The 72,089-nt window shown below is 33.3% G+C and overlaps 3 protein-coding genes across 3 annotated transcripts; 2 read left to right on the forward strand and 1 right to left on the reverse strand.

The window, feature by feature from the left end:
• The first annotated feature begins 5,609 nt into the window (after nt 1-5,609).
• Nucleotides 5,610-44,929, forward strand: LOTGIDRAFT_219052 (hypothetical protein). Its single transcript, XM_009062314.1, has 25 exons — nt 5,610-5,750; nt 6,574-6,722; nt 6,948-7,149; nt 7,924-8,012; nt 8,457-8,543; nt 8,799-8,918; nt 9,426-9,526; nt 11,678-11,736; nt 11,998-12,149; nt 12,325-12,423; nt 15,518-15,624; nt 20,535-20,674; nt 20,907-20,985; nt 21,170-21,398; nt 21,814-21,892; nt 23,151-23,296; nt 32,783-32,911; nt 33,227-33,299; nt 35,212-35,414; nt 38,436-38,605; nt 39,580-39,710; nt 40,189-40,313; nt 42,579-42,684; nt 43,756-43,832; nt 44,239-44,929. The coding sequence occupies exons 1-25, from the start codon at nt 5,621-5,623 to the stop codon at nt 44,353-44,355; spliced, it is 3,099 nt and encodes a 1,032-aa protein (XP_009060562.1). The 5' UTR covers nt 5,610-5,620; the 3' UTR covers nt 44,356-44,929.
• Nucleotides 44,930-45,559: 630 nt separating this feature from the next.
• On the reverse strand, nt 45,560-50,405 carry LOTGIDRAFT_204362 (hypothetical protein). Its single transcript, XM_009062315.1, has 2 exons — nt 50,290-50,405; nt 45,560-46,998 (listed from the first exon to the last, which is right to left on the reverse strand). Exon 2 carries the CDS (start codon nt 46,951-46,953, stop codon nt 46,384-46,386), a length of 570 nt encoding a protein of 189 aa, XP_009060563.1. The 5' UTR covers nt 46,954-46,998; nt 50,290-50,405; the 3' UTR covers nt 45,560-46,383.
• Nucleotides 50,406-51,898: 1,493 nt separating this feature from the next.
• LOTGIDRAFT_125487 (hypothetical protein) lies at nt 51,899-55,082 on the forward strand (the record flags this gene model as incomplete). Its single annotated transcript, XM_009062316.1, has 2 exons — nt 51,899-52,064; nt 54,820-55,082. 2 exons carry the CDS (start codon nt 51,899-51,901, stop codon nt 55,080-55,082), a joined length of 429 nt encoding a protein of 142 aa, XP_009060564.1.
• Between the last annotated feature and the right edge of the window lie 17,007 nt (nt 55,083-72,089).

Here is a 72,089-nt window from a genome sequence, read left to right on the forward strand (position 1 = left end):
ATGAACTCACAATATAACTTGTTCTTTAGCTAGTAAACACTGAAGAAGGCACAATTATTGATAAATTTAGATAAATTTAGATAAAATTTCAAAATAATCAAGTAGAAACCTCATTAAAGTGTTGAAAAATATCCAAGACTCGACCGACTCACTCTTTTGAGCTAACCGAATTGTTTCCAGATGTCAGAAAAAAAATACAGATATTGATACTGTTTGATTGTAGTATGTAGTAAAGGTTAGTAATGATACAGATGTTGATTCTGTTTGACTGTAGTATGCAATAGAGGTCAGTAATGATACAGATATTGACGTGTTTGAGTGTGTATTCGAGGTCAGTAATAATACATATATTGATAGTGCCTGTTCTTTAGGTCAGTAATAATACAGATAGTGATAGTGTCTGACTGTAGTGTATTGTCAAGGTCAGTAATGATACAGTAATGATATTGGTAGTGTCGGACTGTAGCATGTAGTCTGACCTCCACTACATACTACAATCAATCACTATCAATATCTGTATCATTTCCGACCTCGAATACATACTACAGTCGGACACTACCAATATCATTACTGACCTCTACTCAAACTACAGTCAAACACTGTCAATATCTGTATCATTACTAACCTAGACAACATACCTAACGTATTTCTGACAGTGACTACATAATACAGTCAAACACCATCAATATCTGTATCATTAGTAAACTCTACTACACACTACAGGCAAACACCATCAATATCTGTATCATTAGTAAACTCTACTACACACTACAGGCAAACACCATCAATATCTGTATCATTACTGACCACTACTACATACTACAGTCAGACACTATCAATATCTGTATCATTATTGACCTCTACTGCTTACTAGTCAAACACTATCAATTGTATCATTACTGACCACTACTACATACTACAGTCAGACACTATCAATATCTGTATCATTACTGACCTCTACTACTTACGACAGTCAAACACTATCAATATTTGTTCCATTACTAAACTATACTATAGTCAAACAGTATCAATATATGTATCATTACTGACCTCGAATACATACTACAGTCAAACACTATCAATATCTGCATCATTACTGACCTCTACTACATACTACAGTCAAACGCTGTCAATATCTGTATCATTACTGGCCTCTACTACAAACTACAATCAAACATTGTCAATATCTATATCATTACTGCAGACATCTTCTGTATACTAATTTCAAACACGGATAATTCACATGTGAGTTTGTGGCTCAAATTTGGACGGTGACCTGTGAACACTATTACTGATTGGCTTAGCTAAAACAATCCCGTTTCTGAGACTAAAGTATGATTGGCGTAACTGTCCCTTTTAAAAAATTATTTGTCCTCATGGTCGCAAAAAAATTGATCCATGCTGCATGAATCGAGTTGAAAAGTAAGCCATGTTTCCACTTTCTTGAGAACTTTAAGTAGTTTTTACAATTTTCACATAATTCATTTGTTTGTTTCGAAGTTCATTTTAATTCTGGACACTAAGAAAAATAGAATCGTATAGAGAGACAACATTGGAAGAGGTTTGAATGAAAGACTAACAAGTCAGTTTTAGTCACATGATAGCGGACGGGTCCTTTTTAAATTTATAATTGACCAAGTTTGACAATTAAACACATATTTAAACATTTTGTCCAAATTTTGTGGATCATGGGTTATTGTGTCATAAAATATTGTGGAGCGAACGGACCCAGGGCGAACGATCTAGGGGCAAACATGATAAAGACCGAAAATGTATAGGGACGAACGCGTTTAACAGTACCTAGATAAATATAAAATTCTAACTTCATGACCTAGGCCTGCGCTTTTATGGGATTTTTATTCTCATATCACCCTAATATCCATAGGACACAACATTACAATTTTTGTGGAAATATACATTAGGTCTACTTACTCAGTGGCGTAGCCAGGATTTCATTGACGGGAGTGAGGGACACATTTACCCTCTTTTTGGCTTTTCGAGGTAACTACCCTCTAAATACGCCACTGTTGTACCATTTAAAAGCGTAGTAATATTAGGAGACACATTGCATAAAATGCAGGAATTTATTTTCAAAACTTATTCTCACACAAAATACCCTTACGATCGTTTGGGGAAATTGATTTTGAATAGATATACTTGTAATAAGCCTGCTTTACAATTCATTCACAAGGTTAAAAGTAAATTTTGACTAATTTGTAATAAAAATCTATTGCCGAATGAACAAATGAATGTACACCAAATTTCATACAACGCGGAATTTTTTAGATAAGTTTGAATTGAGAAGTTTTCATCCTTGAACCATGAACTCTTCACAATCGGCCTTGACATTTATTTGTAAACAAACACGACATTTTTTTTCAAAAAGCGAATTTTTGATGAAAATGGTGATTATTTGATTGCAAAATCGTTATTTTAAATATTTAGGTAGTTTTAAGCAATTTTTTCCCAAAAGAATATCAAATCATGACTAATTTTATTTACCACGCCGTGGTAAATAGCTGTAAGGGTACTTATGGCTATTTACCACGCTTACCACGCCAGTGGTAAATAGCCACTGCCGTCTGCAGTTGATCGATCCAACTTTCGCGTTGTAGAAGTCTATAAGCTTAGGTTTCATGCTAGGTGATGTAGAAACTGTTTCTATGGGTATGATGAGAAAGTCATCAATGGAATGATCGGGAAGGTTGAAGTGAAGTTTCCTTAAAAAATACTTTAATGTCTAATTTTTTTAGAAGAAAGAAAGTTGTTGCCGTTGAACACCGCGGTGTCCAAAAAATCCATGCTGTTTTCGCTGATATTTGCTGTCAATTTCACAGAAGGGTGGTGGTTGTGTAAAATTTCAAAATATTCCCAGAAATGTTTTAGAGTATCGGACCAAATGATAAAAATATCGTCAAGAAACCTTCCATAAAATAAAGGTTTAAACGGTGAGATATTTTCTATCTCCCTCTCCCACTCGGCCATAAAAATATTCGCATAACTAGGGGCAAATCGTTTGCCCATAGCAGTTCCAGATGTTTGTAAATATATTTTTCCATTAAAAAAGAAGTCATTGCGCGTTAAGCATAGTTTAAGTAAATCTAAAATCTGTGAGTGTTCGTAATCACCCAAGGATGAACCCTATTGAAAATCAGAAAATGTTTAGTATAAGTTATTGCCCTTGTTCTTGAAAACGCGTTCAATCTTTAGCTCGTAAACACTCTAGAAGGGACAATTCTCGATGGATTTTGACGAAACTTGGCATGATTGTTTGTTATCATCCAAGGATAAACCCTATTGAAAATCAGAAAAATCAAAAAATATTTGGTACGAGTTATTGCCTAGGCTTGTTCTTGAAAACGCGTTCAATTTCTAGCTTGTAAACACTCTAGAAGGCTCAATTATTGTCAGATTTTGGCGAAACTTGGTGAAATTGTTTATTATCATCCATGGATGAACCCTATCGAAAATCAAAAAAATCGAAATACGTTTCATAGGAGTTATTGACCTTGTTCTTGAAAACGCTTTCAAGCACTGGCCAAGGTCACAAATAAAGAGATAAATGTTCAATACAAGATAAGGTGAAGTTAGCATAGTTAGTATTAAGTTCAAAAAACACCCACGAGTAATCTACAATAAACAAAAGTCTATAATATGAAAGTTTTCTTATTACCAGTTCTTAAAAGAAGAGAGTATGAATAGGTTCTGAAAAGATAAACATCTATATTTAAGGATTAGAATATATTATACTTAATGAGCTAGAAAATAGAGAGGGGGTCCAGTATTATTGGATTCAATGGGATCGAGTCTACCACGGACCAGAAAATTACTAAGGTTTTTATTGCGCTTATAGGCAATTACAAGTCGTTTGGTAAATACATTCGGAAATCTGTTCTGTAATTCACTGTAATACTGTTTGACGATGGATGTGGTTTTGGCAGCTGTATGATTAAAGGTGACAACAAATGGAATCATTTGATTATCATGCTGGATGTTAAGTCCATTTGGAGCCACTGTTTGGAGTTGGTCCATCCAGTAGCTGTAATCTGTAATCGTTTGGTTTTTGGTTTGATAAGATCAGAGTCAGGAATTGATTCAATAGGCATGATAAGAAGGTCTTCAATGGAATGGTCAGGTAAATTAAAATGATGAGAAATTGGTCTATTTTTGCTATGAATTATATCAAAGTGATGGCCGCTAAATCGAGTTCGCAGCGCGTTCTGGGTTTCGCCGACGTATTGTTTGTCACAGTTTTTACACGAAATTAGGTAAATGATATTTTTATCCGTACACGTGATAAATTTTTTTCCGTTTTTTTATTTTGAAAATAATGAGACATATGAATATGTTCACAGGTGCGACACCGAGAACCTCTACATGGTATTGCGCCAAAGTTATTTATTGGAGGAGGGGGTTTATTAATTTTCAAAAGGTCCAAAACAGTGTCATTTTTAATTTTGCGCAAGAATCGTTTGGAATAGCCCCTCTCTCTTAATTTACTGAAAACTAGTCTACAAGCCGCATCAAAATCTACTTTTTGAGTGCAAATTCTAAAAAAACGCAAAATTTGTGATTTGATTATTCCCGTAAGAGTATGTTTTGGGTGAAAAGAGTTTTTATATAAAAGTTGGTAAGTATCCGTTGGTTTAAAATATACTTTGATGTCTAATTTGTTTGTTTGAGAGAAACTTGGTCCTTTGAATACCGTAGTATCCAAAAAATCCATACTTTGTTCAGAAATATTCGCAGATAGTTTTACAGAAGGGTGGTGATTATTTAAAATTTCAAAATATTGCCAAAAATTTTCTAAAGACAAATATTTTTATTCAAAATCAAAGCTGCCAGTGGGCGTATATTACCTTACCTGGCAAGCTATCTTTATCAATGCAAAGACATTCTAAATTTCTCATGATAATAATGGAAAAAATTTTTTTTTTACTCTGCTCAGACAAAAATATCTGGTAGAAAATTATCTTATTAGGCCTATGCCTATGATTTATATAATTTCAATTTATGAAACTAATGTTCCTGAAGGTGAGGTGTTAGACTCTCTGAGAAAGTTTGTTTTTAGACTACAAAATGTTGGGAGGAATAATTTTGACAGATAATTTACCAGCGCAACCTTATAATGCAATTATTGAACCTGTTCACACATCTATCTATCCAGAGTTTTGATATCCTCGAATTTTAGATTCAGGTTAACTTTAAGTGTAAATGGATTTTAATTTGACTTGAAGTCAAAATAAAATTTTCTCCACTTAACTCAAACTTTAAAACTTCAATGAGATTTCTTTAACCTAGCGATAGGTCAAAACATACATGACTTAATTATTGGTAAATTAGCATCTTTTCTTATAAGAAGTTATTTATCAACAAATTTTCAGCTTTGGCTTTAAGTTTAAGCCTACTTTACTTTTCCCCCAAGCCCAAGAGATTGAAACAATATAATTATATTAAAATAATATATTTGATTTTCCCCCTAAAAAGGAAAAATTACAATGGACTCTGATAAATAAGGTCACGATGCATTCCAACAACATATTTTAGAGAGGCCAAATACAAAAGATTATTTCGTTTCTTATTACTTAATAGAAATCCAGATTCAACAGTTTTAACAAATATGGCGGGAGTTGATCGCACGAGATCTTTAAAAGACATTTTATTAGAAAGTCTATCGGCGATTTTGTCGCCTGACCACAACACGCGAACTGAAGGCGAAAATCAGATTAAAGCCTTAGAAGTTACTGAAGGTTAGTAAATGGTAATCTACGTTTTTCTAAACAATGACATCAAAATAAACGATTGACACTACTAGGCCTATTTTGTACCAGTAACTAGTAAGTAAGCATGAGTCTCGTGTTCAATCAATTTTTCAAAGAATAATTTTACATTACGTATGCAACTATTCATAGAGATCTACTAATTTTACGGCTTAATAGTATTTGTGTCTAGTCAAATACTGAAATAGGTAGACAGCAGTACAGAGTATCCTTGTATAAGGTTTTATAAGAGATAGGTTATTCTCTTATAGAAGCACTGGCCGACTCTGGACTTCTGGAGAGATTTACAAGATAAACAAAGAATTCAGAAATGCTAAACGATTGTTTCAGGGATTTAATGTTTTAGGCCTACCTTTTTTTGTTTTGTTTCTAGATCTATTCTATATACTTTTCGCTGGATTTTTTTTTATTTTATAAAACTATAAGATATAATCAAAAACCAAAGATGAATGTTTGTGGGTGAAATTTTTGTAACTAACAGAAAGTTCACCAATGAAACTTGCATAGATATATTCTATTGATCATTTTATATTACAAAATTTAAAAATATAAGCTTAGTAAACGGACGCATGAAAAACTTACTACTTGTACTGTAATTTGTTAATATGATTTTAGAACTCCAAATCCTGTCCTTCAGTTTCAGTAAGCCAACTCAATGAAGCAGAAAGATGCAAACCAACTTGAATTATTTTCTTGAATATCTGAATAACATTTCGGACATAAAAAGAAATACCGTATCAATAAAGCAATTTCTGATTACCACAATTACATTCAGTCCTTGATTTTTTTTAAGAATTTGGAGTTCATTTAGCTGAATTAACAGTTGATTCCGAAGGACCACTAGCAATAAGACAGCTGGCTTCAGTTTTATTAAAGCAATATGTGGAAGCTCACTGGTCACGACATTCTGACAAGTTCAGACCACCAGAAACAGGTTCCATGGTACGTATGCCTTTAATTATTTTCATGCATAATAATCTTTACAGGGCTTCATCAAGTCAGCCTGTTAAATTTCATCAATTATATTAACATTGGCTTGTAATCCTTTATATTATAAGGGGTCATAATTCTTTTTAAGTTAAGGTTAAAAGATTAAAGTTGTGTGGGCTTATAGCCTGTCTGGCACTGGTTGTACTAACTGTTAGTATTATTGTATATATTTTTCAGGCGAAACAAAGAATTCGAGAGCTTCTACCCCCTGGTTTATGCGAGTCTGTGAGTAAAGTAAGGACAAGTATAGCTTATGCAATATCGGCTATTGCTCACTGGGATTGGCCAGAAACATGGCCAGATCTATTTCAAATCATGATGCAAGCATTAGTCAGTGGGGATCCTAATGCTGTTCATGGAGCAATGAGAGTTTTGACAGGTATGCATTAACTACTTTTCACAATTATGTCTTTCAATTGTTGTAAAAAGTGTTTGTTTCTGATGATTTTTTATACGCCCACATGAAATGGGGGGCATATATTGCAGTTATCCATGTCCGTCCGTCAGTCCGTCCACACTTGCTTGTAAACACTCTACAAGACACAATTCTTGACAGATTTTGACAAAACTGGGTATGAGTATTCGTAATCACCCAAGGATGAACCCTATTGAAAATCAGAAGAATCGCAAAATATTTAGTATAAATTATTGCCCTTGTTCTTGAAAACGCGTTTAATTTTTAGCTTGTAAACACTCTAGAAGGGACAATTCTTGATGGATTTTGATGGAACTTGGCATGAGTGTTTGTAATCACCCAAGGATGAACCCCTATTGACAAAATCTTGGTTTTATTATTCATTCCCGCTCTGAAGATTGAATATTTGCCTTGTAGAGTTTTCACGAGCTAAAAATTTAACACTTTTTCAAGAACAAGGGCAATAACTCATACTCAATATTATTCAGTATTGCCCTAAACAGTTCAGAAGAAGTGTATGACTGAATACGGTTGAATATTTCATACTGGTGATTGTTACTGTACTGCTAAATATTTTTATTCAAAATCAAAGCTGCCAGTGGGCGTATATTACCTTGCCTGGCAAGCTATCTTTAGAATGAATATACATTCAATATCATAGTCACGATTTAAGCAGGATATGAGGTGATCTAATACAGCCAAATAGTTTACGTTAGTTACGTAATTTTTTTATTGTAGAATTTTCACAAGATATAACAGATACACAGATGTCTCATGTAGCTCCCATTATTTTACCTGAGTTATATAAAATATTTCTTCAAGCTGAGGTATTAAGTTGGATTTTTTCCATTTAATTGATCAAAGCATGCTTGTTGGGATTTTGTTACAAATATGATTGCCTTACCGGCCAAAAGAGATCAATTTCACTTACATTGGATGGGACAATAAACAGTGAATCCCTTGATAGTTATAAGTGTGGCCATGTATGTGAAATATTATGTGTTATATTGTTCAAACTCATGGTAAAAGGAAAGCAATACATGATCTAGGAGTATTTTTTGATGTCTTGGTAGAAGGTTTGATCAACAATGTTGACTAAAACAATTTTGTTTTGAATATGGCTAGTGAACTAGAGATGATTTGCACTCAATTTGCTTTTGATTACATGAATATAGATTCAATATATAGAAACAAACATTGCTAATAGCAGATTTATGGATATCATTATGTCAAATTGTAAAGTCTGTTATTCTTTACAATTATTCATACAGGTGTATGGTGTCAGAACAAGAGGAAGAGCTGTTCATATTTTTAACATATGTGCTGGTATGATAGCCACTATGAATGAAGTTCAAAAGGTAATCCTTCAATGGAACTTGGTAACATTGTATCTTCTTATCGTCTTTATTAACAAGAATTGCAAGTGACCCATGGAATTAAAATAAAAGTAGAAATGAAATGATGTTATTTTTTAGAATCACTTTATGATATATATGAGCTAATACGATCTGTAAATCAAGTTTAGATAAAATAATCATGTGATGAATTATTGAGTTTTCAAGATTTGTTTTGAGTTATGGCATCAAATAACTATAAACTGATTATGTTATTAGGGTGTTGCAAAGCAGTTATTGTTCCCAGTTTTACCTCAGTTCACAGAAGCATTGGTTCAGGCATTACAGTTACCAGACAGTCATACATCAGACAGTGGTTTAAAGACTGAAATTGTCAAGGTAGTTTGAGATTTCTTTTCTTACCTTTATATTGATCTGGGGGAGCTCGCTAACCTGAAGGTCCTGGGTTCAATCCCGGCATAGGTCGAGATAATACCTTCGGATTTTTCAACCCGGTTTCCCCCTGTCAGTGATGCAGCTACGAGTGTCTGACATGGAAAAGCGTCTAGTCGTTCGGATGGGACAATAAGCCGAGGCCCCGTGTGCTACAGGCTGTGCACGTTAACGATCCCTCGACAGTTGGAAATCGGAAAAGAGCAGGCTAATGTTGCTCTCCTGGCAAAAATTTCCCTCATTGCACCCTGCATGGTGTTGCCCGTCTTCATTAGCCCACATGGTGCAGAAAAGTAGGACGTAAAACTCCATTCATTTCATTTCATTTCATTTTATATTGATCTGGAAAGTACTAGGTTTCTCCTTATCAAGTGCTAAATGCTGTGTATAGTCTTTATGTAACAGATCTTCCAAAGAAAAATACATACTGGCAATTTAATTCATTTATTTTAGGCAATAACAACATTAGTGAAATGCTTTCCAAAAACAATGAATCAATGGTTAAATCAGATGTTACCCAGTGTTTGGTCTATATTTACACAGAGTGCTGAATAGTATCCTTTTTCTAAGCATATTCTAGACTGTTGCTAACAGAAACTATAACTTTTCTTTAAGAAATACCAGTGTAAATATTAAAGTTAGTAATAGAATCATCATCATGAGTAAATATGCTATTTCATTGACATTGTAATTAAGATTAAGCTTCTAGGCCGCAGAACACCAATCTATTCTTCAAGTTTGTCTAATGACAAGATTAACAAATGATTAATTCATATTAGAAGTGGAATTACAGTTTGAATCAAGGAGTATAGATTGATGACACGATGTCATTAACGTGATGCCACGTCACCCTGCTGTCTGCCATCTTGGTCAACCAAAAAAAAAAACAATAATCTAGTTTGTCTACTTCAGTTATTTTTATTGTATATAATGCCCTCTTACTCTGCATACGGCTGCACCAATAGACCAGATAGAGACAGACGACGTTCAATCACTTTTCATACGTAAGTTGCTTTTAATTTTTTTTATGATCGCAAACATTGACCTAGAATGGCTAGATCTTCCAGATCTACTAGAATCTACTAGATCTACTTAAGTAATGACTTACTTTTGTCCTCATTGACACTATCTATTTTGTTAAAGAATAATCCAGTTTATATTAGGAATAACCTATGTACTTTCAATAATTATATGCATTTGTTCTAAAAAAAATCTATATTTTCTCTTTGAAAATGACAAATGACATTTTTACAAGGTCTACTTATAAAATACAGTGACTGCAAACTTCTATATGTGTTTTAGATCTTCAAGTTTTTCGGTGGATAAGCGTGTTTACTATGCATGCAGTATAGCCTTTTTGGGTCTACCAAGATGGCGGCCACTCTGGCTAAGTGGCTTCACTTTGATGTGAATGGCAAATGACGTCATGCTGTCTTCAGTTAATCTATACTCCAAGGTTTGAATCAATGAATTTCCAAGAATTCTTCAAATGCTGGTAAAGCTGTTAATTAATATTTAAGCTAAATGAAAGAATATTTACATTGTTTACAGGAAACTCTTAAGTGAAAGGTAAAAAATTGACACGATATTTAATGATATGTCATTTTTACACGCCCACATGAATATGTGGTCGTATATTGTCGTTGCCCCTGTCCGTCCATCAACAGTTCTTGTGAGCACAATAGAGACTATAGTTTTCATTTGATTATAATGAAACTTGGGATTGATAAGACAGCGGTTAAGTTCGAATTTGACGTTTTTTCTATGAACCTTTTTCGAGTTATTGCCCTTGACTTAGTAAAATCGAGTCAAAATTTTGTTGTGGGCACAATAGAAGCTACAATTTTCAATGGATTTTGATGAAACTTGGTGTGAGCATTGTGAATGATAAGATGATAGTCAAGTTGGAATTTGACGATTTTCCGATGAACTTTTTTTGAAGTATTGCCATTGACTTAGTAAAAATACATCAAATTTGACTTGTAAACACGTTGGGTGCTACAGTTTTTATCGGATCTTGATGAAACTTGGTATGCAGGAATATATTAATGAGATCTCAATAATGTTCAAATTTTTCTATGTAGATGAGACCCTGTTAGTGTGAATTTGATGATATGTTATTATGTAGCGTGATAATTCAATACCTCTGGGTTATGCTATTGATTTAAAACAATTTGTGGAAAAACTCAGCATAACTGACCCTAAACTGATTAGATATTCAGGTTTTTGAACTACAAATGAATAATGAAGATCTTCAAAATGCGAAATTTGTATTATTATTGAAGATCTTTAATATATTTTATTTATTAATATATAAAGATTTAGTTATCATCTCTGACATCTGCCAGTGGGCATATGTTGTCTTACCTGGCAAGCAATCTTTTAAAGCTGTGCCAATCCTTACAATCTATTTTCTGTTACATTTTCTGTGTCAATCATTATATATGTCTATTTTCTGTGCCAATCATTACACATGACTATTTTCTGTGTTAATCATTACACATGTCTATTTTCAGAGCCATTTATTACACATGTCTATTTTCTGTGCCAATCATACACATGACTATTTTCTGTGTTAAACATTACACATGTCTATTTTCTGTGCCAATCATTACACGTGACTATTTTCTGTGCCAATCATTACACATGTCTATTTTCTGTGCCGATCATTACACATGACTATTTTCTGTAACTGGACAATCTAGTTATGTTAGAACTGTTGTTAATAAAGTAGAAGAAGTAGATGATGTAGTTGATTCAGAAGGCAAGTTTTATGTTAATTTTTTCACAATATGAACCAGGAGTCTGAAAGTTTTCATGAATTAGTTTGAAGAATAACATAATCCTTGAAATGATCAAATACTAACAGAGTTTTTGCTGTTGTACCGTTGATCATATTCATTTGTCACAGCTCACTTTATTTCCAAAAAGTATTTTCATCATCAAAAATGCATCAATGAGAAAGTTTCTTTAAATATTTAATTGCCAGCGAACTGTTATTGATGTAAAAGATGTTATATTTCAGGGGAGATATTAGGTTTTGAGAATTTAGTGTACAGTGTATTTGAATTTGTTCATGGGCTTATTGAAACATCTAAATTCAGAAGTACTGTCAAGAAAACAGTGAATGATATTATTTATTATGTTGTTATATATATGCAGATGTCTGAAGATCAGGTAAATTATAATAACTGAAATTGAATGTGTGATATTCTTCTTAAACTATTTAGAATTAGAGTACACTACTCATCCTTACAATTTAATTTGTGTTAGCAACCAGTTAAGGTCTTCGTTTCAATTTTAGAAAAGGCCTAATATGCAAAAGAACATAGTATGATTTTTTTAATTCCAGATAAGAAACTGGAGTAATAATCCTGATCAATTCGTTGAGGATGAGGATGATGATAGTTTTTCTTATTCTGTTAGAATTTCTGCTCAAGATTTATTGCTGGTATGTACTACACATTCTGTATTATCTAAGTATACAAATAAGATAGAAAGAAAGAAACAAACAACTATATTTTACAAGGATAACATCTTAGATTCCCAGTAAAGGATCCTTTCTACCATCTGGTTCTTGTCCAAATTTTCTTGTACACATTTACAGCTAGGTTGAATGGAATAATGACTTATCCAAGATCAGCGGACTACCACACGGAAATTGAAATTGGAACCCACAGCCGTCATTTGCTTGTAAACACTCTATAAGGATCAATTATTGTCAGATTATGACGAAAATTGATGTGAATGTTTGTTATCACCTAAGGATGATCCCTATTGAAAATCAGAAAAATCGAGAAATATTTAGTATGTGTTATTGCCCTAGTTCTTGAAAACGAATTCAATTCTTAGCTTGTAAACACTCAAGAAGGCATAATTGTTGACGGATTTAGATGAAACTTGATGTGAGTGTTACTAATTATCCAAGGATGAACCATTTAAAATAGGAAAAATGGAAAAATGATTAGTTATTGCTCTTGTTCTTGAAAACACGTTCAATTTTTAGCTAGTAACTGCTCTAGAAGGTTGAATTATTGACAGATATTGATGAAACTTGGAGTGAATGTTTGTTATCATCCAAGGATGAACCCTATTGAAAATCATAAAAATCTAAAAATATTTAGTATGAGTTATTGCCCGTGTTCTTGAAAACGCGTTCAATTTTAAGCCCATTAACACTCTAGAATGCGCAATTCTTGATGGATTTTGACGAAACTTGGTGTGAGTGTTTGTTATCAACCAAGGATAAACCCGATCAGGTATCAGAAGAATTGAGAGATGTTTTATTTGAGTTTTTGCCCTTGTTCTTAAAAAACGCGTTCAAGTTTTAGCCTGTAAACACTCTAGAAGCCTACTTTGTTTGAGTTTTGAGTTTACATAAGAATTAGACATCCAGTCGCGTATGATAATCTGCCGATAATGGAAAATAATTCTGAAACGACGTCTATGTTATATAGGCCTAATATAGACCTCACAGATTGACACTGACAGTATGAAATACTATGAAGACCTGAAGGTTTCGTTTTTATACGCCCACATGAAATGGGGGGCGTATATTGTCGTCACCCATGTCCGTCGGTCCATCCGTCCGTCCGTCCACAATTGCTCGTAAACACTCTACAGGGCACAATTCTTGACGGATTTAAACGAAACTTAGTATGTGTGTTCGCAATCACCCAAGGATAAACCCTATTGAAAATCAGCGAAATCGAAAAATATTTAGCATGAATTATTGCCCTTGTTAATTTTAGCTCGTAAACACTCTAGAAGGCACAATTCTTGACATATTTTGACGAAACTTGGTATGAGTGTTTGTAATCACCCAAGGATAAACCTTATTGAAAATCAGCGAAATCGAAAAATATTTAGTATGAATTATTGCCCTTGTTCTTGCAAATGCGTTCAATTTTTAGCTTGTAAACACTCTAGAAGGCATAATTCTTGAAGGATTTTAACTAAACTTGGTATGAGTGTTCGTAATCACCCAAGGATAAACCCTATTGAAAATCAGCGAAATCGAAAAATATTTAGTATGAATTATTGCCCTTGTTCTTGAAAACACGTTCAATTTTTAGCTCGTAATCACTCTACAAGTCACAATTTTTTTGTTCATAATCACAATTTACAATAGATGTCATTATTTTCCTGAGAAACTATTTTGGTTAACAAATAAGAAAATTTAATTTAATCATTTAACATGTCCCTAACCAGCCACCATACATGTACAGCATCATAAGATACTATAAATAGACCAAGTGGAAAATCCAAGACAGATATCCAATCATAGCTTAGTCTTGTGACATCCCAAGATGCAGCAGTGCATCTGATTTCATTTTATAAATGTCATTCAAGAGAAAAGGTTTGCTTAATCATTTCATTTTCACCAATTGTGCTGATACAAAAATGAAATTAAACATGGGTCATAGGGGAAAGGTTTTGTTTCTTGGAAGATTGAATTGAGTTGCTGGATAAGTAGGCTACTATAGGAAAAATATTTAGTATGAATTATTGCCCTTGTTCTTGCAAAACCGTTCATTTTTTAGGTCGTAAACACTCTAGAAGGCACAATTCTTGACAGATTTTGACGAAACTTGGTTTGAGTGTTCGTATTCACCCAAGGATAAACCCTATAGAAAAATCATGGAAATCGAAAAAATTTTATTCTACAAAGCAGAAGTCTAAAACAAATTTGACAACTTGATGAAATTGATCACAATCAAAACTAAACCTTTTGAAATATAAAATACAAGTTATTGCCGTTATTCTTACAAATGTGTTTGATTTTTAACTTGTGATGGCACAGTTTGTGATGGATTTGGGTATAAGTTGAATATTTCCTGGTATCTATGTTTGCTATTTTCTAACAAATATTAAATTTCAAACAAAGCTATCAGTGGGCGTATATTACCTTGCCTGGCAAGCTATCTTTTAGTAATAGTAGTGCTACCGTAAAATTTATTATAAAAGCGAAAATAGAATCTACCGGATGTTGTTATAAAAAGTGTGTCACGTGGGCTTAAAATACACATTATCGGGTGAAAATAGATCAAATTACCATCTTAATTGGGGGATTAATTAATTAGGCAATGATAATATTATTACGTGATGAGATTAACGCGTGTTACCGACAATCAAGATACAAGTAATGATAGATATTTTGTTGATTTATGGTAGTGAATTTGAGCATTGAAAACGGTAGGTCCTGTGAAAATTTGATTAGGAAAAAAACCAAAAATCGGTAGAATGGGGTATCCCGCTGGTAGAGCGGTAGACAACATGCAAAAGCGGTAGAAACCCGACAACATCGGTAGATTACACATGTATGCTAGAAGGTTCAAATCTTGACAGATTTCGACTAAACTAGGTATTATTATACAATATCGCCCCAAAAAGTTCAAAAGAAGTGTAAGACTGAATATTGAATATTTCATACTGGTAATTGTTACTGTCAAATATTTTTATTTAAATGCAAAGCTGCCGGTGGGCGTATATTAACTTGTCTGGCAAGCTTTTTTTTAAATATTGTACATTATTTATTTTTTCAGTCTTTGTCAAGTGAATTTCCAAGTTGCAGTTCTCCAGCTTTATGCACTGCTGTATCAAAACACTTACATGAAGCTGAAATTGGTAAAAATGCTGGAAATCCTAATTGGTATGAATTTTGATAAATCTTTTCACACTACAGACTCAGAGTTCCTAAAGCTTCTTAAAGTCCAAAGCAGTTACACCCCCGCCATGAAATGAGATAAGTTTACAATGAATTACATGGAGTCAAAACACATCAAATCACTAAACTTACCACTTTTCTAAAAAAAAACTCTTTACTATAGCGCAGGAATAGAAAACAGACTCTTTAGTCTTAGACTCCAATTAGTCATTTGACTCGCTCATGACGAAGAAATGTTATGGAACTGCTCCATATTATATTTCCCAAAAAACTGTCGATGAACCCCGTTTTCTCTCATATAACATATTCTTAGCTTTTTATACGCCCACATGAAATGGGGGGCGTATATTGCCGTCACCTCTTTCCGTACTCTAGAAGGCACAATTCTTGATGGATTTTGACGAAACTTGGTGTGAGTGTTTGTAATCACCCAAGGATAAACCCTATCGAAAATCAGAAAAATTGAAAAATATTTAGTATGTGTTATTGCCCTTGTTCTTGAAAACACGTTCAATTTTTAGCTCGTAAACACTCTAGAAGGCATAATTCTTTACGGATTTTGACGAAACTTGGCATGAGTGTTTGTTATCACCCAAGGAAAAACCCTATTGAAAATCAGAAAAATCGAAAAATAATTATTATGAGTTATTGCCCTTGTTCTTGAAAAGGCGTTCAATATTTAGCTCGTAAACAATTCTTGACAGATTTTGACGAAATTTGGTGAAATTGTTTATTATCACCCATGGATGAACCCTATCGAAAATCATAAAAATCAAAACATGTTTCATAGGAGTTATTGACCTCGTTCTTGAAAATGCTTTCAAATTTTAGCTCTTAAACACTAAAAGTCATGATTCTTGCTGGATTTTGACAAAACTTGGTTTTATTAGTCAGTCTCACGCTGAACATTGAATATTTGCCTTCTAAAGTTTTCACGAGCTAAAAATTGAACACGTTTTCCAGAACAAGGGCAATAACTCATACTCAATATTCTTCAGTATTACACTAAAGAGTTCAGAAGAAGTGTATGACTGAAGGTTGAATATTTCATACTGGTGAATGTTACTGTACTGCTAAATATTTTTATTCAAAATCAAAGATACCAGTGGGCGTATATTACCTTGCCTGGCAAGCTATCTTAAACATATCAATTAAAAAACAATTAAGGCAAGTATCCAAATTTTTATCCACATGTCCTTAACAATCCTTAACATCAATCCCTTCCAATCCTCTTCATCTCCATTCATTAATTCTGTCTGTGTACTGAGAGATATAAACATACCCTGTACAGCACTGGCCCTTTATTCAATTCCATTTAGACTTAAGATGTGTCAATAGTCATGTGGAGAACTGTGTCCAAATACATTCAAAGAGATTGACAACTTTCTTGAACCAGTTATGTGACGTAAAGTAAACCGAGCGACAATGACTTCAATGTTTGTTTGCAACCTTTAGATAAATAGCAGTTTAATATGCGTGATGCCATTAACCTAGTTAATCCTGTGATGTAAGGTGCTCTGATGCTCCCATTATCCCGTCTAGAGTATTGTTTAATAAAACAGGCATCACTAATTTTCAAGCTTGAATTCATTGCTACAATATACAATGATTGAAGTGTAATGGCATTAAATTGTTTCACTCTGTCTGTGGTTTCCGTATCAGTTCCAGTAGAATTGTTAGTTTCACTCAAAGATTAGATCTTGTCCACATGTCGAATATCTTCTATAAGTTCAGTCTTTTATCTCTCGGCAGGTAAATGAATAATCAATTGAGCAAATTTTAATTGTAGCAGCTTCTTTAATTTTGCAGATCTAGAATTGAAATCTTATAAAAATTTGTACTATTCAAGGGAGATAACTCAAATACTTAAAATTTCACATACGCCCACATCTCTCTATGTGGACGTATATTGTTGGCACCCCTGTCTGTTCGTCGGTCCGTCCGTCAATATTTGCTTGTAAACGCTTTAGTTTTTTTTGATGGAATCAAATGAAATTCGGTGTGTGTATACCTATTCATAAAACGAAGATCGAGTTCGAATTTGAGCTATTTTCGATCATTAGAAGCAGAGTTATTGCCTTTGCCCCAAAATTTTGAATATTTACCATCGCATGCCGTGGTGGGCGTATATGGCTGTGGTCCAATATCTTTTTATACGCCCACATGAAATGGGGGCCGCGTATATTGCCGTCACCCATGTCCGTCCATCGGTCGATCCATCCGTCCGTCCTCAATTGCTCGTAAAAACACTCTATAAGACACAATTCTTGACTGATTTCGACGAAACTTGGTTTGGTTGTTTGTTTGTTGATGAACCTTATTGAAAATCAGAAAAATCGAAAAATATTTAGTATGAGTTATTGCCCTTGCTCTTCATGACGGATTTTGATGAAACTTGGTGTTAGTGTTTGGTATTACCCAAGGATGAACCCTATTGAAAATAAGAATAAAAGAATAAAAGAATAAAAATTTAGTATGAGTTATTGCCCTTGTTCTTGAAAACGTGTTCAATTTTTAGCATGTAAACATTCTAGAGGGCACGATTCTTTACAGATTTTAACTAAACTTGGCTTGAGTGTTTGTTATCACCCAAGGATAAAGCTTATAGAAAATCAGAAAAATCGAAAAAAAACTATTACGAGTTATTGACCAAGTTCTTGAAAACTCGTTCAATATGTAGCTTGTAAAAACTCTACAAGGCATGATTCTGGTCGGATTTTGATGAAACTTGTTTTTATTATTCAGTACTGCGCTAAAGATTGAATATTTGTCTTCTAGAGTTTTCACGAGCTAAAGATTGAACAAGAACTAGGGCAATAACTCATACTCAATATTATTCAGTATCGCCCTAAAGAGTTCAAATGAAGTGTATGACTGAAGGTTGAATATTTCATACTGGTGATTGTTACTGTACTGCTAAATACTTTTTTTCAAAATCAAAGCTGCCAGTGGGCTTATATTACCTTGCCTGGCAAGCTATCTTTTAATGAGTTTTTGTGGTCTTGATCGTGAAATACATAATTCTTCATGCCAACACTTAAAGGAAGATGCCCCTTACCTTTCGTGAAAGTTTCTTTGTGAAAAATCTAAGTGTTATGTCACAATCGATATAACAATTCTTAAACGGTTATGTAAGTATTTTAAATCTCGATAATAGCGATTAAGAGAACTCAATTTTGATTGGACCAATTGGACCAATCAGCGTTAACTACACATATTTTCGACCAGAAGACGTGGTAAAAATAAAAGTAGCGATCAACTTCGTTATTTTCATTTCTCATTATTGTGATTTTGTGAAAAAATGATAATTATCCATAAATTACATGTAACAACCGGAGAAGTACACAAACAAAGTCAAGTTTTATATTTCTGACCGAAAATTCGTCGCCAATTGTAAACAAGAACTTTTGCGCGTGTGTGTAGTCTCGAGATTCCTATCCCAGATTTTAAGTAACCATTCACGAGAAAATGTTTTAAATGTTTTAAAGGATTCCTCATTACCATCGATGAATCTAAAAATAAAATTGTTCTAATACCAATCTGGTTCTGCCTCTGACCTATTCCAACAAATGTAAGAAATGTACAGTTAAATAAAAAGGCCTTCTTTAGCAAATAAGATGATTCTTAAAAAAAATTTCAATAAGTTTTCAATCTATGTGCATTGATCTAGTTTAGAGAATCAAATTCTGTTCTGTTCTGTTCTGTTCTGTTCTGTTCTGTTCTATTCTATTCTATTCTGTTCTATTCTATTCTATTCCTTCTTCTAAATTTGTCCACTTCTGTACATTCCGAAATCTTCACTTCTTTTACTGGATCCTCCAGCTCGGTGTGAATTAACAAATTCAACTTGCTGTCTCAGCATTAAAGATCTCAGCGCTTATGTGTAAGCTGCCATTGTTTCCTGCAATTTAGATATATCTGTTTTTTGATTGGTCAAAATTAGATAATCCCGACCTTGCAATTCAAATTGTAAGTTGTCGTACAAGAATTTGTGTATACACGCGAGAGAAAATAATCCTTTGGAAACAATGATATTTTTATGATTTGCACAGCTTTAGAAAGGTGGTTAGTTAGCAAAATTGATTTTATATGTGACAATAAAGTCACAGAAAAATTTTCATTATTTCATGCGAGGTAGGGAAATAAATGTCACACCAGGAGCTGACAGTCATGCAGTATTTTTTTTTTTACAACCTCACTCTAACAATTTTAATAGCGACTCTTTAACTAGCTCTTTTGTATTCAATACTTGTAAAGTTATGTGAACAATATGTTAATGAACACCCAGCTGATAGAAACACTAATAGCCTCAGTTATATTATAGTTTTTTATATGACCTCATTATATTGTTGTCACCCATGTCCGTCTGTCGGTCCGTCCACAAATGGCTTGTGAACACGATAGAGACTACGGTTCTTGTCTGATTTTGATGAAATTTGGTGTGACCATTTATTTTGAGAACTTATTTTTTTAATGAACGGTTTTTGAGTTATTGTTCTTGACTTGCCCCTAGATTTTTGGTACGATTTGACACATATTGGTGACCGCCCTCAATACACCAAAAATTTATCAGAGAAGTGGGCGTATTTTGCTAGGTAACCACTTGTTAATATTGTAATGAAATTTACTAGTCAAGATGTTACAAAAAGACAAGACACATTATTGTTGGTGAGGAAAATGTATTGTATTTGAGATTGTGAAGATATTTTGATCAATTGAAAGTATTGGTCAAGCAGCAAGTTGTAACTTTTGTAACTATACTTTGGTGAAAATATTTTTTACAACCTTTGGGTATTTTCACACTTCTTGTTTTATATTATGCAAAACTAATATTTTCTTTGAATGCAATTTGGGACACACTAAGAAAAAATGACTTGCAACTCTTTTGTTTTCAGGTGGAAGTTGCACGAATCTTGTATGCTAGCTATTGGCAGTGTGAAATCATTGGTCATTCAATTTATACAAGAAAACAAAATTCAGTTTGATATAGATTCTTTTCTTCAGTCTGTTGTTCTAGGGGATTTAAATTTACAAGGTAAAAAAATGTTATTATTGTATTTAATTTAGATTATATGAGATGTGATACCTAAAGAAATAAGTAATTGTCAACTGAGCTATGTATGATGTGATTGAGACCATGAGCCCTGCACACAGTAATTTGTTGGATGATAGTAAAGTAACACCAGCTTAAGATGCAAGTCTGGATGTTTGACCAATGCTTACTGAATCTTATAATGTTCTCTAAACATTATTGATTGTTTTTTCAGTTTCACCATTCTTAATTGGTCGCTGTTTATGGACAGCTAGTCGTTTTTCTGAAATAATGAAACCAGATCTATTAGAAAGGTGTGCATTTATTCTTTTGAAATTCCTCCCCTGCGTATGATTTTGTAATCTATTTATCTGAATCACATTCATTGTTGTTGAATATTGATTTGTTGCTTCTTAGGAAAATTGTATTTCATTTACTGGACTAAGTTTCTATTTTATACATTCTTTTATAATTTGTGGTATGTTCTTCTATTTGTAGATGTATACAAGCCACAGTTGGTGGCCTTCATATTTCTCAATCTGCTAGTGTTCGAATCTCTGCTATTAGAGCTCTCTATAACTACTGTGAACAACTAAAGAATAATAATAACACTCAATTATTACAACCTTTCTTAATCAATATTATTGATGGGTTGATTACAATTGGTACACAGTTTTCTGCAGATGTGCTTGGTTTAGCTCTTGAAGCCTTAACTGTTGTAATTTCGGTGAGTGTAAAGAAGTGGAATTACAATAATGATATAAGCTATGATCCTGGCCATACTAACAGTTAAATGCTGTAATTATTACCTCTGAGAAGTGGGAAGTTTCCTTCCTTCCTTGGTTCTATTCGGGACACATTTGAAACATTAGTACAGACGCACATGCTCTTGAGAGCAATTTACTCTATTTACATAATAGTTACATCACATGTGTCCATTATACAATTCTGATTTGTTGCCCAACACTAATTCTTCAACACTACCCGAGTTCTCCAGTAGAAAACACAAGCATAATTTGAAGCAACAAATGCTATTTACCATCTTAAGTCGTGTTTTCCATATTTCCCATAAATTTTTCTGAAAATGTGGTTCTTGATATAAGATTCCAATGAACCAATTATTATTTTGTTAATCATTTTAGATAGATAAACATACAACAGCAACAATAGAAAATAAAATTACCCCGTTTACTATAGCTGTATATCTGAAACATTGTTCAGGTAAAGTTTCATTGTATTTTTATACTCAGAATTTTGCACCATATTGTCACATTTTTTGTCCATCTGACTGTGTTCACTCAAAGCTATAATATTTGATAAATATTCTGTTAACAGTTTTACTGTTAGCACTAATATCTCTTCATCAGTTTTTATACGCCCATATGAATATGTGGTCGTATTTTGTCATCGCCCCTGTCCGTCGGTCCGTCCGTCAGCATTTCTTGTGAGCACTATAGAGACTACAGTTTTCATCTGATTTTGATAAAACTTGATGTGATGCTTTAGATTGATAAGATCTCGATCAAGTTCGAATTTGACATATTTTCAATTAACGGCTTTTGAGATATTGCCCTTGACTTTGTTCAAACGTGTCAAAATTTGTTAAAAACAGTTTGTAAGCAGGATTGACGATACAGTTTTCCACCCATTCTGATGAAACTTAGTGTGATCATTGGGATTGATAAGATCTCGGACAAGTTTTAACTTGTCGCTTTTTTAATGAATGGTTTTTGAGTCATTGCCCTTGACTTTGTTAAAACTTGTTGAAATTTGTTAAAAATAGTTTGTGAGCAGCATTGACGCTACAGTTTTCAACCGATTCTGATGAAACTTGGTGTGATCATTGGAATTGATAAGATCTCGGACAAGTTCTAATTTGACGCATTTTCGATGAACAGTTTTTGAGTTATTGCCCTTGACTTTGTAAAAACACGTCAAAATTTGTTAAAAATAGTTTGTGAGCAGGATTGACGCTACAGTTTTTAACCGATTCTGATGAAACTTGGTGTGATCATTGGAATTGATAAGATCTCGGACAAGTTCTAACGAGATATTTTTGATGAACATTTTTTGAATTATTGCCCTTGACTTTGTAATCACGCATCAAAAGTTGTTTTTTGCCCTTGATTAGAGCTGTGTGATTGAATTGTTTGTTGTATTTGGGTTATTGATATTGATTTTAAAAAATTTTGTGGAATTATTCAGCATAAATAATTTCTTCAATATGAGAAAATTCGTACTTTAGTCACTAAAGACTGTTTTATTATTTCTGACAGATGCTGCAGGCTACCTTTAACTAATATTGATAAAATTTAGAACTTTAAAAATGAAGGTCACGTTTGAATTTGAGTGCATTACAATCATCAGGTAAAAAGTTATTTCCCGCGTCCCAAATTTTTTAGCAAAATACTTAGCTCTATCATATTCACTCTATAGTCTACTGACACTCCATAGTTTATATTGATTTTTTTTTTCCAAGATCCATTTCTGGTAGATTTGGTACAAGGTTTATTTAAAGAGATAGCTGCTAATGCTGGTTGTTGTAGTCAACTTGAAGAGCGTTTATTACCAACAATAGTATCAATATTACGTTCTCCTGGTGACAAACTGCCTGGTTTAACCTCAGTAAGTATGTTTTGAAGTTGTATTATTTGACTACTTTTTATACGCCCACATTATAATGTGGATGTATATTGTTGTCACCCATGTCTGTGGGTCCGTCCGTCCACAATTGGCTTGTGAACGCGATAGAGACTACAGTTTTCATCTGATTCAAATGAAATTTGGTGTGATCATTAATATTAATGAGATCTTGGACAAGTTCGATATTCACGATTTTTTGATGAACAGTTTTTGAGTTATTGCCCTTGACTTAGCCAAAACGTGTCAAAATTGGCTTGTGAACGCGATAGAGACTACAATTTTAATCTGATTTGAATGAAATTTGGTGTGATCATTTATATTGATGAGATCTTGGACAAGTTCGATAATCACGATTTTTCAATGAATTGTTTTTGAGTTATTGCCCTTGACTTAGCATGAAGGGATTGAAATTGGCTTGTGAACGCAATAGAGACAACAGTTTTTATACTCCCACACGTAAGATGGGCGTATATTGTAATCACCCCGTTGGTCCGTCGGTGCTCACTCTACAGGCTACAGTTCTTTATGGATTCTTTTGATTGTGGAACTTTGCTTTCAGCAAATTTTTCGAAATTTACACACCTTCCTGAGCCTAGACTGCAGTAGTTGCAGTAACCATTCAACTTCTCTAGACCTTCTGAAGTGGCAACGTGTTCCTTAAGTGTATTTTGGAACATTTTTGCAAAACCGGAAATGCCACAGTTCAACATGTGCAAAAAGTTGAAAATCGGCTCTAGAAGGTGCATTTTTGCATCGATTTTCTTCGGGTTTTCATTTTTACAATCTACCTGTAATTTCTGACCTGATAGCACTTAAAAAATTACGAAATTCGAAAATTCATCGCTCACTTTTTTCGTTCAAATTTTTCAATTTTTTTGCAACTTTTTTGTTTTTGCATCGATTGATCTGAAATTTTAAATGCAAAGAGACTTCACTAATGTTAGTAATATGGTACAGTCAAATTTTGTACGTCATTTCCGCTTTTAAAGAGGGAAGTGACTGAACTTCAAATCTACTTCCGGTTGAATAACTTCCGGTGTAATTTATGTAGGTCAACAAAACTTAGCCGGTCATTAGCAAATAAAACTTTATGGCCGATTTTAAAATAAAATTTAGACCGGAAGTGATACTTTGGCCGCCATATTGAATAAACACACTTTTGTAAAACTCAAAATGGGGCCTCAGGGTAAATGTTGATATGCTCAATTTTGAAGTGAATGTATTCCGCAATCGATTGCGCAAAAATCATTGGGAGCCGAATTTTGAATTTCGCTTTTGCTTTTTTGCAACTTCCGGTTGGATTTTTTCTAGCTTTAAACGACCACATCAAGTGACCTTGACCTTTGATGACCTTGACCTTTATACAGTCAAAAGTCATTGACCTTGGCTATCATTTGATACTTTGACCTTTGACCTCCGACATGTACTTCCGGTTTTATAGCTATCCGTAAAAAGCCAAATTCGCAACTTTGGACTGCTCTAGTACGTGACCTAATTAACCTAGAGGGTTAATTTTTTCAGTTTCCTAATGTGCTTCTCGTGTACTTTACATAGATATATAACAATCGCTTTTTTAAAGCGAAATTGAAATTTGTGATTTTTTCAAATTTGAGTTTTTTTTTTACAATATTTGCGTCTTTTTGAGCTTGGTGTATGTATATCTTATGATCTATTTGATGTAGAACCTTGATATTTGGAATACAACTACACACTTTGAATATGAATTCACCTATGACAAAAAAACTTATGTGGGCGTGGCACATCCGGGTTGAATTACTAATTGTTTATATTTAGAGGCAGGAGCATAACTCGCATTGGATGCGTTTGTTCAAAAAGGGCCTTTGCACACAATTACCTCATCCTTTTGGCCAGTTTGTGTTAACAGCTCAGTTGTTTCAGCTTTATAGTTCCAAAAAAGGAACGGGTTTTTTACCTTTGTTGACATTTGTTGACCTATATCTTTTGACCTGTATTATGTAGGAGGTTGACATTTGGAACATAACTTAACATTTTGAATATCAATTAACCTATGCAAAAAAAATTGACGTGGGCGTGGCACATCCGGGTTAAATTACATATTATTGACATTTTTGGCCAGGGGCATAACTCGCAAAGTATACATTTGTTCAAAATGGAACTTTGCATATAATTACCTCATGTGTTGAACCACTTTGTCTTAGAATTTCGGTTGTTTCCGCTTCTTAGTTCAAAAAAGGAACAGGTTTTGGAAATTCAAAATTTTCAATTTTTGACCTTGACCTTTGTTGACCTTGTCCTTTGTAGGATCAAACGTCATTGGCATTGGCTATCTATTTGTACTTTCATATTTGCTGTCCTATGTCAACTTCCGGTTTTATAGTCGTGTGCAATTAGAAATTTTGATGATGTATATCTCTTGATCTTGACCTTTTTAGACCTTCTCTTTTACAAGGTCAAAGGTCATTGACCTTGGCTATCTGCTGATACTTTCATTTGTGAGGTCTGATGTCTACTTCCGGTATTAGAATCTTCTAAAAAATGAAAATTTCTCAACTTTAGACTGTTCTTGCGCTTGATCTAATTATCGTGGAAGGAAGATTTTTTCGGGGTCTCTCGCAATTTGCTACATTTGCAAAGTCCCACTCTGTGCCACGAGTGGCTCTAGTTTTTATTTTGTATGTCAATGTTGTTATGAAGATGATCCCTATTGATTTTCGTGATGATCGGATAATTTTTCACCGAAATATCATGTCTGACTTGACGTTTTTCTCTATTAGCTATATTGTGCAACTCGTGCTCACTCCACAGGCTACAATTTTTTACAGATTCTTTTGATTTTTATTTTGTGTGTCAATGTCATTATGAAGATGATCCCTATTGATTTTCGTGATGATCGGATAATTTTTCACCGAAATATCGTGTCTGACTTGATGTTTTTCTCTGTTAGCTATATTGTGCAACTTGTGCTCACTCTACAGGCTACAATTTTTTACAGATTCTTTTGATTTTTATTTTGTATGTTTTGATTTTTATTTTGTATGTCTGTGTCATTATGAAGATGATCCCTATTGATTTTCATGATGATCTATCAATTTTCATGATGATCGGATATTTTTCACCGAAATATCGTGTCTGACCTGACAATTCACTCTATTAGCTATATTGTGCAACTCGTGCTCACTCTACAGGCTACAATTCTTTACAGATTCTTTTGATTTTTATTTTGTATGTCAATGTCATTATGAAGATGATCCCTATCGATTTTCGTGATGATCGGATAATATTTCACCGAAATATCGTGTCTGACTTGACGTTTCACTCTATTAGCTATATTGTGCAACCCTGTAGTCACTAAAGACTGTTTAATCATTTCTGACAGCTGCCAGTGGGCGTATGTTACCTTGCCTGGCAAGCTATCTTTATCTGATTTGAATGAAATTTGGTGTGATCATTTATATTCATGAGATCTTGGACAAGTTTGAATTTGACGATCTTTCGATGAATGGATTTTGAGTTATTGCCCTTGACTTATGAAAAACGTGTCAAAATTTGGTTGTGAACACAAAAGAAACTACAGTTTTTATCCAATTTCAATGAAATTTGGTGTGAATATTTATAATGATGAGATCTTGGACAAGTTCGGCTATCTTTCCATGAATGGTTTTTGAGTTATTGCCCTTGATTTATGAAAAACGCGTCAAAATTTGTATGTGAACACAATAGACTACAAAATTTTATATGATCATTTATAATGATGAGATCTTAGTCAAGATTAAATTTTATAATTTTTCAATCAACGGTATTTGAGTTTTTAGTAAAAACGCATCAAAATTTCTTAGCGATAGAGGTGACAGTTTATGTCAGAATTTTATTAAATAATGTGTGTTTGTTTAAATCAACAATATCTTGCACAAATTATTTTGGTATGATATGACACATATAGGTGACTGCCCTTGATATATTGAAAATGTATCAGGAAAGTGGGCGTATCTTGCTAGGCAACCACTTGTTACCATCTTATTGAACATTACTTTGCAATTGTTACCATTTGACTTTTCATGTTGAATGATTAATGAAATTATTGTACACTTGGTCACTTTGTTACCCCTAGCTAAATGCAAACAATAAATTTTATGGATCAAGAATTTTTGGCCAATACGCTCCACAACTATGGAATAGATTACCACCAAACAATCTGAATCAGACCTGGACTCTTTTTAAACGCAGCATTAAAGCACTTCTTTTCAAACGCCATTTTACTAACTAATATTGTTCTTCAAATGTGATATGAATTTTAATCGTCATGGTGTATCTTTTTAAAACTCATTTACTGTTTTATTTTATATTCATTTATTGTTATATTGTTATATAAACATGTATATTTTATTTATATATTGTTATATCACTGTTGAATACATTATGTATTTTTATAACTATTTATATACTTCCTTGTAAATATTCATATACTGTTAAGCGCATTGATACTGTAATGATATGTTATCATGTACATCTTACAATGCGCTATATAAGAAATAAATATTAATATTAATATTACACATTCTTAAACAGTAAGTAATCAGTTAAGAGATGCATGTAGCAAGTTACAAAACTTCATGTTAAAGGATTTACGACAAGGTTGAAATAAATGAATAAATTCCTGGTGTAAGGCTAGATTAATATATTTTACAGGGGTTAGGCAGAAAAAAAATTATACCAGTGCAAGAAGTGCAGAAAAGACACAATTTCAATTAAGCTGTGCAAATAAGCCGATCTTTGATTAGGTCTGCCTCACGTGACCTAGTGATGTCATAGATCAAAAAACAAGACAAGTAGTCCATTTGATTCGATGGCGAATAGTAATGTTAAACCCATCAGTTTGAGCCGATCAATTGCTCAAATTTCCAAGAGGAAATGCCTGGATTTTTTAGACAAGGATTTTCACTCTTTCGAATCTGATAACAAGAAAAGCAAGACATCAGTTACAAAATAGCTAGCAGTTGACTCAACATCAGTGAATCAGACATATAAATAGATATAAGTATGAGGCTTGCATATCAACAATTTCATTCTAAAGCCCAACGCAGACGAGGAACATTTTAAGCGAACAATCGTAAATATTTCGTATCGATCATTTTTTTCACCGTCTGCGGATTACAGAAACACAAAAAAAAATGTTCGTGAGAATTGTTCGTGAAATCAAACATGTTTGATTTTTTTAAAATTGTTCGCCGTCTGCGTTAACCACAAACATTAGCGCCGAACATTTATCGACGAAAGACCAATCAGCGATCGAAGCCAGACCACATGACACTCAAAATCGCGACGTCCAGTGAATCCACCAACACAAAATTTTGGACTGTGGAGAAGGAGCAGATTTTAGTAGATATGTGGTCGCAATCTGCCTGTTTGTTTATAAATTCTTCGCCTAACTATTCAGATAGAAACAAGAAGTACACTGCGATGCAAGAAATAACACAAGCCCTGGAAACAACCGGTAAATTTACAAGGTTGCCGAACACACCCTGCTCTTTACGACGTTGAATCCGGGTACGGACCCAAAGGCTCCTATTTCGCCGTCTACGTTGGCGTCTTTTTTAAAATTAATAATATAGCAAACGCAATTTTACATTTTCTTCTGGACGTCGCTATTTTGAGGTCATGTGATTTTCCGTGGCACTGGCGTATTGTTCGAGCTAAATGTTCGTCGTCTGCGGAATTATGTTTGTCGTCTGCGGATGACGGAAAACAAATATATTTGTTCGATGTTTTTGTTCGTCGACAGAAATGTTCCTCGTCTGCGTTGGGCTTTATGCGTGAATTTTTACTCACATTCAAGACAACACCAGAACTTAAATCTAAAACTCTAAAAAATGTGCCGATGATGGTGATGCAATGTGAAAAATACTCACAAGGCCGGTTTCCTTTTGACTTTAACCATTGTTCTAGTAGTCAAAATTATCCAGACAATCGAAATGATTATCAGAGCGATGGCCGTTAAAGGTCATGTCACGTCTTTAGTATCATAGATCCATAGGACGAGAGTGTGGCAGCAATTTCCCAATTAAATTCCCGCTGTTTTAAAGTCAATATTTTTCTTTCAAATATTAAGCATTAAAAGAATACATGTAGATTTTAACCTGTCTGAAATAATTTGTTATCATACCATGAAATTGCCAGATTGCCGTAAATTCGACTTCAAACTGAGAGTTTTCGAGACAGAAAATATTGATAAAGTACACTCTACAAGGCACAATTCTTGACTGATTTCGACGAAACTTGGTATGGTTGTTTGTTTGTAATCACCCAAAGATGAACCCTATTGAAAATCAGACGAATCGAAAAATATTTACTATGAGTTATTGCCCTTGTTCTTGTAACGCTCGTAAACACTCTAGAAGGTGCAATTCATGACGGATTTTGATGAAACTTGGTATGAGTGTTCGATATCGCCCAAGGATAAACCCTATCGAAAAATTGAAAAATATTTAGTATGAGTTATTGCCTTGTTCTTGAAAACGCGTTCAGTTTTAGCTTGTAAACACTTCAGAAGGCATAATTCTTGATGGATTTTAACAAAATTTGGCTTGAGTGTTTGTTATCACCCATGGATAAAGTCTATTGAAAATGAGAAAAATCGAAAAAAACATTAAGAATTATCTTCTTAACTGTAGAATGCAGACCTGACCCTGATAAAAGATTGACAAAATCAGATTTAAACCTATGTATTGATTCAAAAGGAGGCAACCAAATTTTCTATCAGATAATTTTCTATAGGAAGTAAAAATTAAATGTTATGTTGATATTGGAATTTCATAGCATCCAATTTACCAGTTATTTTAAAGAGATGTAAGACTTCAAAAAATGGGTTGCAGAATCGTTTCTTTTCCAAGTAAAGCAAATAAAAAATGACTCAGAAAAAAAACCAGAATACAAAATCTATTCTTGTGGGTGTATTATTATTGTAAAAGCATTTTTTGTTGGTTTTCGTCTTATGACCTGTTTGACCTCATCCGTCTTGCTGGTATCCGCACACATGTTTCAAAATGAAGACTTGCCTGTTTTGCCACAAAGGAAGAGCTAGCTTTGCGGGTGCGTGTGGTTAACCTGGCCCATTACTATAGTGACATTGCGTGACTTTTGAAATAGTTCTGAAGTTGCTTTTGAAAAATAATTCGGAACAAATAAGCCAATATTTTTGTAAAATGGACGTGGATAGGACGACAGCAGACCACAAGGAAATAGAGGCTGGTTGTTAAAAATAATTTCTGATACCATTATTGGTAAATTTAGGTCATTTTTCTCAAAATAACTGATACTTTGTATACGCCCACATGAATATGTGGTCGTATATTGTCGTCGCCCCTGTCCGTCAACATTTCTTGTGAGCACTATAGAGACTACAGTTTTTATCTGATTTTGATAAAACTTGGTGTGATGCTTTAGATTGATAAGATCTTGGTTAAGTTCGAATTTGACATATTTTCGATAAACGGTTTTTGAGATATTGCCCTTGACTTAGAACGCCTTGAAATTTGTTAAAAATTGTTCGTGAGCAGGATTGAAGCTACAGTTTTCATCCGATTCTGATGAAACTTGTTGTGATCATTGGAATTGATAAGATCTCGGACAAGTTCTAACTGGACGCATTTTCGATGAACAGTTTTTGAGTTATTGCCCTTGACTTTGTAAAAACGCGTCAAAATTTGTTTGTGAGCACAATAGAAGCTACAGTTTTCAACCGATTCTGATGAAACTTGGTGTAATCATTGAAATTGATAAGATCTCGGACAAGTTCTGACTTGACGCATTTTCGATGAACGGTTTTTGAGTTATTGCCCTTGACTTTGTAAAAACACGTCAAAATTTGTTAAAAATAGTTTGTGAGCAGGATTGAAGCTACAGCTTTCAACCGATTCTGATGAAACTTGGTGTGATCATTGGAATTGATAAGATCTCGGACAAGTTCTGACTTGACGCATTTTCGATGAACAGTTTTTGAGTTATTGCCCTTGACTTTGTTAAAACGTGTTGAAATTTGTTAAAAATAGTTTGTGAGCAGGATTGAAGCTACAGCTTTCAACCGATTCTGATGAAACTTGTTGTGATCATTGGAATTGATAAGATCTCGGACAAGTTCTAACTGGACGCATTTTCGATGAACAGTTTTTGAGTTATTGCCCTTGACTTTGTAAAAACGCGTCAAAATTTGTTTGTGAGCACAATAGAAGCTACAGTTTTCAACCGATTCTGATGAAACTTGGTGTAATCATTGAAATTGATAAGATCTCGGACAAGTTCTAACTTGACGCATTTTTGATGAAATGTTTTTGAGTTAATGCCATTAACTTACGAAAAACGCGTCAAAATTTGTTTGTGAGCACAATAGAAGCTACAGTTTTCAACCGATTCTGATGAAACTTGGTGTGATCATTGGAATTGATAAGATCTCGGACAAGTTCTAACAGGAGATATTTTTGATGAACGTTTTTTGAGTTATTGCCCTTGTCTTTGTAAAAACGCGTCAAAAGCTGTTTTTTGCCCTGGATTAGAGCTGTGTGATTTAATTGTTTGTTGTATTTGGGTTATTGATATTGATTTTAAAAAATTTTGTGGAATTATTCAGCATGAATACTTTCTTCAATATGAGAAAATTCGTACTTTAGTCACTGAAGACTGTTTTATTATTTCTGACAGCTGCCAGTGGGCGTATGTTATCTTGCAACGCAAGCTATCTTTAATCCATTGAATTGTATTTTTTCCCTCTGAATTGTGTCTCCTATAGTGAAACCCTAGCTACGCTTAGGAAATGAAGTCAAGGGTCAATTACATCTTTGATAATAAATGCGGAAAATTATGTCTGTTGAGTATTGAAGGAAAACGTTGAGATTGTTTAAGATTTGGACATCAGTTTGTTTTTGAAACATGTACAATATTGTGATATTTTATTACTTTTTATGATATAAAGTACCTAATTTGCCATAATTTTGATTTTTACTGACATCACCTCCTGCTCTAGCTGAAGATGTAATGTAAACATAGTTCAGATAGACGATTATTTTTTTTTACATCTTTTCAGGAACCCAATATCCATTATAGGAGGAAAAGTTTTGATAATTATAAGCTATCGTCTCAATTTACATCAGTACAAAATTTATACAATTATGTTTAGTTCTGTTTTGTGTTCAGAATATAATGTACTTTTGTAGGCCCTATTGGTCATATTTATAGTTCATTTCTATTTCTTTAATATAATTCTTATTGATAAATGCAAAAAGAGTAAACTAAATTTTTAAGCCTACTGATTTTAAAAAATTTAATTTAATGCAAAAGAATATTATTATGAAAAGCATTAATGTGTTGATGGTGTTGTGCAAAGCTTTCAAAAAAGATTCTGGTGAACTGAAGGCTTGCAACTAGATATAAAAACGTCTATCAGACTTCATAATACCTGTAACTTATGTACATGTTCTATACTTCAATTATGTTTAGACAGCACTAGATATATTGACAACATTAGTACGAGGTGGTCAGAAACCTTTATCTATATCCATGATGAATTTAGCCTTCCCATCAGCTATAGAATGTATTATGAAAAGTGATGATAATGACACCTTACAGGTATTTATAAAATATATTCTTCTAAATGTATGCCTACTCAGCTCGTATTTTCTCATATCAGCTGCCAGAATCATGTTTCAGAAAAAAAACCTGTTCAGCAATAATAAATTTTTGATAATGCTAATAAAAAAAATGCTTTGGAAAAAAAAACAGGAATTTAAGTCTTCAGGAATATGCATAGTACTTTAGTAAATGAAGTCACAGCATTATGATATACAAGAGTGAATTTTCAAATTTCAATACATTACACAAAAGAACAAAAGTTTAGAAATGTTTATATGCCACAAGAATAATACCATTTAATGAATTTTCTAGAGTGGTGGTGAATGTTTGCGTGCCTTTTGCTCTGTGGATTTAGAACAAGTAATGCAGTGGAAAGATGAAAGAGGTGAGGCTTGTTTATTACCGGTGCATCAAATTTTTTTATTGAATGTGAACTATTGGTTCTATTAAGCCCAACGCAGACTAGGCACATTTTAAGCGAACAATGGTAAAAAATTTGTTTCGATCATTTTTTTCACTGTCTGCGGATTACAGAAACACGAACAAAAATGTTCGTGAGATTAAACGTTTGATTTTTTTACGCCCACTTGAAATGGGTGGCGTATATTGCCATCATCCATGTCTGTCCACAATTGCTCGTAAACAATCTACAAGACGCAATTCTTGAGGAATTTTGACAAAACTGGGTATGAGTATTCATAATCAACCAAGGATGAACCCTAATGAAAATCAGAAGAATCAAAAAATATTTAGTATGAGTTATTGCCCTTGTTATTGAAAACGCGTTCAATTTTTAGCTCATAAACATTCTAGAAGGCACAATTCTTGGTGGATTTTGACGAAACTTGACATGAGTGTTTATTATGAAACCATGGATAAACCCTATTGAAAATCAGAAGAATCGAAAAATATTAAGTATGAGTTATTGAGCTTATTCTTGAAAACGCGTTCAATTTTTAGCTTGTAAACACTCTAGAAGGCACTATTTTTGATGGATTTTGATGAAATTTGGCTTGAGTGTTTGTTATCACCCAAGGATAAAGCCTATTGAAAATCAGAAAAATCGAAAAAATATTTAGTAGGAGTTATTACCCTTGATCTTGAAAACACGTTTAATTTGTAACTAATAAAAACTCTAGAAGGCATGATTCTTGCCGAATTTTGACAAAACTTTTATTATTTTTTATTATTATTATTCATTACCGCACTGAATATTGAATATGTGTCTTCTAGAGTTTTCACGAGCTAAAGATTGAACACGTTTTTAAGAACTAGGGCGATAACTCAAACTCAATATTATTCAGTATGACCCTAAAGAGTTCAAAAGAAGTGTATGACTGAAGGTTGAATATTTCATACTGGTGATTGTTACTGTACTGCTAAATATTTATGTTCAAAATCAAAGCTGCCAGTGGGCATATATTACCTTGCCTGGCAAGCTATCTTTATTCATTATTGCGTTAAAGATTGAATATTTGTCTTCTAGAGTTTTCACGAGCTAAAGATTGAACACGTGTTCAAGAACTAGGGCAATAACTCATACTCAATATTATTCAGTATCGCCCTAAAGAGTTCAAAAGAAATGTATGACTGAAGGTTGAATATTTCATACTGGTGATTGTTACTGTACTGCTAAATATTTATGTTCAAAATCAAAGCTGCCAGTGAGCGTATATTACCTTGCCTGTCAAGCTATCTTCTTCTGGACGTCGCCATTTTGAAGTAATGTGATTTTCCGTGGCACTGGCGTATTGTTCAAGCTAAACGTTGGTCGTCTGCGGATAACGGAAAACAAATGTATTTCTTCGATGTTTTTGTTCGTCGACAGAAATGTTCCTCGTCTGCGTTAGGCTTTATTAACCTATAGCTTGTGGAGGTGAATAGTGTGCATCTTAAGTCACACAAAGATATCTATGTACATTTCGACAGTCCACTGTATTTTTATGTATTTCAAGTGGTAATCCAACAAAGTAAGTTTAGTCTGTTTAGCTTTTGTTACTTACAAGACATCAGATTTTCATCCTTTTAGTACTATGAAATAAAAGTTGAAATTCACTTTAGCTCTATAAAGAATTATGAAGAGGTTTTCTAAACTTTTTACATGTATCAGGGACACTTATAGTGCAGATTTGCTCCATTCCAATTTTCACTAAATTGTCTTTGGGTCTTGTAATTTCACAGACAAAGTTTATTACAATCTTTTTTAAACACCCAAATCCCAATGATATGAATTTACCAATATTTAAGGTGTTTTTATTTGAATATTTACTAAGATGAAAACGAATTGAACTTTGTAGGAAAGAGTGGTTTATTTTACATTATTCAAGTTGTATCCAAGTTGCTTGACCCAAAAACATCTGAGGGTACAGCCTGTTTTGTTGGACGTTTAGTATCAGTTGTGATTAGTCGTGTTGGTAAACAATTAGGTGATGATTTGGATTTGATGTTGCGAGCTGTTTTGAGTAAATTGTTACAAGCAGAAACTTTAAGTGTTGTACAGGTACGTTTTCTTATTTTTTGTAACCCTTATCTCAAGCTTAAATTGCATATTTACTTTCATGATATAGTTCGTGTATGGAATAAGTTCTTACTTAAAATCTATCTTTGAATTAAATATGCGAAAGTATGTTCGTGTGTTTTTGTAAGTGTTTAAAGAGCCACAAGTAGAAAATTTTCAAAAAAATGTATTTCTCATTTCCTTCATGATCCTTCATTTTGAAAACTATTGCAAAAAGTCTGAGAAGAAAATTTACAATAATAACAAAGTTATCAACACAAGTGTGTTTTCGTCGATTTTAATCAACTGGATAAATTTGTCGATCGGTAAGTTCCGTAAGTTCTCGGCAAAATGACGTCACATTGAGAACAGATAGCTACTTTCGGTTATTGAAATCACTTTGTTTACACTGAATCTACGTACAAATAGTAAGTTTTTATTAAAAGTTTTTGTATCATTATAATGCAGAGGGGACATCGCGGTGGTAAAAGCAGTGGAAGTGGCACAAGATGCGTTGCTGCGAACTGTGGAAATACACACAAAGATGGATATTCTTTGCATACTTTTCCAAAGGATCGATCACTTTGCCGACAATGGGTTGACTTCGTGAAGGTAAAGAGGGCAGTATGGTCTGGTCCAACTGCATATTGTGCCATTTGTTCAGATCATTTTACTCTGGATTGTTTCCCATTTCGTTTTCGGTTTGAGTTGAAACACTTAGGACGAAAACCGAAGAAAGTGCAGCTGAACTGTAATGCCATACCTTCAGTGCATTCTGAACCAGAACCGTTGCCATTGGCAGTTACACCTACTCCTTGCATAAATGATGCATGGTATTTATTTTGTTTTGGTATTTTATTATTTTATAAATGCTGTAAAATTGTTTAGACATGTATTTTGTAATGTGCAATTTACAATTTGATTCAAAAGAAGTATTGAAGATATAGAATTAGTTTATTACTCATTAGCCTGTTCTGGTCTGTCTCCATATTCCTGTCTGTACTGGAAGCATGCAACACTCAAAACATGAACATCAAGGCAGACTGTTGAAAATCCTGGATGTGTGTTATGCAGGAAATGTCTTCTTCATTTTTGACATCTAACACCCTCTGCACTTCATTGCAACAAATGCATTCTCTAGCTGTCGGCATCACCTCACAATTTCCACAAGAACACCTGAGGAAATGCAAAAGTATATTTATTTTTTTCTGTGACACCTTCATAGTCCAACTATTTAAGACGTCTTAAAAGTTTTTTTTTGTTTTCTGTCACACGTTCGTACAAAAAGTAATAATTATTTGGACCCCCCCCCTTTATTTGCCATAATTTTTTTGAGAATCGGGATAGAATCTTCAAAGTAAAAGTGTTAGTCTTAGAATGTCTTATATATATAAACACATTTATGTCTTCAAAATTTGTTTTTACAGAGGACAATTTTCAGCCATAATTAGTGACCTTATTTGGGTTGAATTTCCATGGAGAGAAAAGTATTTCCATTTAATGTAAACTTACAAAAAATGATTTTTTTGATCAAAGCAAAGACATTCTAAAACTAACAGTACAAAAAACTTTTCAACTTGCAAAACAAAACTTAGTCGATGGCCATCGGTAGTGAAAAGACGCACCCCGAAAATAGTGTCTGTCATATTGATGAAAGAGAAAAGCCAGATTCTTTAAAAGGATAAAATGGAAGCTCGCAAATTAAATTAAATTTACCAAGAATTGTCTTGAAGTCTATTTTCTTCTGGATTTTCTCCCTGGTCTCGGAGTCTGAAGCGTATGGTTCGAACTGGTATGGATTTATTCCAGCCACAGCAGCAACGACCTCCTCGTTTTCATCTGAATCTGAATTTTCTGTAAGGTTTATTCTTTCATGTTCATCCCAAAAGATGATGACCCATACAACAAATCATTTACTGGTTCGTCTTCGTCTTCACTGGATTCGATATGCCGTGCTTCAGATGCTTTTTCCTCGTGTGCCATTGACGCCATTGTTTGACAGTTGATAAATGTTCCCAATGCTCAGTTCACACCAACGGCGCTTTGATGGCGCTTTAAAGCTGCGTACAAAGCGTAACAAAGCTCGACTAAAGCGCCAAGGTCGTAATAGATCGTTCGAAAGCTTTGAGCAAAGCTGGATATTCGGCAAGAGCGCCAAAAAATCTTAAACTGTTTAAAAATTTTGGGCGCTCTGTCACGAATTGATTAAAGCTTAACAAAGCGTAACAAAGTTCAGCAAAGCTTGACTCAAAGCGTAGGAAAGCTTAACAGATCTTTATTCAAAGTGGGGACCCCAGTCTTCACGGTCTGTCACCACTTGATCAAAAGCGGCATGAAATTGACGATCTCGAAATTTTCCAATGCGTAACAGAGCTTAACAATGCACAACAGAGCTTGATAATCGTATCAGAGCATGATTTAAAGCGTCATAACCGCATCAAAGCTTAATAAAGCTAATCAAAGCCTGATTTAAAGCGTAACAAGGCCTGATCAAATCAGGAAATAATTCGTCCCCAAAGTGTAACCAATTCGTATCAGAGCTTATCAGAGCGTAACATTACTTAGGATGGTGCTTTGCTCGCCGATTTAAAGCGCGGCATTCGCCGTTGGTGTGAACTAGGCATAACATGACGTCATGCATTGTTTTCAGTATTATTCGGAAGCGTTCGGTAATTAGAATCTTAAATCTTCGGCAACAGGTGCGATAATGAACTTTGGACCTTTACTGTGGCTTTATTTCTTAATTGTTTTTCATCGGTTTTTTGCATACGACTTCTAATGATATTTTGATTACATATTTGTAATAAAAAAAGTATTATATATTTTCCTATTGTGGCTCTTTAATTTTAAGGAAATTTTCTGGAGTGTTATAAAACTTTATTTGTAACGTATTTTAACCTCACATTAAAAGAAGTACTGCGAATATGGAAAAAAAAAAGTCGCCCAAATTGCTGTACAAATTTCAAAGGTCGAGGAGTCAGCAAGTTTCAGACTACTCAAACAAGTTTTGTATTTACATTTCAGTCATTAGTATTGGTTTTTGCCCATCTTATTGTAAATAATCAGTTGGAAGCTGTTTTAGATTTTTTAAGTAGTGTACCAAGTCCTACTGGTAAGCCAGCATTAGGATTTGTTTTAACAGAATGGTGTTCAAGGCAGCATTTATTTTATGGTTCTTATGAAAGGAAAATAAGGTAAGTATTCTTAGTAAAATATGATAAAAGTATTTTATTAATTATGGCATTGTAGCCTTATGTAGAATATTTTATACTACGGTAATAATGGTAATAAGGGAGAGTTATGTAAATTACATTCTTCATGTGGTGCTGTATAGAAGATTATGCTAAAATTGTAGCATTATGTATAATTTTAATGCTACAAAGAATATTAATTGAAGACTATGTTATAATTAAGAGACAACAATTGTTATGGATATAGACTTCTATTTATCTTTTTGAACACACCGTTTCATTATTTGAGAACGTTACCTGTATGTGTAATGAAACGTTGTGTTCAAAAGGAATAAATAGAAGTCTATATCTATAACAATTGTTGTCTCTTAATGTGTAGTGATACTTCTAAATGTCTTACAAGGATTATGTTATAATTATAGCATTACGTAAATTACATGATACAATATACAAAATACTAATGTAAGATTGTGATGAAATTGTAATATTGTAGCCCTTTGTAAATTTTTACTAAATGCTATATAGCTATTCCAGGGCTGTTGATTTATTTTGTTGTCAATTGGACAATTTTCAACAACCTGTGAAATTTGATCTGAATTTTCCGTTGAGAGAAGGTCTTGTATAATAGCCTACCGGTATTGTCATGATGTTTGGCAAAAGAAATGTCAAGCGTGTCATTTAACCAACAGTTTAACTTAATCACCATCAAAGTATGTTTTAAGTTTTGAAAAAAATTAAACACTTAAAACAGGTAATTTTGGGATTATCAGATTATTGGGTTGGTAATAAGGTTATTGTAATGTAAAGCAGTGATTGATGGCTTCGTATTCCATTAGAGAGTTCATTAAATTTTGCATTTCACAGATAGAGGATATTGACTGTCGGTCATTTGGGCAGCCCCGTCTGTCAGGATCGGCAAATAGAGCCAAATCAACAGCCTTGCAGTATACTAACATAAGATTGTGTTATAATTGTAGTGTTGTAGCATTATGTAAATTATTACTACATACTATACAGAATAATGATATAAGATTACAAGAGATAACAGTACCTGGAGAATTGATACAAAGGACAGATGGCGTGAAAACCAGATCTAAATCTTCATCTGGTATGTTTCAATTTAACCATCCATAAAAATCATAAATTTTCTAGCAGCATATTTTGATTTCTTCACATTTTTAGGGTTTTCTTTATTACTGCTGCAAAAAACTGTCTCAGTTTAGGTAACATTAATTCATTCTTTGTGTTTTCCAAGATGTTAATATATTTATCATGAAACCTTCTTTGTACATTGCAAATGATGTTATTTAATAGAAACTTTAATCACCTGATTGAATGATTGAGACTGATTCATAGATTACTGTTATTGAATGGTATTTTTTGGTTTCTTGTTGAAGTAGGGAGGAAAACTTCCAACTATCACTCATCAATTCAACTCACTAAACCATTGAATGACTAAGAAAAAGTCAATTTAATAGAATACAATAAAATACAAATTGTGGAAAGAATATTCACTAGCACAAAATGATGGACATCTCTCATAAACCTCCAGAATGTCAGGAGTGCCTTCTTTCAATATCCTTTAGATCCTGATGAATGGACAGAAATACCAGTATTAGTAAAGATTTATAAGTTATTAATTAATGAATTAGCAAATCAATTAGAAGTAGAATCAGCTAGAACTGGAGTTGGTGAAGAAGATGAGGATACAGTAAGACTACATTTTATTTTTACATTGTTAATAATACAACTTTATAAATGTATTCCATTAAACCTTTATATTGCAGGCCCCCGTTTCACTAAGGTACGTAAGTATAAATATTTACGTAAGTATATATGTAGGTAAAATTTGCGTTTCACTAAAAACTTACGTAAATATGTCGCCTAAATCCTATGTCAACTACAAGCAGGCGTAAGTACGTTTTGGCGATTGATCTAGTGTTAGAAAAACGCCGACAATTAGTTTGTAATTGACAGGATGTATTTACATTTAATAAGAATGAAAGGAAAGAGTTTCCAGAGATCGTACCTCAGATCATAGACATGTCATGTCACAAACTTGATGTCGGCAATGTGATTAACTAAAACGGAGGTGGCGTATCTAAACTGTCATTGGTTATTTATGAATAGAAATGCATTCGAAGCACATGTGTTTTATCGAGGACACACGTTTACCCTATCCATAATATTATTCACGTGTCTTTTATTTAATGATTTCAAAATTGCTTTTAGAGTTTAGGACAATGCTAACTAAGCAAGTTTAACTTTAGAAGTGTTCATTTCAATATTTTATTAGGTCTATTTATCTTTCCATTTCCACCGACCATGCTTCGTGTTTGGTTATACTGATCACCCCAGGACTGAACTTGGCGCGAATTGTATTAAAAATTTTCATAACAGCTTCGAAAAATGCCGATATTTCATAATTGACCAGTTATGTTTTCTTGCGGATGATGCCATTTTGACAAAAGTGACAGTGAAAGACGATTTATTTAGGCCTAGCGTGAATTACGTCATCATGTATTGATTTTACGTCACGCATTTTCGTACTTACGCCACTTTTTTTACTTAATACTTACACATACTTTTGTGAAACGGACGTAAGTAAATACTTACATTATGCATAAGTATAAAACTTACGTAAATACTTACGTACCTTAGTGAAACGGGCCAGATGATTAGGACAAAAGATAATTTGAAATGAGTTTCATAATATTTAATAAATGGGAATATGATAATAAAAAAATGATGAAGAACAAGAACCATATGAAACTTTGTTTGTGAACTATGTTCGTGTGTGTTATTTCCATGTAAGAAGAACCATATGTAGTTTTCTATGGATCAAGAACTTCACTATTATCATCAGCCCATTTAGTTTTCAACTAATTTATGAAATATTGATAATTATACTATATTTTTTCTTACGATTTCACCAGAATTATGTCGAGTCTTGAAAGGGATTGTAAAGAGGTTTTTATACGACCACATTATATAATGTGGGCGTATATTGTCGTCGACCCTGTCGGTCCACAATTGGCTTGTGAACGCAATAGACAGTTTTTATCTGATTTGAATTAAATTGGGTGTGATCATTTATATTCATGGGATCTTGGACAAGTTTGAATTTGATGTTTTCGATGAACGGTTTTTGAATTATTGCCCTTGACTTATAAAAAAACGCGTCAAAATTTGGTTGTGAACACAATAGAGAAGAACAGTTTTATCCAATTTCAATGAAATTTGGTGTGAATATTTATAATGATGAGATATTGGACAAGTTCATATTTGGCTATCTTTCGATGAAAGGTTTTTGAGTTATTGCCCTTGACTTATGAAAAACGCGTCAAAATTTGTTTGTGAACGCAATAGAGACTACAATTTTCATCCGATTTAAATGAAATTTGGTATGATCATTTATAATGATGAGATCTTAGTCAAGATAAAATTTGACAATTTTTCGATCAACGGAATTTGAGTTATTGCCCATGACTTAGTATAAACCCATCAAAATTTGTTATCGATAAAGGTGACAGTTTATGTCAGAATTTTATGAAATAATGTGTGTTTGTTTAAATCAACAATATCTTGTACAAATTAGATTTTTGGTATGATTAGGTGACTGCCCTTGATATACTGAAAATGTATCAGGAAAGTTGGCATATCTTGCTAGGCAACCACTTGTTTAAAAAAAAAAAAAGAAATGTATGTGTAGCATAAATTTTCATCATTCAAATTTTCCATCAGACATCTGTGGTTCCTGTGGTTCCTGCAGTTCCACACACACACTATATATGTTAATTGAAAAAAGGCCTGTTTCAGGATTGTTATCAAACAGTTGGTTTCAGCGAAATTTCAAATTACTTAAAAATTGGAATGGTGCAAATTAATGATACTAAAAAATTAAAATCCCTTAAAATTTATTCTCATGCTGTATTTCCAATACCTCAATCATGAAACATTATATGTATTTGAACAGCAAGAAAATGGTTGGGAAGATGACAGTGATAATGATGATGGTGATTATGCATCCTCTGGTCATACCTTATCAGAATTATTGAATGATTTTGGCAGTAATTATGAAGGTAAACTTCAATCTAAGCTGAATATTCCTTGACAGTTGAAATGAAAATCCCTCGTTTTCGAATTGAAATGACCAATCAGCTGCGAGACTATTACACTATGAGTTTGTGTCCAACGGCTGATTTTTGTGATCATGATTACCTTTAAATATGGTTTAATGAATGGCATGAGTACCTCTATTAATGACCCATGCCATTTGATTTAAAAGCAATGACCTTCATCTTGATGCGAGGTCATTGGCAGTGATTAATCAGCAAAATTGAAAGCAGCGATCTTTTGTTTTTTTGTGGTAAAATATCAATAATAAAAGCAATTAATTAATTGATTGGCGATGTCTGTCTGTCTGTCTTTGTGTACATGATAGAGAGCCTGGTGTGAGTATTTGTAATCACCCAAGGATGAACCCTATTGAAAATCAGACAAATCGAAAAATATTTACTATGAGTTATTGCCTGGTTCTTGAATTGTTTGTGGACACGATAGAGAGCTGGTTTCTTGGTGGATTTTGACAAAACTTGGTGTGAGTGTTTGTAATCACCCAAGGATAAACCTTATTTAGCCGTCGCCCCTGTCTGTCCGTTCGTCTGTCTGTGCGTAAATATATAACTGTCTTAACACAAAGATTCGCTACTTGCTGTCACTCAAAAGATTCAATTCTACATGGATTAAATGAAACTTGACATGTTAAGTTAATCCCACTTGAATAAAAAAGCTGTAAACAAACCCCATGAATTATGAAAATTTGACTCTCAAAATCATTCATTTACTGATAACTCTTGTCAACCTCCCGGACAAATTAGCAGCCATTACAAATGTGGGAGTATTACGATTGCATCGCTATTTTTGATCTTGCTTTTATCTTGAGTAATAAACAGAGTAACAAAATTTTCTTACCAAAAATTACCTGGTTCATTGCAATCACTAACCATTTCAACACTAAAGTAAAGATCATATGCATATAGATGTATATAATATTCTGAAATAAACCAAGACAGTCCTCTATATTATTTCTAAAACAATTGAATTGGATGCACTAATGATTTGAATATTTGACTCTGTATTTTAATAATTAGGTATAGATTTAGGGGAAGAGGAGGAAGATGATGATCCTGATACTATCAATGATCCTATAAATCAAATCAATTTACAGGTACATGTTTCTGTTATCTAACATTTATGAACTTATTAAAGGGTAGCTAAGCTTAGCCTCCACACTTTTAAAAAGATATGCACTTATCTTCTCATATGCATGTATATTAATCAAAAATACAATTCGGTTTCCTGATTTTTAAGTGGCTTTGCTGTACCTGCATTCATCAAGTCTTATCTGCCATCTACATAGATAGACCAGTATACACAATATGTATTGTTTCTAACCTGTCGTAAGTATATTGTCCCAAATAGGATAATATAAAAAATAGAACACTTTCACAGACATTTACTTAAGTTGATGTTAATCTATTTAATGTAGATGTGTATTTCAGAGCTTTTGTATACATTTTATAAAATTGATGATTAGACCATCTATAACATTTTCAATAATTTTTGTTTTGTAGGCTTATTTAACAGCATTTTTACGCCAACTATCCCAACATCATTGTTTTTCAATGTTCAGTGCTCATAATAATGCTCCAGAAGTAACAGTTTTACAAGCTATTGATGTCAATGTGTGAAACAAATAAACCTTTTTATAGATTGGAAAGAAAGTGACGTGTATTTTCTTGATCACATGATGATGAATGAGGTTAAAAATTTGACCACCATGTCCAATGTCCATCAATTGGTGGATTCATGCTATGATATTAAATGGTTGCTAAGCTCCAAATAATTGTTTAATTCTGTGAAAATTATTCATATTCATATGCCCTCTTTAAAACAATTGATTTCAAGATCAAATAAAAACTGTAGCCCTCTATGTGTCTACAAGAAATATGGACAGACAGGAGTGGCGGACAGATGACTTATTTAAAGTAACCAGATGGAAATTAAAGCCCACGATCATCATTTATTCGACCTAACCAAGGCACGTGAGGTCATTTCAAGATAACACTTTGAGCTACAGAACCCTTCTGTCAACAAGAATTGGGCTTTTTTTTTGTTAAATCTCCAAATTAATGCTTCAATATTCTATTCTTCCTTCTTTATTTCAATTTTATGTTAAACCTAATCTAAAAGATAGCTTGTCTAGCAAGGTAATATACGCTCATTGGCAGCCTAGATTTTGAATAAAAATATTTAGCAGTAAAAATCACTAGTATGAAATATTCAACCTTCAGTCAACACTTTTTTTGGGGTGATACTGAACAATATTACCAAGTTTCATCAAAATCTGAATTGTGCATTCTATAATGTTTACGAGCTAAAAATGTACAATTCTTGACGCATTTTGATAAAACTTTTATATGAGTGTTTGCAATCATCCAAGGATGAACCTTTTTGAAAATCAGAGAAATCAAAAATATTTAGTATGAATTATTGCTCTGTTCTAGAAATGCTGGTTAACACTCCAGAAGGCACAATTCTTGCCTGTTTTTGACAAACTTAGTGTGTGTGTGTTTGTAATCACCAATGAATGAACCCTATTGAAATTAGGAAAAGTCGAAAAACTGATACCTGCACTCTGTGCTTACATATTAACTTTTTTTTTTTTACATCATTCACTGATGTCTTCACTTTGCAGATAGTTGTTTGAGTGACCAAGATGTCATTGTTGTAACAGTCATTTACTTTTTATTGTGTTGATTTTGGACTCCGTGAGGAAGTGTGCTTTTAAACACACAAATTGTTAGAGGAATAAATGGTTTATTTTGACAGAAATTTTATTATTTAAAGCCCTATTTCATGTTGGCGTATAGAAAAAACACTAATTTTAATTTTAAAATATTTTACTTTCTATTCATCACAGTTTTATATATAGATACAGTGGATCAATTTTAACATATTAATTTGAGTAGCTTTACCTCTTCTAAAGGTAATCTTAATATTCAAGAGGAACAGAAATCGGGTTAACAGGATTAAAAGACTACACAATGTATTCTCTTTCATACAACCACATGGATTTCACTGTAGTTAAAAAAAAAAATTTTAAAAAACAAAACTCTTATCTCTCACAAGGGCCTCCTTTAAATCCAAGTCATCTGAGAATACCTCTTAAAATTTTTATGAAAAAAAAATTTGATTCATTGATATAAAACACTTCTCTGACAACAAGAAAGTAATCTTACAACATAATACAGATAAATAAGTACATAACAAAATCTTTTCAATGTTGTCACTTGCACGTTACATTCAGATTTTTTGATAAAAAAATTATGAACTTTCACAAACCTCATAAATCTAATGAAAACATTAGCCTCCCATTATGTCACTCTTTCTGGAATTTGGGCAAAGGATGAGCAATAACTGAAAAATTTGATTAAGTTAATAATAAAGATCAGAATATTTTTACTGTTGGATTGCAGTAGATATTAATGAATGTGGAGGATTATCATAAAAAGGGAAATCAGAATTAGATTTTGGATGCACATACAATAACAAAGTCATGCATGCTAATTCACTTCTCGCTTGCAATCTTATCATAAACTGCATGAAAAATACTTTTGAAGCTTAAAAACACATACTGCAGTGTATTACAGTTGTAAATTCTCCCCCCACTCCCTCTATTACTTATTCCATTTGAACAATCAAGCAGATCGGAAATATCAATTTTTTTTATCAACAAGATCTTTTATTTGGTCTGTTAACCATTCAACTCCTTCATGTAAACCTTCTCCTGTCATAGCATTACTGGCACATATATGCCAAGCTTTATCACGTATTAGTTCCAAACCCATAAGACTTGAACATTTCACACTAGACACAGAATCCCTCAAGTCCATTTTATTAGCGAAGAAAAGAATAGGAATTCTACGATTTTTAATGTCTTGATGGGACAGTAATTGGTCTAATTCATCTTTAGCCACCACCATCCGTAATTTATCACTGCTGTCAACTACAAATATGATACCATGACACTCGCGATAATAATGTTCCCATAAATTACGATATCTACCTTGCCCAGACATGTCAAAAGCTGTAAACTGTAGTGAACTATTAGCAAATTTTTCAACACTAAACCCTACTGTTGGTACAATGTCATGAGATTTACATTCTTCTGGTTTCAAATAATTTAGTATTGTAGTTTTACCACTGTTATCTAATCCTACCACAAGAACATTAGCTTCTTTCTTTTTCATTCCCAACCAACGAGCTAATCTATCTAGTAATCCCATTTCTTTGTTTTTCTTGAAACAGACCTTCAGTTCACAGCGTACAGACTGAAAAAATGAAAATTAACCAATAATTATTTAAAGGAGACTGGTTTGTTTTGTTTAAATGATGCGTGTATTAGTGGTTGTATGTAATAGATTATTGCTTTACACTTCTACCATGGGATGCATACAAGAATTGATGCGATGGCAGCCTGAATAACAAAATTGTAGTTTGTAGTGTTTGGTAGGCCTATACCAGTCAGTTTGTTTAAAATTAAGTTGAAATCATTGTGTTGTATTCAAAAGCCGATTAAGACATAAAGACTAGAAAGTGGTCATGTCCAAAAAACCCAGGATGGTAAACCAAGAAACTTTCTCACTACTTGATGCCTCAACCTAATGATTCATAGAGTACCACACAGAAATCCAAAGAAGTAAAAAGATATTTTCTAACTTAAAGGAAGATAGTCCTGAAATTTCTACTGACAGAAAAAGTGTGCCAGCTACTTTAACTAAATCCAGTTTTCCAATTGCATGAATAATACATTAATTACTCATTTTTTTCATTTATAAACACAGATGAATTCAAAATTATTTTGTAAGCGTACTATTAAAAGGGGGTTGATTTTAGTCTTGATTTCTATGTATTTTCTATATATCACAGTATCTTAAAATGACGAGTCGTCATTTTAACATTCAAATACGATTATTCTTGACACTCATGGATTTGAACGCTCAAGGATTAATAATAATAATAATAAAATCTTGAATAAGAAGGGTAAATTTTAGGCCCAAGGCCTCTTTACAATTTTGCCCTGTAAAACAAGATAACATAATAATTAATATATTATCTGAGGTTGCCCGAATTTCTAACTTAGTTATGAGAGTTTTGTAAACTCTTCGAGAGAAACACTATTGTTATTGGCAGAGTATTTTCACTCTTTCTAGAACACATGATACTACCCCCCTTAGGAGATCCACAAGTATTCAGTTTAATTATTAAATGATCTATTTTTCAAGGGAAGTAAGCCAAGGAATTTGTTAACTTGTTAGGTGAAACCTTACCGAACTATCTCAGTTCGGGCACAGATTTCATTTTTTTTTAACAAATATTGTATGTCATACAATATTTATTGAAAAAAATTGAAATCTGTGCCCGAATTGCCTTTTTTTTGGTTGTGTAAAAAAAAGTTCTAAACTCTACTTTCGGGCTATGATTTCAATTTTTGAAATATGTAAAATATAATCATATGAATGACATTCGGGCAGTGATTTCGATCCTTAAATAATATGAATTATGAAATATTATTATAGGAGAATACAGTTGGGCTATCAATTTAAAAAAAATACAGTTATAGTATAGGATATTCGGGCAAAGACATGATTTCATTTTTAAATTCCTAAAAAAAAAAATCGGGCTGTTCAAAAAAAAATTTTTTTTTTTTTAATGCCTTGCCCAAAAAACTAGCCTTCGGGGCTGTGTGGGGGGGGGGCGGCTGCCCCTCCTGCGGCTCCGCCACTGATAATAACATATGAATGTGGGTGTTTATAAATTTGGACACATCCCTTTGAGGTTTGATTAGTGATAGAAGAAATTCAATCCTGTTTCAATGACTTTTTGCTATGAATACTCTTACGTTTTACATACCTTAATTTGTCAGTCACTATTTTTTTTTTAAATCATTGATCTTTGATGAAGGAATTGTCATTAGTTATAATGAAATATTATTAAAGATTATTATACTAAGAAAAGGTTATCATAATATCAGGTATCCATATGTGTTTTTATGGACTTATTTATAGATAAAACATTGTACACGAAAATAGGTGATACATTTTGCAGTCGTTGTCGAGTTGATTACTCATAAAATATTGTGTCAAAGTTAGGAAATTTCAAAGAAAATTGAAACAAACCAATATTAATTATTTTGTCGAATATCTGAGGAAACATCTGTACTTTTCGGACTTAAAATTTCCCTCTGTAAAATCATAATAAAAAATAATAACTTTCCAGTGGCTAACAATTTTATTAACCCAAAGTAAATGTAAGACTCACAGTAGTATTTTGTAATTGATATTTCAATTAACTTGAAAATGATTGGCAAAATTCAATTCAGAAATCATTGTATTTGTATACTAGTCAATAACTATAATAAAATAAGTAGTAAGTCACTAAGTGGCTAAGAGTAAATTAGTGTTAGTTTTTATTGAGACGAGTCTCAATGAAAGCACTGGCCTAAGTCACAGAGCAATAGATAAGTCTATTAATTATGTGAAAATTAGTTAGTCATTAGTATGATTTTATTTGAAAAGACACACACACAAATATACACTGCATGTTATATAATATATCGTATATAGCCATGCCACCAGTCCTGAAATAAGTATTCCCAGAAATCTAACTTAAAAATCGATGAATCTATTGATATAACATGATACATTTATATGAAGAAATATCTACTCCTAGGATAAATGGGCATTGTTCAAGTCTACCGTGAAAGAGAAATTGCTAAGATTTTGATTTCTTTTGTAAGCTACAACCAAACATTTTGTGTATACATGGGGAAATTTGTTCTGAAGTTCTGAGTAATGGCGTTTGACTATTATGGAGGTTTTGGTAGCTGTAGAATCAGATGTCGTTATAAAGGGTATTATCTGGTTATCGTGTTGAATGTTGAGTCCATTTGGCCTCACAGTCTGTAGTTGATCGATCCAGTAACTTTCGCGTTGTAGACGTCTAAGCTTAAATTTGATGCTAGGTGATTTAGAAACTGTTTCTATAGGCATAATCAGAAGGTCATCAATTGAATGATCGGGAAGGTTGAAGTGATTCGCAATTGGTCTATCCTTGCCATGCACTATATCATAGCGATGGCCATTGAATCGCGTTCCAAGCACTTTTTGAGTCTCGCCAACATATTGTAAATCGCATTTTTTACAAGAAATTAGGTATATGATATTTTGATCTCCGCAAGAAATTAGGTCATCGCAAACAATTTTCCGTTCTTGTTATTTTTGAAAAAATGGGTAACATGTATGTGCTCGCATGTGCGACACAGGGAAATGAACCGAATCCAATAAAAGGTCAGAGGGGGGTATTTCTTCTCAAAATGCCTGAAAACGTGTCATTCTTAATTTTTCGAAGAAATATTTTTGAATAACCTCTTTCCCTTCATTTGTCAAAAACTAGTTTACAGGCAGATTCAAAATCATCCTGTTGGGTGCAAATTCTATGAAATCTTAGAATTTGAGATTTAATAATTCCACTCCAGTCTTAGTGGTGGTAGGCGTCAGGGGCAAGATATTCAAGTAAAATTCAATTGGTTGGAGAGTTCACTGTAAATGATACATACTTACTTGTGGACGGATGAACGTACGCTATAACTCGAAAATAGCACTGCAATCGAACCAAGCTATGTCTTTCCTCTAAGTTAGTTCATGACAACCGATGTAAACAATTTATCTCAAACGCTATTTAAGAAGTGCGCATGACAAGAATATATGGTCTCGTTCAAGATGTGAATCTAGATTAAATTGAAATGAGAAAGAATACCAATATAATATAAAACCTTATTGTTCCAAAATGCACAAATAAATTATCAGTTTACATATCTTACACTAACTGAGAGTGGTGCATTCGGTTTAGGATAAAAGTTTGTAATACTATGATTCTCAACTATATCTTCGGATTATAATATTGGTCAATCCTAATAATAAAATGTTTCACTCAAATGAAAGAAAGATACCTGTGGGATGATAAAATAAAGATAAATAATATATTAAAAACAGACGGATACTAAATACGAAATTATTGAATAGAAGAACGTCTAACGGTAAAGCTGAATTCTAACATAGTGTTTGCGGTTCAGATTCACAGGCTACCCATGCGCCTTTCTGAATGGAATTAGTAATCTGACTCAAACTCAAACTAAGTCAAGTTAGCCTAACTGTATCTGTAAGGGTATATACCACATACATACCTGGACAAACTCCCAGTCAGAGTGTTAATAATATATACAGTTCTGGACAGACCGTCAGACATAAATAAGGTATACCAATTTTCCACACAAAATTTACTGTTTATAGCTTAAGAGCCTTATGAAATTCATCCATTATGAATTTAAAAATACCAGTGGCAGTATTTATTTCATCCTTTTATAATCATGGCTATTAAAACTTTTACATTTAGTATTATCCAACATATTGTAAACTTGTAAATATTATTGTAACCTATATTCGTACATATCAGGATTCAACATGGAAAAAATGTTATGTCTAAGAAGTTTCCTCAGATATTCTACAAAATAAATAATTGGTTTGTTTCGATTTTCTTTATGATTCCCTCACTTTGACCAGTATTTCATGAGTAACCAACTCAACAATGGCTGCTAAATGTGTTACCTATTTTCGTGTACAATGGTTTGATCTATAAATAAGTCTAAAAAACATGTTGTATGGATCTTAGTATTTATATTTAATAATATTTCATTATAACTAATGACAATTCCTCCATAGAACAATAAAAAAAACATAGTGACTGTCGTAAAAGTGATTTATTGCTAAAAGTCATTGAGACAACATAATAAGAATATTGCCCTCATTGTGCTCCATAGAATTTTTCTGTCGCCACAGAATCAGCTAGTTTATCATGTGACTTCGTTCATTGGAATACATTCTAGCAGACGACAGACCAATTACAGTTTCAGATTATATGGAAATTCGGATGATAAAAAATTGTGATATTTGGTAATAATTGGAATCCGCGGTTTTGTATTTGTCAAAGTATACATTAATATATTTTACCTCGCTTGATAACCCATGTTTATCAAAACAAGCAGATGTCACTCGAGGTCGCACATGTAAATTATTAATCATTTCTGGAGAGGGATGAAAATTAGGTCAGCACGAAATTAGGTTACTTGACTGTACATACGGTATTTTTAATCTTTCTGTTTTAGCTTTCAGTATGGCTTCTGAATATTGCAGAAGTGTTTTAAGAATTTCTGTTGCTCAGATATGTCAGAATCTGGGATGGAATTCAACACAGACTACCCCATTAGAGCTCTTAACAGATGTTTTGGAAAGATATGTTTTTGAACTTGGAAATGTATCACATCGTTACTGTGAACAATGTAAGTTTTTATATTGTATGAAATATCTTTCCAGTACTGGTACCAGTATAGAATTAAACAAAATATCATGGATATATTCTCATCTAATTTGTTCTCAACTGATATTAAAATTTTAATCTCAGCTCTTCATACATAGCTATCATTAAGCTTTTTTAGAATTTGCATGAAATTGATAAAAAAAAAAGTGAAAGCTTACTGGTAGAAATGAAAGTTGATTATTACGTTACAATCTGAAAAGATATTACAGCCAGTGTGCCGGGCACAGTTCTTTGATGCGAAGAGAATACTTGTTTTTTCAAAATAGTGCCAGCAATTACTTTAGACAATGTCATTTTTTTATATGCCAACATGAAATTGGAGGGGGGCGGGGTATATTGCCATCACACATGTCGGCCCATCCGTAGGTCCGTCCACAATTGCTCATAAAAAGGATGAACCCTATTGAAAATCAGAAGAATCGGAAAATACTTAGTATAAGCTATTGCCCTTGTTCTTGAAAATGCATTCAATTTTTAGCTCGTAAACACTCTAGAAGGGACAATTCTTGACAGATGTTGACGTGATTTGGTGTGAGTGTTTGTAATCACCCAAGGATAAACCCTATTGAAAATCAGAAAATCGAAATATGTTTCATAGGAGTTATTGACCTCATTCTTGGAAACACTTTCAAATTTTAGCTCTTAAACACTAAAAGGTATGATTCGTGCTGGATTTTTTTATTCAGTACCGCGCTGAAGATTGAATATTCACCTTCTTGAGTTTTCACGAGCTAAAATTTGAACACGTTTTCAAGAACTAGGGCAATAACTCATACTCAATATTATTCAGTATCGCCCTAAAGAGTGCAAAAGAATGGAAATGTGGACGTATATTGCGGTCGCCCCTCTCCGTCCGTCCGTTCACATTTTTTGTAGGCACGATAGAGGCTACAGTTTTTATCCAATCTGAATGAAACATGGTTTGCATGTATATATTGATGAGATCTCGGTCAAGTTCGAAATTGGTAATTATCGGTTTCAGAGTTGTTGCCCTTGACTTAGTAAAATCACGTCAAATTTGGCTTTTAGGCGCGATAGAGTGTAACGCCTCCTGTCTCGTTACTGTGGGGTTCGTGTCAGCCTAGCACTTTGATAAAAGATAACCCAATTTATAAAAACATAACAAATTTATTAACAATAATACTTAAAATACTTCAATAAAATATCTATAGTACAATAACTATGTCAGAGTCAAATTCATTCATCTAAATCAAGTAGTAAAGGGATAAAGGTAAAGGTTTGTTATTTTTACAACGGTCGTCGTTATTACAACGAATGTTACGATTGCAACGATATGTTACAATTACAACGATATGTTACAATTACAACGATATGTGGCAATGTTACGATTGCAACGATGCTAAATTTCTAATGAAGTTGTTATTATAAAGATATGCCAGAACTTAAATTCATAACTTTCAAATGAACTATTATTACTGTTTAAATGGACCTAATAAGTTGCGTCTAGATAAACATAGTCCGAAAGAATCAATTTCCTAATGTTCTGACAGTGACATCAATTCAATAGATAAGCCTATATGTTGTAATCACAACATGACAAGAATCAAGGCAAAGATCCTAAATCATTACAAAATCTATCATTCAAGTGGACTTAATATTTATGTCTAAATGAACGTAGGCAAGGATATATGATGTAGCTTTGCTATTTTAATTCTCAAAGTAATTCTAAGTTTTCGTGTTGCGATCGTAACAAAACCAATTCTAATAGGCCTAGTAATATGTCAAACTGAACAAAAATGGCCGAAGAAACAGTGTGATTTAATTGTGGGTGGATTTAGAGGCAAGGTGGGACAGGGTAGGGATGTTTAATTTCAAAATGGCATGGGCTTAGTGACCGACGTTTCTGCAGTGTCTCTTACCATCTTTTGTAAGAGAACGCTAACTACGTCTTTACTTGGCCGAAGTTAGAGATAGACTGACGAAAGCTGAAGTTGACGTCATTGAAAGGGGGTTAAGGTGACACGCGCGAACAAGTATTACGTCACATCTGGAAATATGCAAGATGGCTGCCGTTGTCAATTTTTTTATGCAAATCTTGACTCTGACATATGAAAAATATCAAATTACAATAAATTATGAATGTAAAATATGCTAATATGTAAATAAATCAATTAGTTTCATTCAGACACAACTATTTGATGAATTGAGAATGTCTGACACATTAATAATGTCACGTTTGGTGAGTTTCCCGCCGCGAAGCGTGGTGTGTTTAAAATGCCAACTTCGTGCACAATAGTTAAACAATTCAAATTTTGCTTGTAGTCATGATACAGGGTGCAGTTTTTATCTGATCTCAATGAAACTTGGTATGTATACGTATATATTGATGAGATCTCAAGTTCAAAAATGTTAATAATTGGATGAATCGTTTTGGAGTTATGGCCCTTGAATTAATTCAGTGCGTCTAATTTAGCTTGTAGGCCTGATAGAGACTAAATTTTTTTATTCGTTTTTTGATGAATTTGGTATGAGACCAAGTAAAGCCTGAAATTAGTAGAAATCGGATGATTGGTTTCACAAGTCATATTAAACCACTACAGACTTTATCATTTCTGACAGCTTGTAGTGGGCGCATGTTACCTTGCCTGGCAAGCTATCTTTACACTTTTGATCACATTTGTTATGAATTATGATGTCAAGAATTCTTTTTTTTGGAATACTGTGTCTATGTTACTGTTTAACTTATTCCTCTACAGTTGGAAGAACTGAGGTTAATTTAGATGATGTTGGTCTTGCTTTTCAACAAATGAGTGTTAGTTTAGAGGAGTTGACAGAATATATAAATCATGTGGAACCAATCCCATTTGCCAAAGAAACTGTTGCATTTCCAGCACCAAAACGGAATAACTTACAATTCTCAAATCCAAGAAGTAGAGAAATCTTGCAGCACAGAGAAGAACATGTTCCAGCATATCTACCTCATATGTTTCCTGGGGGAAAAGGTTTGTTGGCTATATAAATTTGGTTTTCTTTAATCAACAATACTTTTTATACGCCCACATGAAATGGGGGGCGTATATTGCCATCACCCATGTCCGTCCGCCGGTCCGTCCATAATTGCTCGTAAACACTCTACAAGACACATTACTTGACGGATTTGGACAAAAGTTGGTGTGAGAGTTCGTAATCACCCAAGGACGAACCCTATTGAAAATCAAAAGAATCGAAAAATATTGAGTATGAGTTATTGCCCTTGTTCTTGAAAACATGTTCAATTTTTAGCTCGTAAACACTCTAGAAGGCACAATTCTTGACTGATTTTGACAAAACTTGGCATGAGTGTTTGTATCAATCAAGGATAAACCCTATTGAAAATCAGGAAAATATTTAGTATGAGTTATTTTCGAGCTGAAGATTGAATATTAGCCTTCTAGAGTTTTCACGAGCTAAAAACGAACACGTCTTCAAGAACATGGGCAATAACTCATACTAAATATTATTCAGTATCGCCCTAAAGAGTTCAAAAGAAGTGTATGACTGAAGGTTGAATATTTCATACTGGTGATTGTTACTGTACTGCTAAATATTTTTATTCAAAATCAAAGCTGCCAGTGGGCGTATATTACTTTGCCTGGCAAGCTATCTTTTTTAGATTGCATTCCAGTATTGATCTTTCTGTTTACTAGTAAATTAAAAAAAAAAATTTTTTCACAAATGACATATAAATCTAAATCATTAACAATCTGATCTGTGAATTTTGGGACACAGCTTGCAGATGAGTAGGTTCAGAAGATGGCCAGATACAAAAACAATAATATCACTACAGTTTGTATGTCTATGATTCATTAAATTAAATGAGTCAACTTGCTGTTGACAATAGTTTGTTTCGATTTGTTTAGAATATTTCACTTACAGATGATATTGATGAGCATCTACCAAGTGAAGTTGTTGGCTTAACTCCAGAGATAACAAGTCAAATTGATGCAAGTCCAACACCAACTGATTGTAAATTAACAGCGTCATCATCAGAAGGTCCTCCATCTAAACGACTAAGGTACGCTAAGTGTGCACATTGATATTTAAGTGGAACTGTCCACAATCATATGACATACTGAATATGTATTTCTTTTTATACGCCCCTATACGCCCACATGAAATTGGGGGTGTATATTACCTACCGTCACCCATGTCCGTCCGTCCACAATTGCTCGTAAACTCTACAAGACACAATTCTTGACGAATTTTGACAAAACTTGGTATGAGTGTTGGTTATCACTTAAGTATAAGTTATTGCCCTTGTTCTTGAAAACGCGTTCAATTTTTAGCTCGTAAACACTCTAGAAGGAACAATTCTTGATGGATTTTAACGAAACTTGGCATGAGTGTTCATAATCACCCAAGGATGAACCCTATTGAAAATCGAATAATCGAAAAATATTTAGTATGAGTTATTGCCCTTGTTCTTGAAAACGCGTTCAATTTTTAGCTCGTAAACATTATAGAAGGCACAATTCTTGGCGGATTTTGACGAAACTTGACATGAGTGTTTGTTATCACCCAAGGATGAACTCTATTTAAAATCAGAAGAATCAAAAAATATTTAGTATGAGTTATTGCCCTTGTTCTTGAAAACGCGTTCAATTTTTAGCTTGTAAACACTCCAGAAGGGACAATTCTGCACGGATTTTGACCAAACTTGGCATGAGTGTTTGTTATCACCCAAGGATAAACCCTATTCAAAATCAGAAAAATCAAAAAATAATTAGTATGAGTTATTGCCCTTGCTATTGGAAACGCCTTCAAATTTTAGCTCGTAATCACACTAGAAGGCACAATTATTGACAGATTTTGATGAAACTTGATATGAATGTTCGTTATCACCCAAGGATGAACCCTATTGAAAAATATTTATTATTGCCCTTCTTCTGGAAAACGCTTTGAAATTTAGCTCTTAAACACTAAAAGGCATGGCATGATTCTTACTGGATTTTGACAAAACTTGGTTTCATTATTCAGTCCCGAGCTGAAGATTGAATATTTGTCTCCTAGAGTTTTCACGATCTAAAAATTGATCAATATTGTTCAGTATCGCCCTAAAGAGTTCAAAAGAAGTGTATAACTAAAGGTTGAATATTTCATACTGGTGATTGTTACTGTACTGCTAAATATTTTTAATCAGAATCAAAGCTGCCAGTGGGTGTATATTACCTTGCCTGGCAAGCTATCTTTCTTCTAACATGCCAATGAAGATTTTTGATAAAATCACATTTTATAAGAGTGGGATTATTTGGCTGTGATCCACTATCTGTATCATTTTGGTATTTTCAGGGTTAGTAATGCTACCCTTCCACCAGAAGCTGACCCATCACAGTATGAAATGATGAGTGTAGAAATGACACATGAAGGAGAATTAACTCCAAAACGACAAGGAAAGCTGCCTGACAATCGTACCCCCCCTGCTGGTTTCAGACAAAGCTTATTTCGTGATGTACAATCATCTCCTTCAGATCATATAAGAGAGAAATTCAAAGAAAAATATCAAGAAGGTGAAAAAGAAAGATCTGATGTTGATGTAGTTGATGATTCTGATAATAAATCTAATAACAATTCCTCAATGTTATCTGGCAAAGGAATGAAAATTGAGAAAAAGTTCAAGGTCAAATCAAAACTTCATAAAGATGGCCTGAAAAAGAAAAATGTTGATTGTAAAGTTGGGGTTGGTAACTTGGTTGATAAGAAGAAATCCAAAAAGATGTTGAAAGATTCAAAATTAATTCAGAAGAAAAAAGCAAACAAAGTACACAAAGCTGCTAAAGAAGTTAAGAAAGAAACACATTTAACTTCCGAAGATCTATTTACTGCCAATATTCAGAAGTTACGTGATCCAGATCAAGAATCGTTAAAATCCCAAGGTAATTCACCAGAGCGTCTTGTTATAGCTTCAGATGCTGATGTGAAAAACAAAGAAAAGTTTGCTCGTCTGGCTGCTGTTGATGACTGTATTGATGCTGTTATAAGACAGTCTGCTGCTGAAGTTTCAGAGATGAAAAAAGATCAAGATTTTGTTAAACCAAACCAAGAAACATTAGATTCTTTTGATGAAACTATCAATTCTGTTGTTCGTCAATCATCAGAAGACAATGATTCTTCATGTATCGATATGAAAATTGAAACAGAATCTGATCAAAAGAGTTCTTTAATAGGTCCACCTCAATCTGAAAAAGAACAAAACTTGAAAAAGAAAAGAAAACTCAAAGATGTCAAATCCAAATCTACAAAGGACAAAGGTGTTAGAGACAAATTAAAAAAGAAACTTATATCGAAATCTTTGTCGACTATTGCTAAAAAAGTGGACATACCTGCACTACCAGAGAAATATCTAACTGATGAAATGAAGGTATTTGCATTTGATGATAGTCCTGAACACCCTGGTGTAGAGGTGAAAGAAGAAACCATTGAATTAATGCCAGAAGAAGCTGTTGCACTAGATCTATCATTTGCATCCAAAGTCAAAACTGATAAATCTCCCCAACCTCAAATTCCGAAGCCTAAAGTTAATAAAGATGAAGAAATAAAAAATAGTGTATTGGAAGAGGCGTTCCCTACACCAATATCCAACAATTTGGTAACTGAATCTAAGAAGGAAGAGATCAAACCACCAAGTGTGAAAATCAATAATCAACCTGTTGAAGATATAGATGGGGACAAGAAAATCAAACACAAGGTAGATATAAAACTTTGTGAACAATGATATGGTCTGCTTAATTGATTTATTGTTAGATTTAAGAGAACTGTAGTTACAGTTTGTCAATCTTTATTAATCACTCAGTGAGGAACAACTATAAATGTAGAAATGAATGAACTGATGAAAAATAAAAGCATTCCAAGCAAGGTATCTGAAAAACACACAGTATCTGTCAAAAAAACTAGATATTACTTATCATAGGGTAAATTGGTTAAATTTGCATTTGTCTCAGATGTCAAGGTCAATTACTCAACCAGCAGATCATCAAATGATTTTCAAATGCAATCCCAATATTTTATCAACATACTTAAGCTTATATCAAGATAGCTTGCCGGGCAAGGTAATATACGCCCACTGGTAGCTTTGATTTTGAATAAAAATATTTGGCAGTAAAGTAAAAATCACTAGTATGAAATATTCAACCTTCAGTCATACACTTCTTTTGAACTCTTTAGGGCGAAAGTGAATAATATTACCAAGTTTTGTCAAAAACTGGCAAAAACCGTGCTTTTTAGTGTTCACAAGCTGAATATCAATAATATCAATATCACAAGGTCAATAACTCCTATGAAACATTTTTATACGCCCACATGAAAGGGGGGGGGGGGGCGTATATTGCCGTCACCCATGTCCGTTCGTCGATCCGTCCGTCCATCCACAATTGCTCGTAAACACTCTACAAGACACATTTCTGGATGGATTTTGACAAAACTTGGTTTGCATGTAGGTAATCACCCAAGAATGAACCCTATTGAAAAGCAGAAGAATGAAAAAATATTTAGAATGAGTTATTGCCCTTGTTCTTGAAAACGCGTTCAATTTTTAGCTTGTTAACACTCTAGAAGGCACAATTCTTGGTGGATTTTGACGAACGTTGACATGAGTGATTGTTATCAACCAAGGATAAACCCTATTGAAAATCAGAAAAATCGAAAAATATTTGGTATGAGTTATTGCCGTTGTTCTTGAAAACGCGTTCAATTTTTAGCTCCTAAACACTCTAGAAGGCACAATTCCTGACTGATTTTGAGGAAACTTGGTATGGTTGTTTGTAATCACCCAAGGATGAACCCTATTGAAAATCAGACGAATCAAAAATATTTACTATGAGTTATTGCCCTTGTTCTTGAAATGCTCGTAAACACTCTAGAAGGTGCTTTTCATGACTGATTTTGATGAAACTTGGTATGAGCCCAAGGATAAACCCTATCGAAAATCAGAAAAATTGAAAAATATTTAGTATGAGTTATTGCCCTTGTTCTTGAAAATGCGTTCAAATTTTAGCTTGTGAACACTCTGGAAGGGACAATTCTTGAAGGATTTTAACGAAATTTGGCTTGAGTGTTGGTTATCACCTAAGGATGAACCCTATTGAAAATCAGAAGAATCTAAAAATATTGAGTATGAATTATTGCCATTTTTCTTGAAAACGTGTTCAATTTTTAGCTTGTAAACACTCTAGGAGGCACAATTCTTGACGGATTTTAACGAAATTTGGCTTGAGTGTTTGTTATCTCCAATGGATAAAGCCTAATGAAAATGAGAAAAATCGAAAAACCAAAAACTCTATGTGGCATGATTCTTGTCGAATTTTGACAAAACTAGGTTTTATTATTCATTACTGCGCTGAAGATTGGATATTTGTCTTCTAGAGTTTTCACGAGCTAAAGATTGAACACGTTTTCCAGAACTAGGGCAATAAATCATACTCAATATTATTCAGTATCGCCCTAAAGAGTTTAAAAGAAGTGTATGACTGAAGGTTTGATATTTCATACTGGTGATTGTTACTGTACTGCTAAATATTTATGTTCAAAATCAAAACTGCCAGTGGGCGTATCTTACCTTGCCTGAAGGGCGTATAAAAAACAACACCAAAGATTGGACTGCTGATAAAGCATGAACTATTGTCCCTTTTGGAGCGGTAGCAACGCCTGTTGAACAGACTTTTTCAATTCTACATGCTTGTTGGTGCATTTCAGAATTTAGATGTTTTTTAACATTGTCATTCTTGAGTGCTGTGCCGGTTATACCAAAAACTATCGTTAAAATTCCTCACAATCTTTAGACGATCTCTGTGTTTGGAATATAAGTTGCATTTGATTTCAGATATTGCCCTCCATCGTCTTTAAAAATCATCCAATTCCACTGTGGATCGAATTTTTCTTGCCATCTTTTGACCGTAATTAGTCTTACACGTGGCATTTTTAAACTGAAATTATTCCGATTTCAGTCCTATTGTATCACTTGGAATGTTAATAATAAAACAATTGATCACTCCTTCACATATCGGCAATTAAAGTTGTGGAATTAAAAAAGGTGTTGATAGTTTACAATATTTCGATCAAAGATTAACTGATGAAGGTGCCAATTTATGAGGTTAGAGTTCAAAGTAAACCGTCTCCATGACAACGAGGTAAACATTTGCTTTTGATGACCATATTATCGGTGTGGCTTCCAGAGAAACTTTCACCTGATGGGTTGATAGATGGTTAAATCAATGTGTCTGTTTTTTCGATTTCAATTCAAAATATCTGATTGAAATTTTGATGCAAAAATAAATTTGGATGAACTTGTTTACCGTCCATTGAAATTGTCTTTTCGATCATGCATGAACTTTAATAACACATAAAACGTTTACCACCTGCTACCCCTGGGTTGCAGGAATGATTTGGCCCAGAGGAATAATTTTTCCTTCGATGAGGTACATCAAAATATGATCGTAAAAGTCGCAAAATAAGGTACTTCTATCAATTAAATCTTAATTACTAGTAATTGAAATTGGCACAACTTTTTGTCAATACGATAATGATGAATGTGTATTACTAAGTAATATTCCTTCAGGTTAACCAAAGACAATGATGTGGGCTTTAAAAAACAGGGAAAATTGACAAAAAACTGACAATTATTTTGTATTGCAAAAAAACTGCCCTATTGACGAGAATTACACTGCATTTTGCCCAAAATCGTATCGCAAACTGCGATGCGATACCGCTTATTTCGAACCCTGTGAACCCTTTTGAAAATCAAAAGAATCGAAAAATACTAAAGATTTCAGAAGAAGTGTATGACTGAAGGTTGAATATTTCATACTGGTGATTGTTACTGCACTGCTAAATATTTTTATTCAAAATCAAAGCTGCCAGTAGGCGTATATTATCTTGCTTGGCAAGCTATCATTTGTGTTTTTTGGTCATTTCATACAATTTTCGGAAATTTTTGAGAAAATGTTTTTGATAATCATAATTTGGTCTCTACTAGTGCTGGGAGTCGAGTAATATAGTGTTAGGCATTTCCGATTGATAATCGATAAAAATCGTAATGATGAAACACAAATTTTATGTCAAGTGGGCGACTCATTTCAAGTCCTATTTAGGCCTGCCTATCACTTACTTGTATGTAATGCTAGTGTTAGATGCTAGTATGTGTATTGTGTTTATTATCATGTAATTCGCTATGTGACCAATCTTTTTGTTTTAAAGATGTTTGGAAGATGAGTTAGAATGTACCGTTGAATGGTTAAAATAATTGACTTGATCACACGTTCTTGACAACCAAGACTAAAATACTATAGCTCTGTTGTTATACGAATTGTGATTAGCCTTCTATTTATAAACAGCACTGATTATCCAATCAGCATTGTTGTTACGTAATTAGACTTGATAAAAAAAAGGGAGACAAAAAAGGGAAAGTCATGCTTGAATATCGGTACCTGTATTCAGTTAATTATATATACGTATAATAACAAATGTTTGTACCAATTTATTGTGAATGAAATTTTTCTTATTAATGATTGTTATGATCATATACAATCAAAGAAATGGAAGAACATACGGGAATAAAGACTTTAGCTTAGTTTATTTTGCGGTACGTGACTGCCGAAAGCGTGTTTTTATTGTGAATTACCAGAGGTGATGTTATTTTTTGCGATAATCGATTTTGAAATGAACCATTGTTTATCGGTACATGACATAAGAGTGATAATTGATTTTTTGATAATTATTCCCAGCACTAGTCTCTACCCATCTATCAAATTTCGTAAAAATCTAATAAAGAATTAGAAAAAAAGTTAGAATTTTGACCAAAATTCAGTACAGAAAGTTATCGACAAAATTTTAGAATTTCTGAAACGGCAGATTTTTTGGAAGTTCTTTCAAGAATAAGCTTACAACAAAAACAATTTGTCCAAAATTGAACAAAAATAGTCATTTTTATACGCCCACATGAAATGACTATATTGCAGTCGCCCATGTCCGTCTGTCTACAAGGCACAATTCTTGACTGATTTGGACAAAACTTGGTATGGTTGTTTGTAATCACCCATGAATGAAAATCAGAAAAATCGAAAAATATTTAGTATGAGTTATTGTCCTTGTTCTTGAAAAGCTCGTAAACACTCTGGAAGGCGCAATTCTTGCTGGATTTTGATGAAACTTGGTGTGAGTGTTGTTATTACCCAAGGATGAACCCTATTGAAAATCAGAAAATTGAAAAATAATTAATATGAGATATTGCCCTTGTTCTTGAACACGGTTTCAATTTCAGCTTGTTAACACTCTAGAAGGTTCAATTCCTGACCAATTTTGACAAAACTTTGTGTGAATGTTTGTAATCACCCAAGGATGAACGCTATCGAAAATCAGAAAAATTGAAAATATTTAGTATGAGTTATTGCCCTTGTTCTTGAAAATGTGTTTTGAGTTTTAGTTCCTAAACATTCCAGAAGGCACACTTCTTGATGGATTTAGATTGAACTTGGTATGAATGATGAACCCTATTAAAAATATAAAAAATCGAAAAAAATAATTAATACGAGTTATTTTAGCTCGTAGACATTTCAGAAGGCACAATTCTTGACAGATTGCGATGAAACTTAGTATAAGGGATGAACCATATAAAAAATAAGAAAAATTGAAACATAGTCTTTGCCCTTGTTCTTAAAAATGAGTTGAAGTCTGTAAATGCTCTTGAAGGTCCAATTCTTGACAGAATTTGTTTTTTTATTTTTTAGTTTTTTTATCAGATTTTGATGAAACTTGGTAATATTATTCAGTATTGCCCCAAAAGTTCATAAGAAGTGTGTGACTGAAGGTTGAATATTTCATTCTGGTGATTGTTACTGTACTGCCAAATATTTCTATTGAAAATCAAAGCTGCCATTGGGCACAGACTTGTTTTGATCAGATAATGCTGAAGTGTACAACTGTACATGGTTCACTATCACTTTATTAATAACCTCTCCTTATAAATTGTCAAAAGCAGTTTGTTGGCATATGGAAGCTACAGTTTTCAGCTGAATCTGGCATATTCCACAATTTGTGTAGCTTTTTTGAATACACAGATCAATGGAAATGTAATTGAATTAATGTACATGTACATGTTTTAGTCAAAAGAGCACAAAAAAGATAAAAAAGATAAGAAAGACAGAGATAGAGATAAATATCGTGATAAAGACAAAAAAAAGAAGAAGAAGAAAGATAAAGATAGAGAGAAACCTACTGAGAAAGAAGATAGGGATAAGACAAAAGAAAAAAAGAAAGAAAAATCAAAATCAGACAAATCTGATAAGAAGCATAAGGTAATGAAAAATTTAAGTGTCTGACCCTGATTTAAAAATATGTAGCAGAAAGAAAGTATTGAGTTTTTTATCAGAGCTTTTGCATATTTAAGCAGAAATTGTTCACATAAGCATAGCTAAATAATTGATATTGATAGGTTGCAAGAATATTTAAGTACTAACCGTTTTAAATTAAATTAAATTTGGTGTGAATATTTAAAATGATGAGATCTTGGTCAAGTCTGAAGTTGGCTATATTTCGATGAACGGTTTTTGAGTTATTGGCCTTGATTTATGAAAAACGTGTCAAAATGTGTTTCTGAACACAATATAGAGTACAGTTTTCATCCGATTTGAATAAAATTTGGTATGATCATTTATAATGATGAGATCTTAGTCGAGATTGAATTTGACAATTTTTCGATCAACAGAATTTGAGTTATTGTCCATTATAGAGGTGACAGTTTATGTCAGAATTTTTTTTAAATAATGTGTCTTTGTTTAAGTCAACAATATCTTGCACAAATTAGATTTTTGGTATGATTTGACACAGATAGGTGACTGTCCTTGATATACTGAAAATGTATCAGGAAAGTGGGTGTATCTTGCTAGGCTTTATACCAAACATACACATTGAGTTAAAAAAAAACTCCATACCTTATATAGTAAGTAAATAGGATATTTTATCAATTCACTTTAACTTACTTTATGTTTTGTTAATCCTGATTTAGATTCTCATTCAGGAACTTACTCAAAGCTCTTATTTTTTGTTTTATTTTTACCACTTTATCAACCTGCTAGTAGTAGTGTAGTGTAGTAGTGTAGTAAAAATGATCTTTTGGCCTTTTTATATGTATACAGGAACCAAGAGAAGAACCTCCATCAAAACAACCATTTCCACGACTTAAACTTAATATTAAATTAGGAGGTACACCAATATCATCTACATCTGTGATGAACTCTCCTTCACGACTTGTCACTGATGTTGTTAGATCACCAAAAATGGAAAGTTTATCATCTCGCTCTGAAATATTGCTTAGTTCACCATCTAGACCTGAAATACCAAAGCTGTAAGTAACCGTCTGTCAACATTTCTTGTGAGCACTCTAGAGACTACAGTTTTTATCTGATTTTGATAAAACTTAGTGTGATGCTTTAGATTGATAAGATCTCGGTCTTGTTTGTGAGCACAATAGAAGCTACAGTTTTCAACCGATTTTGATAAAACTTAGTGGTATCATTGGAATTGATAAGATCTTGGACAACTTTTAACTTGACATATTTTTGATGAACGTTTTTTGAGTTATTGGCCTTTATGAAAAACGCGTCAAAATTTGTTTGTGAACACAATAGAGACTACAATTTTCATCCGATTTGAATAAAATTTGGTGTGATGATTTATATTCATGAGATCTTGGTCAAGTAAGAATTTGACGATTTTTTGATGAATGGTTTTTGAGTTATTGACCTTGACTGTGGAAAAGCACATTAACATTTGCTTGTAAACGCTCTAAAAACTAGATTTTTTGATGGAATCAAATGAAATTTGGTATGTGTATACATATTCATAAAACAAAGATCAAGTTCGAATTTGAGCTATTTTCGACCGTTAGTTATTGCCTTTGTCCCAAAATCTTGAATATTTACCATTTATGGCTGTGGTCCACTATCTTTATTGATCAGATCGTGGACAGTTTTTGAGTTATTGCCCTTGATTAGAGCTATTTGATTTAATTATATGTTGTATTTAGGTTATTGATATTGATTTGAAAAAATTTTGTAGAATTACTCAGCATAAATAACTAGCATATATATAAATAGTTGAATTCAAACTAATAAAATTTCTTCAATAAGAGAAAATTCGTACTCACTAAAGACTGTTTTATCATTTCTGACAGCTTCCAGTGGGAGTATGTTATGTTGCCTTGCAAGCTATCTTAACAGTTTCTGAACTGTTGCCATTGACATAGAATGGAAATAGCTGATTTTGAGGAAACCTCTATATCGTGGGTGACCGCTTGAAACCTCGTATAACAATATATGACGCGGAATTACTTTTCGAGAAAAACGCAAAAAACTATTTGTACGCGTATTTTGTTAAAAACTTTTTTATTATTTTTTTACTGCTATACGTGGTTTTCACTCTTGGAAAACATAAACCTCGTATAACAATTTTAGATCTCCGGCCTATTGAACCAAAAACTTGTATAATAATACAGTATACGAGGTTTTTCATTTTCATCCTCAGAAAAGGAACATTGAACCTCGTATAATAATATATTTTACGAAGTTTTACATCTGACTGTTTATATACGCGTTATTTAATTAGTGCTTTTTGAGTTATTTACAATCAAGCTAAGAATACGAGGTTTTGATCACAAGATCCGAGCTTTAACGAGCTTTTGAACAATACCAAAAAGTCAACATGACCAAATATGGTTTCAAGCGGTCACCCAAGATATATATATATAAATTTCAAGGCAGCTATAATCTACCGGTATTTGAATTTAGCAATTTGGTAAAAAAAAATTAAGTGTAGTTGATATGAGTTATTGCCATTATTTTTACAGGGTGATAAAACCATTCTCAAAACCAGCTGATGAACAGAAAAGCAAAGACAAAGAAAAAGAAGAAAAACAGAAACTCAAGAAAGAAGAAAAACTAAAGCTAAAAGAAGAAAAGAGATTAAAGGAGGAGAGAGAGGTTCAACGTCAGAAAGAAATAGATCGGCAAAAAGAGAAGGAAAAAGAAAGACAGAAAGCTAGAGAACGAGAATTGGAGGTGGAAAGAAAGAAAAAAGAAGAGATAGAAAAGGAAAATGAAAGACTGAAACAAAAAGAGATGGCAGTTAAACAAAGAGAATTAGAATTGAAATTAAAGAAAGAAGAAGAACAAAAGAAAGTTTTAGTGAAGAAGAAAATAGACGATGAAGCAAAAGAAAGGCAAAGAAAACTGCAGAAAGGAAGAGAAAAGTTGGCTCAAGGAGCAAAAATAGCTAAAGCTGCAAATTTATTGAAAAAGCAGTTATTAGAGCCATTCCAGTCCAAAGAAGCAGTAGTAAATTACCCTAGATCACCAACCCCCCCAACAGTTCCAGCTTCACCTGCTACATCAAATGACTCTTCACCAACCCAGTCACCAGTAAGAACCCCAAGACTTCTATCTCCAAGTTCATCTCCTAAAGTACAATCAAAACAATCACCAGTCAGTCCGGTGAAAACACCAAGTAGGGGACGTGGCAGACCACCCAAAAATAGAAATTCACCCAAAGTCTCAAAAACGAGCCCTCGAAGATTTTCACCAAGAACCAAATCACCAGAATCCCCAAATCGAAATGTAAAGTCTGGACCTGTATCACCTGTTTCTGATGATGTTGCTTTAGGCTCTTCTAGTGGTGTTGTTGCTGAAACAGTTGGAACATTTCTAGTAAGTTTATTATTAAGAAAATTACAGAGCTGAAAAGCAAGGCTTGAAATAAACGTCCGGACACGGACATTGTCCGGTACAATTTCGGCAAATGTCCGGTACAACCAAATCTATGAAAAAATATTGTTTTTCTTGTTGGAAAGATCGTGAATTATCAGCGATTCTGACCGTTAATATTGCGAATAGACATCAAAGTTGTGTGTTCCTGGAAAATACTCTTTTTTGCATACTGGAATGACATTTCTCGCTTCAGAAAGCAAAAAAATTTGAACAAATGTATACTTTGTGAGTTATGCTCCTGGCCAAAAATGTCAATAATGAGTAATATAACCCGGATGTGCCACGCCCACCTCAATTTTTTTTGCATAGGGTAATTGATATTCAAAATGTTATTTGTGTTTCAAATTTCAAGCTTCTACATCATTCAGGTCAAAGATATAGGTCAACAAAGGTCAAAATCGAAAAATGAAAATATCCAAATGTTAAAACCCGTTCTATTTTGGAACTATAAAGCTTAAACAACTGAGCTGTTAACACAAACTGGCCAAAAGGATGAGGTAATTGTGTGCAAAGTATTTTTTTGAACAAACGTATCCTATGCGAGTTATGCCCCTGCCCTAAAATGTAAACAATTAGTAATTCAACCCGGATGTGCCACGCCCACACCAATTTTTTTGTCATAGGTGTCTAGTTGTATTCCAAATATCAAGGTTCTACATCAAATAGGTCATAAGATATACATACACCAAGATCAAAAAGACACAAATATGGTAAAAAAACTCTCAAATTATGAATTTCAATTTTGCTTTAAAAAAAAAACGTTTGTTATATATCTATGTCAAGTGCATGAGAAGCACATTAGGAAACCGAAAACATTAATCCTCTAGATTAATTAGGTCACGTGCTACAGCAGTCCAGTTTTTTTTTGGACAGCTATAAAACCGGAAGTACATGTCGGAGGTCAATGACCTTTGACCCTATAAAGGTCAAGGTCATCAAAGGTCAAGGTCACGTGGTGTGACTTCAACAGGAAGTTGCAAAAAAGCAAAAGCGAAATTCTAAATTTAGCTCCCACTGTTTTTTTCACAATCGATTCTAGAATACATTCACATCAAATTTGAGCATATCAACATTTACCCTGAGGCTCTATTTTGAGTTTTACAAAAGTGTGTCTTTTCAATATGGCGGCCAAAGTATCACTTCTGGTCTGGATTTTTTTTTTCTTCGTTTTTTATACGCCCACATGAAATAGGGGGCGTATATTGCCGTCACCTCATTCCGTTGGTCCATCTGTCGTAAACGCTCAACAAGGCACAATTCTTGACTGATTTCGACGAATCTTGGTATGGTTGTTTGTAATCACCCAAGGATGAACCCTACTGAAAATCAGAAAAATCGAAAAATATTTACTATGAGTTATTGCCCTTGTTCTTGAAACGCTCATAAACACTCTAGAAGGTGCAATTCATGACGGATTTTGATGAAACTTGGTATGAGTGTTTGTTATCGCCCAAGGATAAACCCTATCGAAAATCTGAAAAATATTTAGTATGAGTTATTGCCCTTGTTCTTGAAAACGCGTTCAATTTTAGCTAGTAAACACTCTAGAAAGCATAATTCTTGATGGATTTTGACGAAACTTGGTGTGAGTGTTTGTAATCACCCAAGGATAAACCCTATAAGAAAAATTGAAAAATATTCAGTATTAGTTATTGCCCTTGTTCTTGAAACGCGTTCAATTTTTAGTTCGTAAACACTCTAGAAGAAACAATTCTTGATGGATTTTAACGAAATTTGGTGTGAGTGTTTGTTATCACCCATAGATAAAGCCTATTGAAAATGAGAAAATTCGAAAAAATATTTAGTATGAGTTATTGCCCTTGATCTTGAAAAATCGTTCAATTTGTAGCTCATAAAAACTATAGAAGGTATGATTCTTGCCGAATTTTGACAAAACTTGGTTTTATTATTCATTACCGCGCTGAAGATTGAATATTTGTCTTCTAGAGTTTTCAGTAGCTAAAGATTGAACACGTTTTCCAGAACTATTGCAATATCTCTTACTCAATATTATTCAGTATCGCCCTTAAGAGTTCAAAAGAAATGTATGACTAAAGGTTGAATATTTCATACTAGTGATTGTTACTGTACTGCTAAATATTTTTATTCAAAATCAAAGCTGCCAGTGGGCGTATATTACCTTGCCTGGCAAGCTATCTTTTGTAATAGCATTTAATTACAATCAGCATAAATTTCGTTGACCTATTTCAATTACACCGGAAGTTATTCGACCGGAAGTGGATTGATTCCCCGTTTAAAACCGGAAGTAAAGTTAAATATTTGACAACAACATGTTATTTACTTTAGTGATGCCCCTTTGCATATAAAATTTCAGATCAATCAATGCAAAAAAAAAAAGTTGCAAAAAAAGTGCAAAATTTGATCCAAAAACGTGAGGGACAAATTTTCAAATTACGTAAATTTTCAAGTGCTAACAGATTAGAAATTACAGACACATTCTTAAAATGAAAGTCCGCAGAAAATCGACGCAAAAATGCGCCTTCTAGAGCTGGTTTTCGACTTTTTGCACATGTTGAACTGTGGCATTTCTGGTTTTGCAAAAATGTTCCAAAATATACTTATGCAACACGTCCCCAATACAGAAGGTCTAGAGAAGTTGAATGGTTGCTGCAACTACTGCTCAGGAAGGTGTGTAAATTTCGAGAAAAAAAAAAAAAGAATGGACATTTCGATAACAAACTGGGACTTTGCAATAGTAAGAAATTCATATCATGGCTGATATAAATAGATATCTTTTCAGGTCCAAACAGATAAGTTATTGCTTCCAATGGCTCTTTTTTATGTTCCTAGAACTTTTCAACAAGATATAATTTAATTCTATTACCTATTGTTTTACGGCTTTATCGTTCCCTCAGAGTCACCTGGAAAATAAATAATCCCTAAATGACATAAACTATTCTTAGTTAGTTTTTAACCTGTATTGCACTTGCAGGTGAGCTTGCAGGTGAGAAAACAGCGAATTTCAGTCCTAAATTGATGGGTTTTAAATGTAATTTTTTAATTGAAAATAGTGTATTTGTACAAAATTGAAATGTCCGACACAAATTGAATTGTGCCGGACATTTTGTTTCTGCTTTTATTTCAAGGTTTGCTAAAAAGGATTAAAACAAATGTATTGAATTTGTTGAACTTTTCAAAATTGCCCTTTGTTTTAAGCCAAAACTAGAGAAAACTGTGTGTTAAAATGACTACAGTCAAGATAATTTTTATAGATCTTACCCCTATGCATCTGTCCAACCATTGGATCTTTTTATACGCCCACATGAATATGTGGTCGTATATTGTCATCGTCCCTGTCCGTCGGTCCATCCGTCAACTAGTGTTGAAACGGTTAGTGAATTTTTACGAACCAAGCCGGGTAATCGTCGTGCCGAAGGTCTGATAACGTTTACAGTGCTATTTGTTTAACCTAATTAACATAACAGTGCACACAGCGACTGTCGACAAACTAAGATCATCGTGACGCGATTATCCAGAACAAGTAATGAGTTGAACATATCAAAAAAGAGGCTTGATAACTTGACAAAAATTCTTGCAAATCAGACCCAGTTACCCGTGAAATATTACCCAAAATCGCTTGACTGATTAACCGTTTCAACACTACCGTCAACATTTCTTGTGAGTACTATAGAGACTACAGTTTTCATCTGATTTTGATAAAACTTGGTGTGATGCTTTAGATTGATAAGATCTCCGTCAAGTTCGAATTTGACATATTTTCGATTAACGGTTTTTGAGTTATTGCCCATGACTTTGTTAAAACGAGACAAAATTTGTTAAAAACAGTTTGTGAGCAGGATTGACGCTACAGTTTTCAACCCATTCTGATGAAACTTAGTGTGATCATTTGAATTGATAAGATCTCGGACAAGTTCTAACTTGTCGCATTTTTGATGAACGGATTTTGAGTTTTGCCCATGACTTTGTAAAAACATGTCAAAATTTGTTAAAAATAGTTCGTGAGCAGGATTGAAGCTACAGTTTTCAACCCATTCTGATGAAACTTGGTGTAATCATTGGAATTGATAAGATCTCGGACAAGTTCTAACTTGACGCATTTTCGATGAACGGCTTTTGATAAAAAGACTGTTTTATCATTTCTGACAGCTGCCAGTGGGTGTATGTTACCTTTCCTTACAAGGTATCTTTATCAGATTTTGTCTATTGCTGATCTCTGAGTTGAATCAAATCTTCTTGATTTTCAAGAGTATCTTGCG

This window comes from Lottia gigantea (genome assembly GCF_000327385.1).
Source record: "Lottia gigantea unplaced genomic scaffold LOTGIsca_50, whole genome shotgun sequence".
Lineage (NCBI taxonomy): Eukaryota > Metazoa > Mollusca > Gastropoda > Lottiidae > Lottia > Lottia gigantea.

Bases quoted from the DNA above. Each gene is read 5' to 3' on its own strand.
- LOTGIDRAFT_204362 (XM_009062315.1), bottom strand. From the start codon at position 46,953: ATGGGATTACTAGATAGATTAGCTCGTTGGTTGGGAATGAAAAAGAAA.
- LOTGIDRAFT_219052 (XM_009062314.1), top strand. From the start codon at position 5,621: ATGGCGGGAGTTGATCGCACGAGATCTTTAAAAGACATTTTATTAGAA. The intron at 11,737-11,997 runs GCAAGTTTTATG...GTTATATTTCAG, and splicing joins TGATGTAGTTGATTCAGAAG to GGGAGATATTAGGTTTTGAG. The intron at 35,415-38,435 runs GTACGTTTTCTT...TTTACATTTCAG, and splicing joins AAACTTTAAGTGTTGTACAG to TCATTAGTATTGGTTTTTGC.